Below are 72,089 nucleotides of genomic sequence, written 5' to 3' on the forward strand. Positions count from 1 at the left end.
ACAGATCGCAATTAGCAATCTTTTCTCCCTTTGACTTCAATCTGACTTTGACTTTCGAAACACGGGGTGTTACACCCGCAAGGTCAGATTATTGAAAGATGATTAAGTAAGTTATTAATGCGAAAAGTGGTAGGCCCCCTTCTAGGCAGCGATTACCCTCAACCCTTTGGTCTGATTCAGCAGGGATACAGTCCTCGCAGTCTTGGACATGGCCCGGGTGGACATTACTAAGTTCCTCCGGTAGTTCGAGTCTGTAGGCGACTTTCCTGATCCTTTCCAGAATCTTAAAAGGTCCAACATATCGAGGTGCTAGTTTCCCTTTCTTGCCGAATCTAACCACACCCTTCCAATGTGATACCTTTAGGAGTACGTAGTCGCCAACGTCAAATTCAAGGGGCTTGCGTCATCTGTCGGCGTAACTTTTCTGACGATTCCGAGCTTTCAACAGATTGTCTCGTATTTGGAGGACTTTTGTCAGCCGTCTCTTGCAATAGCTCAGGACCGGTTAATTGCGAGTGCCCGATCTCGTGCCATACAATAGGCGATGGACATCTTCTTCCATATAAAGCCTCAAACGGTGCCATCTGAATGCTGGAATGATAACTGTTATTATACGAGAATTCGACTAGCGGCAGGTAAGCGTCCCAATTACCACCGAAATCTATGACACACAAACAGAGCATGTATTCAAGAGTACGGATCGTTCTCTCAGTCCGACCGTCGGTTTGAGGGTGGAATGCGGTACTTAGATTAAGCGTAGTACCGAGAGCCGCTTGAAACGTTTCCCACAGTCGCGAGGTAAACCGAGCATCACGGTTAGAGATGATGTCGCGAGGCGTCCCATGTCGACAAATGATCTTGTTGGTGTAGATTCGGCATAATTTTTCTACCTTGTAGTCTTCTCGTATTGGCAGAAAATGAGCAGATTTGGTCAAACGATCAACGACAACCCAGATGCTATCGTGACCTGATGACGCGCGCGGGAGTTTGGTTATGAATTCCATAGCTATACTCTCCCACTTCCATATAGGGAGCGGGGGTTGTTTGAGTAAGCCAGAGGGTCTTTGGTGTTCGGCCTTAACCTTCGAGCAAGTCAGGCACCTTCCGACATATAGAGCGATATCCCTCTTCATGCCCGGCCACCAGTACTTGTAGCGAATGTCCTGGTACATTTTGTCGGCACCGGGATGAATAGAATACCGAGATTTGTGGGCTTCGTCCATCAAAATCTGTCGCAAATCGTTCCGCTTAGGGATCCAAATTTGGTCCAGATAATGAAATATCTCATTCGACTTATTAACAAGATGGGCTCCATCGTGGTGGATTCTTTCCTTCTTCAAAGTGCGTTCAGTAAAACACGCATGCTGGGCTTCGCGGATGAGGGTTTCGAGATGATGCTGGGCTGGAACATTAGGAATGCTATGTAGATAGCTTCGTTGGCTTAAAGCATCGGCAACGGCATTTGCTTTGCCCGGGTGATAACGAATCTCACAGTCGTAATCGTTGAGAAGTTCTACCCATCAGCGTTGACGCATATTAAGTTCTCTCTGGTTGAATATATGTTGTAGGCTTCGATGGTCGGTGAAGACCGTACACTTTGTACCATAAAGGTAGTGTCGCCAAATCTTCAACGCAAAAACAACTGTGCCAAGCTCGAGGTCATGGGTTGTATAGTTCTTCTCGTGGATCTTGAGCTGACGAGAGGCGTAGGCGATAACCTTGTCTCATTGCATGAGAACACAATCAAGACCAAGGTTTGAGGCATCGCAATAGACAATGAACTCGTCATTTCCGTCGGGTAAGGTGAGAATAGGAGCGTTGCAGAGCATATGCTTGAGGGTTTGGAAGGCAGATTCTTGTTCGGTTCCCCGAACAAAAGGCTTGTCTTTATGCGTGAGAGCGGTAAGCGGCACAGTGATTTTAGAGAATCCTTCGATAAATCGACGATAATAGCCCGCTAGTCCGAGAAAAGAACGGACTTCAGACGGGTTCTCCGGCGTAACCCAACTCTTAACTGCTTCAATCTTCGCGGGGTCGACATGAATACCTTGACTATTGACAATGTGACCGAGGAATTGAACCTCCTCCAGCCAAAATTCACATTTGGAGAACTTGGCATAGAGTCGATTCCCTTGGAGCAGCTCGAGAACCAAACGTAGATGCAGTGCGTGTTCGGCTTTCAACTTGGAATAGATCAGGATATCATCGATGAACACGATGACGAAGCGGTCCAGAAATGGTTTACACACGCGATTCATCAGATCCATGAAAACCGCGGGTGCGTTGGTTAAACCAAAAGGCATAACAACGAACTCATAGTGGCCGTATCGAGTGCGGAAAGCGGTTTTGGGTATATCCTCCTATTGGATGCGTAGTTGGTGATAGCCTAAGCGTAGATCGATCTTCAAGAAACATGTAGCACCTTGTAGCTGATCAAACAAATCATCAATTCGAGGCAGGGGATAGCGATTCTTGATTGTCAATTTATTCAACTCCCGATAGTCGATGCACATCCGGAACGACCCATCCTTCTTTTTGACGAAAAGGACTTGTGCGCCCCATGGAGAGGTGCTCGGGCGAATAAAGCCTTTATCAAGTAATTCCTGGAGCTGACTTGAAAGCTCACGCATTTCGGACGGAGCGAGTCGATAAGGAGCTTTAGTAATAGGGTTTGCTCCAGGAATGAGATCGATACGAAAGTTGATATCACGACTTGGCGGCAGTCCAGGAAGATCATCAGGGAAAACCTGAGAAAATTCACAGACAACGGGAACATCTTTCATTTCGGCCTTTCTTTTCTTTTCCTTCTCCGCTACTACAATGTTGGCCAAGAAAGCTTTGTATTCCTTGCGGAGATACTTGCTAGCTTGGGTACACGACATAAGCTTGAGACCTTTCGAAGGAGTTTCACCATAAACACATAGTACATCACCATTAGCGAGCGCGAACCGAATCATCTTATCAAAGCACACAACTTCAGCATGCTTTTCACGAAGAAAGTCCATGCCTACTATGATGTCAAAACTTCCGAGCTGCGTCGAAATAAGGTCAATCAAAAAGATGTGATTGTTGAGTTCAAGAGTACAATCACGAAGAACAGAATTTATGGTGACAGTTCTTCCGGTGGCGACTTCGACATCGAACGTCGAGGAGAGATGGGAGCGCTTACGATTAAGGAGCTTCTCGAATTCAAACGACACAAAACAGTTATCGGCTCCAGTATTAAACAAACACGAAGCATAAATACCGTTCACGAGAAACGTACCATTAACCACATTGTTGTCGGCTTGTGCTTGGCGCGCATTGATGTTGAAAGTTTTGGCACGGGCGGCCTGTTGCTGTTGTTGCTGTTGAGGCTGTTCCTACTGTTGTTGCTGTTGTTGAGGCTGCTGCTGCTGGGGCTCTTGTTTCACAACCCTGTTCGGACACATGTTCGCGAAATGGTTGGGGTCACCACACGCGAAGTAGACTCTGGCGTTGCCCGCGGGTGCCTGAGCCGCTTGTTGGACTTGAGCGGCTGGGAGCAGAACTTGATGTGCAGTGGCTTGAGCCGGTGCTTGGCGAGGACCAGTACGTCATTTAGCAGTGAAGTGGTCGTACATGTTGCAATGCACGCAAAAATGGCAGGCGATATACACCGGGTGATGATAAGTACAGGTCGGGAAGGCAGGATGGGGGCCTGTGTATGCACGCTTTGCAGGCGGTGCATAGGTGATTGGAGCTGGTGCTGATCGGTGCTGGGGTTGCTGCTGAGCCGGTACGGCTTGAAGTGGAGCAGCAGTGGTTATGATAGCATAGTTCTTGTTGCTGGAGCTGCTGTTGTTGTTCTTCCTCTTGCGGCGAGAGGACTTCGATGACTGCGATGCGGTGGCAGTGGTCTCAGCGGCCGGTGCGGTGGTGGTAGCTCGGTGCAGGTTCTTTGAAGCTTTATCTCAAAAACCAGCGTTTACTCGCTTGTCGTTGATTTCAGCGGCAAGCAAGTAAGTTTCTTCGATTGTTGCTGGTTTGGAAGCATGCACAAAATCTGCAACACAATCCGGCAGAGCGCGGATGTACTTCTTGATTGTCATGTCGGTATTCTTCACCTGATCGGGATAGATAATGCTGAGCTGCTTGAAGCGAGCAGTCAGGGCAGCGTTGTCACCATCTTTCTGCTTAATGTGTCAGAATTCATCCTCCAGCTTTTGGCGCTCATGGGGAGGGCAGAACTCTTCGAGCATAACGTTCTTCAACTCATCCCATGACAGAGCATAGGCTGCATCATTTCCACGCTTGTTCCTCTCAGCCGTCCACCAGTCTAATGCGCGGGACTGGAAAACGCCGGTAGCATTCAGAGTGCGTAGATTGTCAAGACATCCACTCTGACGCAAAGTGACTTCGATCGAGTTGAACCATTGAAACAAAGCCGTAGGGCCTTCTTCGCCAGTGAACTCTTTCGGTCCGCATGCCTTGAACTGTTTGAAGCTGAAAGCAGCTGCAGGAGTAGCTTTGGGAGTCTCGGTCCTGGACTCTTCAGATGATTTGCTCATAGTCTCGTATAGCTCACTCATGATCTTAGGAACAACCTTTGCTACTTGCTTAGCGACGAGAGCAGCAAGGCGTTTGTCTCTCTGTTCTTGACGAGTAACTCGTGGGTGACGGGGTCCAGATGATGACATTGTCTGCAACAGACATCGTCATAGGTCTTAGACACAACATGGTCGAATCTCACCTCACACGTCTAATACTACTAAAGCTCAGGAACACGTAAAATGACGTAACCACATAAGCATATAATCACAAATTCACATAAGCACAGAAGCACATAAGCACGTAAGGCACAGAAACACAGAAGCACATACGCATGTAATCACAAGATGCAGTCAGAATACAGAAACCTATCATTCAAAGTCCGCGAATGTTCGAGATTAGTGATTCATCGAGTAGCGTAGCGCATAGTATAACATAAGCGAGTAGTATAGTATAATCGAATATCATAGCAAACGGTATGGAGTAAAGTCGTTCCACGAATGGTAGCGATTTGTCAGCGTTTTGAGGTAGGAGTGCAGTGCGAGTCGTGGGTGTCGATCAAAGCGAAAAGCGAAAACGAATAAATTACCCAAAATCGTAACATATAAACAGGAAAAATCACATAAACACATAAAATCCGCAAAATAGGAGATATCAGAGTCGGCAGAAGCGAGCTCAGAATCGAAACACATGAAAATCGAGCATTAGATTGTCTGCGACTATATAGACGTTGACTGACCAAAGTGATTCGACTATTCGCGGAGACTCTTCATACATACTTTGGCCTTCGGGACTGTGCTCTCGCCACGAATTTGGGAGAATGGCACGCATCCTTCTAGTTACGGTGTGACTTCAAGTCGTTTGGAGTCCGTCGAAACTTTTGGTGAGAGTTTTGTAAAACCAAAAATAGAGGGCGGAATTAGTCGTCAAGGTTCGGGTTTTACCCCTAACTTAGCAACTTCGTTCCTGTTTCTGATAAAATAGAGACGAAAATCTGCGTTAAAGTGTGGGTTTCACTTCCGATTCAACGCAAATTCTCGTGTTTATAGATAAAAAATGCGGGTCGAACAAGCAATTTAGTCGAGAGTTTGCGGTTTTCACACCTAATCTCGACCTAATCACTTGTTCATTTTCGAAAATTAGTGCAATAATAGTGTAGCATGTGCGGAAATAGCGAGAATTAGTCAGTAAGCTCGTACAAAACCCTTACAGGGTATGCACAAGTCGGTCTGTTGGTACCTAACTATAGACTAGGTCGTTTCTAAGACATCAACCCGGACTAGGTCGAGTCTTGCCTAATTCCCTATAGTTATGGCTCTGATACCAATCTGTCACACCCCAACAGATGGCGGAATCATCGGGGCGCGGCATTGAGCGAAACAGATTGTCAAGAAGTTTCCATAACAACTATAATTTACCAATTATTTAAAGCAACATGTCCCATACCATGTCATAAAAGGCAACATAATTGTTCTGTTTCGACAACTCAGATTTTTATTACAGACAATTGTTTATTGATCTAGGTTTTTCCTAGCCTCGATTTCACAGCAAGCTAAGCAAATAAGCATCCTAAGCACCTGTCACATACGTTAAAGTAAATGTCAATACACATAGTGTAAAGGCGAGCATACAAGTTTAATAGATATAATAGAGTTCGAAATCTATACACATAACCAGCACGTACACAATGTAAAATTAGGCATGTTAGTTATCGACATGAACCTATCGATACCAATGACTGCGAGTTGACTGCCCAAGGCAGTTCGTAATACACACTCACCACAGTGAGCCATGTAACGAATTGTCCTTAACAACCCCTGAGTGAACAGGTGCTGAGTCCAAACAAATAGTACTATCGTTGCTAAGGCAGGTACACAGCATTCCATGTGTAAACATAACAAACAAGCATTGATTAAATCACGTATAACATGCGGTAATTGGTTAGTGATTAAAGTATTGTGTAGTGTGTTGATGTGATTTAGAATAAGTAACGTATGTAACACCCAAAAGTGCGTAAAGTAAAAAGGGATCGAGTATACTCACAGCGATTGGTGGATTGAAGGGAGCGCTAGAGAGTATGGTTAGCCTGATCAAAATGATAACATAACGATAAGCGACGCGCAAGACGATATAAGTGTCAGTGGGTCGGACAGCAATCCGATCGGATGGCAATCCGATCGGGTAGCCGGTCGTTCGGGTGACAGTCCGCTCGGATGGTCATCCGATCGGGTGACCTTTCGAGTGGATTGTTGCTTCCTTTGGAAAGGATGTGTTTGTGTATGGTGACTTGTCTTTTGAAGTTTTTGTTGTAGCATTTTGAAAACATAGAAGTATCTCAACCTTTCAGGTCGGTCGATCGGACGGACGTTCGATCGGACGACAACCCGATTGGTTGGACACTTTAGTGAGAACAAGTTCACAGCAGTTTGTCACTAGATCGAATAGTAGTCTGATCGGGTGGCAATCCGTTGAAACTGAACATTGTTGAAAATTGTTTAAGTGTTGAAGTCTGAACATTACATGGTCGAGTGGTAATCTGTTCGGATGGTAATCCGATCGGACAATACTTCGTTCAATGTTTGTCCTTCAAAGTTTGAAAGTAGAAGTTAAGTGTGGGACCCAAAGTGCAAGCCGATCGGGTGGCAACCCGATCGGGTGGTAATCCGTTCAGACAGTAGTCCGATCGGACGACACTCTGACCTGGTCGACCTGATCGTGTTCTTCCTTGGTCATTTTGATAGTTTGTCGTTTTATCGAGATGTGTTGATAACGTGTTAATCAACAGAACCCCATCTTGACCCCAGTGACCCGATTAAACAGGAATCACCCAAGTTCAACCAGTTAACCGGTTCAAGACGGCTATTCTTGGTTAACCCTAAATCGGTGGTCTCGTGGATAGAATCCAGATCTTGAACCAACATATCAACAAGAAAGAGTAGAAGGTTAGAACAAGCTCCGATTCTATCGGTTTTGAGTGCATTGGGTGTAAAAGAGTTGAAAGAAAGTTGAAAAACCATCTTTCAATCCTTTTCACCATGGATATGTTCAGATCTATGAAAGATCCTTGTTTATTCATGTGGAAATCGTTCAGATCTAAGTTGTTCTTGGTGGATTGAGGCCAAAACATGAAGTTCTCAAGAACACCATGATGACATCATCCTAGAACACCTCAAATCTAGTGATTTCACGGTTAAAAATTAAGATTCAAAAGATAGAAAGGTGTAGGAGTGCGTGTAGATCAAGAAAGTACAAGATTTAGGTTGAAAACTTACAAGATTTGAGAGAAATCGGAGAAAAGAAGCTTGAGTGCGGCTGCTTCGAGCAGAGAGATGTCACCATTCCAAAAGTGGTAACACGTGAGGTATTTATAGGGTTTCCCAAAGTGGAAAGGGTTGTCCAATCGGGTGGTGGCCTGATCGGGTGGTGTAACAACCCTCACTACAACCGATACTTAGTATGTTAATTGTCTCTTAAGAAAACCCTAATTGAGACAACCAAGTGATTCTACGCAAACCCTAAAATTTTCAGAATCATCAGAATCAGGATCAGGGCCCCTAAAACTCCGGGGGGGCAAAACCCTAGTTACGATTATCCTCATAACTATCTGTCAAAATCGAAATTTAAGAAACTGTCGACACAGCAAGCCTAGTTACACACGTAGCTACCCTATAAACATAGGGTACCCCTCGCGTCACGCGACGCCTATGGGGGTACCCCTCGCGTCACGCGACGGGGGTCAAAATTTTACTATAAATAGAGGACATTGGCACTTGAAATTGGGAACTGAAACGACGATAAAACTCCAAATACACACGGAGTTATCGCCTGTATACTGCACAAACACACACGGTTCACGAATCGCTGCCACAATCAGGGTAATAACTCGATCGCTATTACGATTCAACGTCCGATCGATTGTAACTATCCAACGATTGTTTAAGTGCTGCTCAAATTGAGTTTATACTTTGTTATTCATCGTGATTTCGACTTGAATGTTTGAGTGCTGTCCGAATTCGGACTATGCTCTGTCATTCGTTGTGAATCCGCTGAATTGTTAAGTATTGCACTTTGTTAATCGTTGTGAGGGTTTAATCTCGTGAATTGACGTAACTGCTGTATTAGTTACTAACCCCGTTTGCGTGTATTGTGAATTAAATTAGGTTAATCAAGGCTAATCAGTAGGCTTATACACTGCTCGTTAAATCTGCAATGTGAGTCATTCTCTTTTTATCAACTGTTTTACAATACTCCAAATTATTTTCAAAAGTTATAATTACAGGGACTAAGTCATGGATATCTTGAATCATTGGCAAGTGGGGTATTGTGCACATTACTGATTTTCTCCCAGTTAGGTTCATTGACCTACTAGGGATAATCATCACTATTTGGGTTCATTGACCTAATAGTGGTATGACCATCGTCACCATTGTGACTTGTCACCATTGTGACAGAGCGCCAGATAAATATAAGATATAAACCATTGTAATCGCTCTTATGCTGTAATTTTATAACTAAGGGTCATTTTATAAAACCTGAATGAACTCACTCAGTATTTCCCTGCTGACAAAACCTTTTTCAAACATGTTTCAGGTGATCTATTGTGATCCAAGAAAAGTGCCGTGAAGCACTACAAGCTTAGAGATGTGGCTCGATGTAAATTAATAAAAGAAACATGTTTTGAAAAATAAAGATTTCCCAGTGAAATTGTAAATTACAGGGTTTTATCCCTAAATTATGTAACGTGCAGTTTTAAATATTGAAAGATCCTGTTTTAAAAAGACTTCCGATGTCGCCTAAATTAAATACCATGGGATTTCTGTCCCGCGGCTCCTGAAACGGGTCAAACCGGGTCGGGGGACGTGACAGAAAAAGGTGGTATCAGAGCCACTTATCAAGCTACTGATTTAAGCCAATTAAGTATTTAGAAAATACTTAATTTTTATTAATTGCTATTTTGTGATCATGTGTTTTATTATCTGACTAATTGTGTACAGTATGGGCAGATCTTTATATACTAGCCACTGTAGCAGTAAATACAAATCTTTAAAATATTTTAATTCAAGTTTTTGCACCCTTATTAAATATAAGCCAGAAACTTGATTCAGTAAATAAATAAATAAATTTATAAATAAAACCTAATGTGTTTTAATTTTCAGTTGTTTTGGTAGTTACCCAGTATGAAATAATATTTAAAAGTTTTTCTATAAAATTTTGTTATAAATTTTAACTTAGTAATAGTGTGTATTTTGCTAAACAGCATGAGTAACTTGTCTGACGCCCTTCAGAATTTAAATCTCTATCCGGTAAGCGTAGAGGTTTCCAGAGATTTCAATAGGTATATACCAGACATAAAAGAACCTATAGAATTCAACACTTTACCTCTCGAGAAACCTAAGAAAATGGAAATTGGGGAAAACTCTAGGCAAATTGAGGGGTTACCATCTCAGGAAAAGCTAGATTTTATAATGGCAAGCTATAATACTATTAAGCCTGATAATGAAAATGTTTTTATTCACTCTCTTGAAACACAACTACCGATGAACTTAGAACCAGCTATTCCAAACCCTTCAATCCACTCGCAAATAGACGAATGGTTGACTAATGAAATACAGTTACAAAACCATCCCTATAAGCTTTTTCCTCAATTCAATTCAGAACCTTTACCAAATCCACCAATAAGTAACGAGAATACGGCTGAACTTCGCTTCAGTGAAAAACTAATGGATACTGGGAATAGGATCCAAGAGATTGGGGGACAGGTCTCCTGGAAATACGATGAGAGGGAACACCATTACTAGAATATCATCTGACAAAGGATAGGGAATTTATGGAACTGTGGTTGTGTAATAGTAATAGTAAAATCAGTATGTAAATAATAAAATGGTTGCATATAGAAGCATGATATAATCAATAAAACAAATGAAATTTTAGAAAATTTACAAATTTTGTTCGTTTACGTGATTATGTGCAATTAAGTGTGACATTGGATTATTTCTTGTATACTAATTATTTATCTATAAATTAGTTATCAGATGGAAAACGCTAATAATGAACCAGTTAACGAGGTTGATCAATCTGAACAACAACCGGGGGATCAATATATGACTAGGCAGGATATAGAAAATATCGTTGCTCAAGGGATAGCTAACGCTATTCCAGCAATAGTTGCTCAAGGGATAGCCAACGCTATTCCAGCAATCGTTGCTGCTGTTAAAAATCCAATAGAACCACAACAAATCGTTCCTAGCAAACGTATTTCTGAAGATAACTTCAGTAATAGTGTAAACGGAGGCAATAATCATGTTAATCATGATAATGAACCACGAGAAGCTCCGCTCCCTAAGAAAATGAAAGCTGCAACGCTTGGTTGCACTTACAAAGAATTTCTTGCTTGTAAACCATCTGAGTTTGCAGGCAATGAAGGAGCGACTGCAGCACTACGTTGGTTAGAGAAAACCGAGGCAGTAATTGCCATAAGTAAATGTGCTCAGGATGATCAGGTCATGTACGCGTCAAACCTTTTCAAAGAAGGGGCGCTAGAATGGTGGAATACGGTGTTACAAGCAAAAGGAAGAAGGATGGCGTATGCTATGAAATGGGAAGAATTTAAGAGCTTGGTAGAAAGAAAATTTTGTCCCGAATATGAAAAGGAACAAATGACAAATAAGTTTTTAACCCACCGGATGGTGGATGTAGATTGTCGAAAGTATACTTCGACATTCTTCGAGTATGCTCGAGTAGTACCAACCCTGGCTTCGCCAGAGCCGGTACTTATTTCTCGTTATATTTGGGGATTGTTTGCTGAAATCCGTAACATCGTCAAGGCTGCGAAACCTCGCACGATTGATGATGCGGTGGATTTAGCCAATACTCTGACTGACGAACTAGTACGGACCAGAGAAGAAAATAGAAGGAAGGAAGTAGCCCAAAAGATTACCCAAGAATTCCGTCCGGGTAACCATAACAATTTCAAGAAAGGAGGGAATGGGCAATCTTCCATTAGCCCATTTTGTAAGTCTTGCAAAAGAAAGCATTTTGGAAGATGCAAAGGATATTGCAATTTTTGCAAAATTCCAGGGCATCAAGAAGAAGACTGCAGGAGGAAGAGATTTTCAGTCTGCTACAACTGTGGAGAAGCTGGACATCTTAGGCCAGATTGTCCAAAACTGAACAAACCATCTGACAATAAAGCCAAACCTGCAGAAGGAGCAAAGAGGAATGTAAGAGCCTTCCAAATGACTGCTAAGGAAGCAGAACTCATTCCAGATATGATAGCTAGTACGTTCTTAGTTCACAACGTTTACACAAGAGTATTATTTGACTCTGGTGCAAACCAAAGTTTTATAAATACTTCCTTTTGCCAAACTCTTAACTTACCTTTAACCAGAATTAGGCAAATTTCTACAGTAGAAACGGCATATGGGAATTCAGTTAAAATAAATAAGGTTCTGCAAAACATAGAAATAGAATTTTTAAGTCATAAATTTTCTGCAACCCTATTATCTATGAAATTAGTTGAATTCGATAATGTGTTAGGAATGGATTGGTTAGTAAAAAACCATGCTCGAATTCTCTGTGATAAGAACTTTATAGAAATTCAGTCACCCGCCGGAGAAGTAATTGTGATTACAGGAAATAAACCATGTAAGGTCACGAAGTTCATATCAGTAATAAAAGTTGCTAGTTAGCAAAGAATAGTATATATAATTTCAGTAATCATTAGTACTAAGAGTAAAGAACTTAAGGAAATTCCTGTAGTTTCAGAATACCCAGATGTATTCTCAGAAGAGTTACCAGGATTACACCAGATAGGGAGATAGAACTTATGATTAATCTAATTCCAGAAACTATACCAATAGCCAAGGCACCTTATTAGTTAGCACTCACAAAAATATTAAAACTGAAAAATCAATTAGATGAATTATTAAGTAAAGGTTTCATACAACATAGTTCATCCCCTTGGGGAGTACCAGTGTTGTTTGTTAAGAAAAAGGATGAATCGATGAGAATATGTATTAATTATAGAAAATGGAATAAAGTTACAATTAAGAATCGATACCCATTACCTAGGATTGATGATCTTTTCGATCAACTTCAAGGAGCTAGATATTTCTAAGATCGACTTACGTTCGGATATCATCAATTGAAAGTACAAGAGGAAGACATACCTAAAACTGCTTTCAGAACTAGGTATGGTCATTACAAGTTTACAGTCATGCCATTCGGATTAAAGAATGCACCTGCAGCATTCATGGACAAAATGAATAGGATCTGTAAACTATATTTGGATAAATTTGTAATTATCTTCATCAACGATATACTTATTTATCAACACTTGCGTGCACTCTTAACTTTGTTAAGAAAAGAGAAGCTTTTCGCTAAATTCTCGAAGTATGAATTTTGACTACCAGAAGTACAATTTATGGGTCATATGGTGAATCATGAAGGTATTCACATAGATCCTGATAAGATAGCAGCAATTATCAAATGGCAGGTTCCGCAATCCTCAATGGAAATTAGGAGTTTTGTAGGTTTAGTCGGATACTATAGACGGTTTATTGAGGATTTTTCCAAGATAGCTATATCATTAACTAAGCTAACCTGTAAAAACAATTAAGTTTGATTAAGGACCTAAACAAGAAGAAGCCTTTAGGATCTTAAAGTATAAATTAACAAATGTCCCAATCTTAGCCTTACTAGAAGGAACAGAAGATTTTAAAGTATATAGTGATACTTCAAAGCTAGGATTTGGATGTATATTAATACAACGCAAAAAGGTAATTGCGTATGCATCAAGGCAATTGAAAAAGCACGAAGAAAGCTATATCACTCAGGACTTAGAATTAGGAACCATAATTTTTGTCCTTAAGATTTGGAGACATTCTCCGTATGGAAGTAAGTTTACTGTCTATACGTCATAAGAATTTAAGATATATGTTTGGGCAAAAGAATTAAACATGAGGCAAAGGAGATAGATGAAAATCCTAAGTGACTACGACTGTGATATTCAGTATCACGAAAGAAAGGCTAAAAACGGCTAGAGATCGCCAGAAGAGTTATAACAGATAATAGACAAAAGCCGTTGGAGTTCAAGAAGGAGACAAAATGCTATTAAAAGTATCTTCTTAGAAAGGAGTTGTTAGATTCGGTAAGAAAGAAAAGCTAAGTCCAAGGTACGTAGGACCATTTCCAGTGATCCAACGTATAGGACCAGTTGCTTATCGTTTACAACTACCAGAAGAGTTAGCTGGAGTACATAAGATATTTCGTGTATCCAATCTCAAGAACTGTTTATCAGACGAATCCCTGGTAGTACCTCTTCAAGATGTAGAGGTAAATAAAAAGCTGAAATTATAGAGAAACCACTGCAAATAGAAGACAAGAAAGTCAAGTTTCTCAAAACACAAACGACTAGTATTGGTCAAAAGTCAAGTAGAATTCAAAGAGAGGACCAGAATACACTTTGGGGATTGAAATCAGAAATAAAGCAGAAATATCCTCATTTATTCCAGTAAATTTCGAGGACGAGATTTTTCTTAAGTTGGGGAGGATGTAATAACTCTCACTAAAACCGATACTTAGTATGTTAATTGGCTCTTAAGAAAACCCTAATTGAGACACCCAAGTGATTCTACGCAAACCCTAAAATTTTCAGAATCATCAGAATCAGGATCAGGGCCCCTAAAACTCCGGGGGGGGGGGGGGGGGGGGGGGGGGGGGGGGGGGCAAAACCCTAGTTATGATTATCCTCATAACTATCTGTCAAAATCGAAATTTAAGAAACTATCGACACAGCAAGCCTAGTTACACACGTAGCTACCCTATAAACATAGGGTACCCCTCGCGTCACGCGACGGGGGTCAAAAATTTACTATAAATAGAGGACATTGGCACTTGAAATTGGGCACTGAAACGACGATAAAACTCCAAATACACACGGAGTTATCGCCTGTATACTGCACAAACACACACGGTTCACGAATCGCTGCCACAATCAGGGTAATAACTCGATCGCTATTACGATTCAACGTCCGATCGATTGTAACTATCCAACGATTGTTTAAGTGCTGCTCAAATTGAGTTTATACTTTGTTATTCATCGTGATTTCGACTTGAATGTTTGAGTGCTGTCCGAATTCGGACTATGCTCTGTCATTCGTTGTGAATCCGCTGAATTGTTAAGTATTGCACTTTGTTAATCGTTGTGAGGGTTTAATCTCGTGAATTGACGTAACTGCTGTATTAGTTACTAACCCCGTTTGCGTGTATTGTGAATTAAATTAGGTTAATCAAGGCTAATCAGTAGGCTTATACACTGCTCGTTAAATCTGCAATGTGAGTCATTCTCTTTTTATCAACTGTTTTACAATACTCCAAATTATTTTCAAAAGTTATAATTACAGGGACTAAGTCATGGATATCTTGAATCATTGGCAAGTGGGGTATTGTGCACATTACTGATTTTCTCCCAGTTAGTTTCATTGACCTACTAGGGATAATCATCACTATTTGGGTTCATTGACCTAATAGTGGTATGACCATCGTCACCATTGTGACTTGTTACCATTGTGACAGAGCGCCAGATAAATATAAGATATAAACCATTGTAATCGCTCTTATGCTATAATTTTATAACTAAGGGTCATTTTATAAAACCTGAATGAACTCACTCAGTATTTCCCTGCTGACAAAACCTTTTTCAAACATGTTTCAGGTGATCTATTGTGATCCAAGAAAAGTGCCGTGAAGCACTACAAGCTTAGAGATGTGGCTCGATGTAAATTAATAAAAGAAACATGTTTTGAAAAATAAAGATTTCCCAGTGAAATTGTAAATTACAGGGTTCTATCCCTAAATTATGTAACGTGCAGTTTTAAATATTGAAAGATCCTGTTTTAAAAAGACTTCCGCTGTCGCCTAAATTAAATACTATGGGATTTCTGTCCCGCGGCTCCTGAAACGGGTCAAACCGGGTCGGGGGCCGTGACAGGTGGCAACTCGATCGGACGGCTATCCGATCGGTCGGCCACTTCGACCCTAGAGTCTGGCGCGACGAGTTTTTGCGGTTTTGATTCGCGTGTTGAGCGTTGCGATGCGATAGAGTTTTTCATTCAATTTACTTTTAATCCCAACTACTATATCTAACATACAATCATCCTAAATTACTTGCATTTAGCGTTTGCGATTCGATTGCGATTGAGTTTCGATTGCGTTTCGATTAATCACCACAACATAACATAAATAACATGCACAAGTAACACATAAAAGGCACACACACATAGAAATAATAACCAGAACGCGTAATTCGAGTTGCGAGCGCGATTGAGATAAGCGATAAAGCGATCAAACATGCGATAATCATCGAATAAACCTCGATTATTAATAGATACTCCACATAATACAACTAACATAAACAATTACGCATACTAACTACGAGTCAAAGAAGTCAAAACAGGAATTGAGCAAGGAGAGACAGATCGCAATTAGTAATCTTTTCTCCCTTTGATTTCAATCTTGACTTTGACTTTCGAAACACGGGGTGTTACACCCGCAAGGTCGGATTATTGAAAGATTATTAAGTAAGTTATTAATTCAAAAATTGGTAGGCCCCCTTCTAGGCAGCGATTACCCTCAACCCTTTGGTCTGAGTCAGCAGGGATACTGTCCTCGCAGAGTTGGTTTAAAGTTTTAATAGTAGTTTATAGATAAGGGATTCAAGCGGCCTCACTTCTCCCGCGGGGGTTAAGACCGTCCGCTCATGAAATGTTACTATGCTTGAACCAGGTTCTCGCAGGATCTATACACTGAACGAGACATAAAATTTACCCACCACTCTTCTAACCCCCTTCCAGGAAATTAACGCGCTTTATATAGACCGTAAAGACACGAATATGTGAATCAACGACATATGAAGAATGATTAGATAAATTCGCCTTCAATATAAAAACTTGTTATTAATGTCACTAATACATACCCAATTAAAAAGTTGCCAAAGATTGGAAATCAAAAAGTAATACATAAAATATTTGTCTTCACCATGTGATATAAGAGTTTAGGCAAGCATGGCCTTTGTTTTACAAAGACTCTTACGATCGATCTTGGATCCCGAGACTACTACACACTCTAAATGATGGAAGGTGGATGATGGTGTTGTAGTAGTGGTGGAGTGGTGGCAAGTGAGAGAGAAGTGGTTTGCCAAGGGATGGTTTGGAATGGAACGGAACCAAGCACTCCTATTTATAGCTGAAACAGGACGTTCACCACAACCCGTGCCCGCCTGGCACGGCCCCTTTGCCATCTCTCTATCTCTCTCTCTTCCTCATTAACTGCAGTGTTAGGTCTTGTACTAACACGGCCCTGTGTGTCAACGGCAAGGCCCGTGGCCATTGTACTCGTTATACTATTGCAGATTCTGCAAATCTTTGAGTTGACCATGCCCCGTGTTGCCTTGGCACGGACCCGTGTTGACTGTATGTTTTGTCATTTGTTGTTGTCTTTTCTTCTACAGAGATTCCAGTCTTGGACATGGCCCGTGTCTGGCGGACACGGCCCCGTGTCAGGTCTTCTGATTTTGCCATTTTCTTGGTTTGGATGTGGATTGGGGCTTGGCGAGTTGCATCAATCCTCCTTCTGTGTATTTATGTTGGTTTTTGCTGTTATTTTGCTTCTTTTGCACATTTAAACTCTTTTCACCCTGTAAATTAAAAAAGGAACAAAGAAACAAACTTTTTCCAACATTAATACCGAAAAATGGTTGATTTTACGCCGTATTTGATTCAATTTATATGTTGTATTTGATGCACATCAGTAGCCTATATGTTTTACCAACTATGTTCAGTTATCGATGTCAATATAACCCATAGATAGAAGATACCGAATCTAACATGCATAACCTCATAGACAAATCGATACAACCACATAATCAACATCACAATCAATAAGCAACATATCCTCATATACATCATAAGATTAATCCATAACAAAGTACTGAAATCATACTACATAAACAAATCAATCATCAAAACATCAAATTATTCAATGAATCGTCTCATCTCATCCTCATAGTTGTATAGATGTTCTGTTGGACATGATGAATAAAAGTAAAATAAAAACTAAAATCATCATGAATTACAAGTTCTAAGACTAGAAAACAGTAAAGAAATAACCCGGTAGGTTAGATCTTGCTTCCCACGATGTTAGATATTCGATTATCTCGTCTTTTCACTCGTTTCTTCTTCAAACAACACTGCAGCAGCCTTTCTCGTCGTTCCACCTGTCAAAAATCTCTCTTTAGGGTTTCCCATCACGTGGTATAAATAGGCGGCGTAATTTAGAGTTTCAACTGGAGTACGAGCCGTACTCTAGTAAGTAGGGTATGAGCCATACCGAAGTTAATATGGCCCACTAAAGTCCAGTTACATTTCTTCTTGTCTCATTATGTCAACGGCGGGTAGGAGTCATACTCTTTTCTCTTGATACGGGATGTACTCTACTATTTTGTTTTATCTTTCTCGTCAACTATTCTGAGAGTGTCGTCTAATTCTTCTTTTTTTTCCATCACATACACGTACATCTTTAAGAAAGCATTAATATCAAATTGAGGTGATTTATCGTAAATGCGAGTCTTTTTATATATGAATACTATGTGTCCTACGAATCATACATGTGATTTTGTTTTCTAATATATAAGTTCTATTATTACAAATATATAATTCTGTAATCAAGTTATTTTCATGATTACATATATATATTCTTAAAATCGACTTTTTTTAGAATGTATTTTTTGTTAGACCATGTGTAATGGACGCTAAAGCCCCGCCACCACAACTAATAAAGCCAATCAACACCGTTGCATGGGCGTTAAAGTCCAACGCCATGGGGAGAGGCGTGAGAATGAAGGTGGTGAACATTGGGGTGGTGATGAAACAATGGTTAACCGGGCAGGGTTAACACACTGGTCTCGTCAAGAAGGGTTAATCCCTTCCTCTCGAGGATCGCTGGCTGGATCACCGGTGGTTGATCTCGTGCACAAGGAAACAAACCGTGACTCGTAACAAGGAGGATGGGGTGGGGGTGCTCCTTGTTACCACTCTCCGGCGTGAGAATCAGTAGTTTGCTTGGGAAGCAAAGTAAGATAGTAGTAGTAGTGAGAGAGTTGTGAAAAGATACCTCAAACCTGGTTTGGGGTTGGTATTTATAGCCGAGGAGTGAAGGAGGATGATGATGGATGGACTGACGACGTGCTGCACCTTTTCAGGTGTGTCAGGCTCGTCGGTTATGGAGGTTACGCCACGTCAGTCCATTGCTTACGTAGCTCTGACAGGTAACTGCCATTGGTGCCACTTGCACTGTTGTGTCAGTACCACTTGCTTGAGTGCATAGGATGCGGTGCAAGCCGCATCGCTACGTGCGGTAACATCTGAAGTTACCGCGTCTCCTACTTGTGATCAAGGAATACGCGAGATGCGGTGCTAGCCGCATCGTCGTCTTGCCTGCATCCCTTGTCGTGACGAAAATGTCCGTATGGTGCGGTGTCAGCCGTATCGCTACGTTCATCTTCTTCTATGCCTAAGGTAAGGCTTTCCTGTATTGATAGAAGTGTTCACTGGATGCGGTGCGATGCCGCATCGCTGTGAATACTTCCGTTTTCATACACCAGATGTGATGCTATGTCGCATCACTCTACCGTTCTCATGTTCCATGTAAGTCCTCCTTTGTTACTAGATAGATTGGATTCAACCCTTGTGTCGACGCGTTCCCGCATGGGCACAAGTAGGTTGTTAGCTAGTGAGGGTTTTGATAAGGGTAATGGTCACTCGCGGTCGATGCTGACGCGAGATCTGGGACCATACCCCTTCAGGTGGTTTCCCCAAAAATGAAAATAGTCGTTGGTTACATTTTAAATAAGTAATTTAGTCTTCTAAATTCTAATATTACCTTAAGCATTTATCATTTTTACCAAGAAAACAACTTCATCTTCTTTATTTATTTTAACATTCAACATTTACCACTAAATCTTCCTCTCCGTTCCACTCTTCAATTATGGATATGTGGAACCCGAACAACCCGTATTGAATACAACTTCGTCCCAACAAACCATACAACATGTAATGCAGGAACCAAACACCTAGTTCTCACCCGATCAATCCGATTTTTTGAACACAAACGACCCGAGCAAACCTTTCAACCCAAACTACTACAACCAAAACAATGTTTATCGATACCCCAAACCAACCGTCACCCGATAATTTTTCAATATGGAAGAATTTTTCCTGAGACCTAAACGCCACCCGACACCCAACCGACCATATAACACCCCAACCTGAATAGGGCTGACGTGTCACTATAATAGTAATCAGATCACAAACATAATTCCATTCATACTTTAATTGTTAGAATTACAACGTAACTAAAGAACAAAATCAATAACGTTATTCAAAATCATATGTCTTTTAACTCTTGAACACTCTTCCATCTCTTCCCCAATTGTCCAAGTAACCTAATGTGTATAAAAATAACAAAACAAAAGCACGTCTAAGCGCAATGCTCAGCGAGCGATAAACAAAATCATAGAGAATCATAACTTTTATACTTGTATCTTGTAATCATATTAACGTGTAACTTGTAACATGTTAACCTATAACTTGTAACATATCAATCTAAATATCGTAATATGTAACTTGTACCTTTCATATAACTTGAATAACTTGTAATCAAAAATCGAAATAACATGATGCCGAATAAGAAATGTTGTTCAACTTAAAGGATATAATCTAAAAATATATTGTTCAACTTAAATATATATTTGAAGTGACGATGGATATTAAAGTTAAGATTTTAAAATAAGAAATGTTATTATCTTATTATATTAACCTGATTTTAAAACTAATAAAATAACTATTTTAATTAAAATGATTTTTTAAGGATGTTATGGTACTTTTTGAAATCGTTAATTAAAAGTCAGATTAGACTTTTAGTTAACTTATTATTCAAACCCAATACGACAACAAAATATTTGTTGCAAAAGTTAAAACCTTATCCAAAGTTGTGATACTTTATTACATAGTCTTATTTTGTTTTTCACAATTTAATATCAAATATAAAATTAAAAGATGTTCTAGTCTATCACTATCCAGTAGTCTAGCGGTACACCCAAAATTACAATTTTCGTCCAATATCTTTGTATCGAATTGCAACGGATAACTTTTAACTTCGATAATTATAGTCACAATCCTTTATTTGCAAAACTCGTTACACCTTAGGTCCTTTAATACTAACCAAGTTAAAATTTTAAGTTAAGTCTGATCATGTGTCATGCACATGGGTGTAAATTCGTCTTTTTACTGCCTTAACAACTATTTGTACAATAATTATGTTTTGCTCATTGATCCATGCTCCTTTCTCTCTCCCTCTCTAAACTCCCCCCCCCCTCTCTCTCTATAAACCGTCTAAAACCAGAAAAGAGCAACCATCCAATTCTGCCACACACTGCCGCCTCCATCTAGATCCACCACATCATCACACCGCCTCCATCTTGGTCTTAGAATCAGTTTTCAAAAATCCAAATTGCAAAAGTACACATTAACGTTATTAGAAGTATAAACTGAAAAGCAAATTGGGTTACATACGAAGGCATTTAGAAAAAAAAAAAAAAAAAAAACATTATAGAGATTAATTTATTCAATTCTTAACCTTTCACGCAATTTCTCCACCTATCTTTTAAATGTCACATTGTTTGTTTAAACCGAACAAAGTTATATATTATTTTTTAAGCAGTAATCTTATACAAAGAAAAAGAAGGTAGATTGGTCAAAGGTTTAAATAACCAGCAACTTATACATCATTAAAAGATGAAACCCAATTAAAGATTTAGAGAACCAATCACCTCTGCAACAATCACCACTTAAAAAAATCCTTAATCGATAGCCGCTCAAAATAAAAAAAAAAAACCTAGCCTCCTTAGCTCAAAAAAAAAAAAAAAAAAAAAAAAAAAAAAAAAAAACCCTTAATCGACAACCGCTCAAAAATCAAACCCGGCATCACTTTTTGGATATTGAAGAAGTGGTGGTTGGTTCGACTTTTCAGATCTAAAACTACCACAACATATCTGTCTCCGTTTCTGGTGATCTTGTGGTGGCGGGTATTCGTGGATTTGAGGGTTTAGGTGGTGTGGGTTGGAGGTTAAGTGTTGGTGGTGGATGGATGGTGGTAGGATGGTGGGGAGGGAGGTTGATCGGATACGATGGTCGGGGTGGTGGTGGTGACGAAATTGGAGGTGGTGGTGGTGGCAAGATGTGGTGGTTAGGGTTTTAGGGTTAGGAAATTGGAGAAGATGAAGTTTATAAACAATTTTTTTTTGTTTTATTTATTAAACATGTAACTAAAAGCATGAATTGAACATAATACCCTTAAGTAAAGTATACTTAACTGAAAATTTTAATCTGGTTAGTGCTAAAGAACGTAGAGTGTAACGGGTTTTGCAATTAATGGATTATAATTGTAATTATTGAAGTTAAAGTCTATCCGTTGCAGTCCGGTACAATCATAAAGGACGAAAACTGTAATTTACCCTAGTATTTTTTTATATTCATTATTATATTACCTTTGTACTCAACAAAACCACGAAAGAAATTTACAATTTCATTTATTATAACTTTTTTGAAATTAGATTGAATTGTAAATTTTGTCATTTATCTTTATACCATATTTTTAGTTGGTGTTTTTTGTCTTTAAAATTAACGAGTTTTGTACTTGTTATTTCAAAATCTTGCACATTATATCATTTGGTCCTAACTCAAATGTTTTTTTTTTTTTTTGTGTTAAATGAGATCCAATGTAAGACACACGAGGGTATAATTGTCTTTTTACCCTATTGTTATAAGAAACAATTAAGAAAAAAACTAAAATATTATATACACTCATCTTTTTCTCTCTCTAAACAAATAATTGAATAGCCCTTCTCTCTCTACTCCATATATCTACCACAAGCACTACCACCAACTGTTTCCACCACCACCACAACCTCCTCTACACTACACAACCACCACCATCACTATCACTATCACTGCTCCCACCAGCCAACACCGCTCCCACCAACCTTCACCGCCACCAATCTCCACCACCACTCACACCAGCCAACATTGGTCTCCTTTAACCATATCTAATCTGAGCGAGGTAACCCCAACATGAAGTTCTTTTGTTAACAAACAAGAGTGAGGGTATGCAAGTAAATGGCTTTGTTTCAGAGGCCACTAAAAGATTCTAATACAAGCAGGTTTATTTTAAGAACAAACTTGACACATTCGTGAATTTCCCAATTCATAACCTTGTTTTAAGCAGATCTAGCGGCGACGATGGGGTTTTATGATTCTGATGTTTAGTTTTTGGTGACTTAGAAGATTCTTAGTGATTGTTGACGGTGATTGTGTGGGCGATCAGTTAAGGCTTGTGTTTGGGTTAGTAATCATAGGTCAAATTTCATGTTATAATAGAGGGAGAAAATGTTTTGTATTTATATATATTATATATCTTTTTTAAATTAATATATTTTTTAATTAATTGAGCAAAACTTTAAAAGTACCTACATGTGACACGCACACGATCTCATTTAACAGAAAAAAAAATCCTTAATTTTAAAGACAAATAACACCGCCTAAAATGTGGTACAAAGATATAAGACAAAATTTGCAGTTCACTCTTGAAATTATAATATTTGACCCGCTTTAATTATTCGAGATCAGGATTAAGATTGTGATTCTTTTATTAAGAAAAAAGGAATTATGAGAATATGCTAATTCCCTTTTGAAGAAAGTTATGAAATCAATCTTGTTTTTATTAATTTTAAATATGTGATTATTATTATTTAGGATACAATAGAAAGTTTTTTTTTGCTAGGAAGGTTAGGAAGTAATCTTGACCACCAATGATTTAATCAAGGGCTAAGATTAAATGAGTAAAATTGAAGAGAAAAAAAAGAGGCGCGTGGGTTTGTGTAAAGGCATTCTAGTCAATCCAGGATAATAGTTTATCTCTCATCCAATTCCCCACATTTTTTAAACGTTAATAACCTTTTCATACGACATTATTTTTTCATAAAAATTGCACCAAAAAAACGAGTGTTTTTTATCTTTAAAACGGTTATACTATTGCTATATTTTCGAATTTTTTTTTTCGAAAACCCAGTTGCGTAAAACGCAATGGATAAAAAATGTAAAAAAATGACTTTTTCTAAAACGCAATGCACAAAAAACACAAAAAATGTCTTATTTCTAAAGGCACAATGACCAGAAAACACAAAAAATGTCTTATTTCTAAAATGCAATGGCCTAAAAACACAAAAGAAAGTGTTCTTTCTAAAACGCAATGGACTGAAAACACATAAAAATGTGTTTTTACCTAAAACGCAATGTACTAAAAACACTTCAAAATGTGTTTTTCTAAAACTCAATGACCAGAAACAACAAAAAAAAATGTCTTATTTCTAAAACGCAATGGCCTAAAAACACAAAAGAAAGTGTTCTTTCTAAAACGCAATGGACTGAAAACACATAAAAATGTGTTTTACCTAAAACGCAATGGATTAAAAACACTTCAAAAATGTATTTTTCTAAAACGCAATGGCCAGAAAACACATAAAAATGTCTTATTTCTAAAACGCAATGGTCTAAAAACACAAAAGAAAGTGTTCTTTCTAAAACGCAATGGACTGAAAACACATAAAAATGCGTTTTACCTAAAACGCAATGGACTAAAAACACTTCAAAATGTGTTTTTCTAAAACGCAATGGCCTAAAAACACAAAAGAAAGTGTTCTCTCTAAAATGCATTGAACCAGGGTATGTTTTGTCTGTGAATTGTCTGAACCAGGAAGTAGGAGATCAAAAACTTTCTACGAATTTTTGTCTACGAAATGAGGTAGGGGCTGCCGCCCCTTGGACTCTGCTCCAAGGGGCGCTGCCCCCGGACCCCCGCCAAGACTATTTTGTAAAACACAATGACTCAATTCAAAAACCCAGATCGTAAAAATGCAATTCAAAAATTTCTTACATAAATCGAAGCCGATTTCTTTAGATTTCTTCACCGACTGACGAAATTTGAATGTTAGAAACACTTATCAGCAATTGAATTAACCAACTGGGGTAGCCCAGTTGGCCACCGACACCCACCTCTTCCCAGAGGTACCGGGTTCGAGTCTTGGGAGTGGCATATGTCGCCCAGGGTAAGAACTCGGCATGGGGAAGTCACCGCGGAGCTAGCTTGGTCGGGTAGCGGCTCCCGGAGTGAGATCACTCCGGCGGTTGGAAGGACCGTGCACTATCCCCCCCCCCCCCCAATTGAATCGAACGAATTGAGTGATTCGCTTCAAAATCACAGGAAAAAAATGAGATATTATATGAAATTAAACAGTGTTTCTTCAAAAAAATTGAAGAACACGTTGATTGGGTGTTTGAATCATTGACTGGTGACGAAACTCACACTATAATGTAGTGACTATTGAGATAGAAAGTGAAGAAAAGGTTGAAGATGGTGAGTTTTGAAGTTACTGGGAAAGAAGAAGAAAGAAGATTAGATAAAATTGACTAAAATATCCTTCCTTTTTATTTTAAATTTTGCCACATGTCATAATTATATTATTTCTATTTTTTCTAGCCAAAATAAACTTCATCCCTTTAATAATTTATTATTAAGATTATTACTTTTATAGAACCAAAAAATAAATAAAGTACAACATGAAGAATTGACTTACGTCAAACGATACTTTTGTTCATAAAGCGATAAAAGCCGATTCACAACACCATAAAATATTCAAAGATAATATTTTATAATGTACACATGTTTAGATACAAATTAGATGACCTTTCAACTTACATCGTTAAATATTCAGATACAAATTATACACTTGATTATTAACGAATGGAATATTATTTTGTTGACCCTTTATATCTATAAAGATTATTAAGGGGCTGAGGAGGAGAGGCCTAATAAACGGCCCAGAGCGTCTTCTAGCGACCCTTTCGATTTGGATAGATTTATTGAGAACTGGAAAACTTTATCAGAAGCTCGCAACAATGTTCAAAGTAATAACCATTCACCAAACATTGTGGATATCGATCTGAACCAGAAAGCTTCCTCTTCGAGTTCTGCGGTTAACTCGAGTCAACAAGATACTGTGGGGGGAGGAACGTCACCAGAAGAAACTTGTGTTTCCAGGGGTATTTTCGAGCCAGGTAATGACAATTCTGAATTATTCGCTACTGTCCAGGTTGGGAGAAAATTAGGGGTGGTTTTTGAGAATCATGATCAATTGGTTAGAGAGGCAGTTTTTGGCAGAGGAATTAATGGGGATTGTCAATGATTTTTTTGTCTTTAAACATCAGGGGACTGGGAGGTGGAGAGAAAATTTCGTGGATCAGTTCTTTAAGAAAATCTTTTAATTTCGGGTTTCTTTGCTTGCAAGAGACGAAGATGAGTGATATGGCTAATTTTGATTTATCTAAATTATGGGGGAATAGGGATTTTGGGTCAGATTATGTAGGTTCTGTCAGGCAGTCGGGTGGTTTACTTTGCATGTGGGACTCTGGGAGTTTTGAGTTCTGTGGATCTGTAAAAAAAAGGAATTTCATTGTCGTTAAAGGCAGGTTAAAGGGGCATAATGAATCTTTGTGTGTGGTGAATGTTTATGCTCCTCAAAGTACAAGGGCGAAACAGGAGCTTTGGAATGACATCTCTGCGGAGATGGCGGTAGAGGAGGGATTGTGGCTGGCTGCGGGTGATTTCAACGCGGTTAGGTTTAAGGAAGAAAGAAGGAATAGTGTTTTCAAACCGGCGTGTGCGAGTAATTTTAATAGTTTCATTCATCACATGGATCTTATGGAGTACAATATGGTGGGGAATCAGTTCACTTGCGTTAGAGCTAATGGTAGAAAGCTTAGCAAGATTGATAGGTTTTTGGTGTCATCCAATCTTTTTAATAAGTGGCCGGAGGCGTCTGTTAGAGCTTTGCATAACCTACACTCAGATCATAGACCGTTATTGCTTTCGTTAAGTGCCTTGAATTATGGTCATAAACCGTTTAGGCTTTTTAATTCTTGGCTAAAAAAAGATGGGTTTGACGAGGTTGTGAGGTTAGCGGCGGCCAGTTTTAGCTTTGAGGGGGACCCGGATTTATTTTTAAACAAGAAATTCGCTTTCATTCGGTCGAAAATAAAGTCATGGAGGGATGAGATGGTTAAGAAAGAAGGAGAGGAAGAAAAAAGGGTGAGGGAGGAGCTTGAAAGATTAGAAGAAGTCATGGAAAGTAGGAGCTTGTCGGAGGAAGAAGAGTGGATTTATGAAGAAATCAACAAACTTCTCAAGGAGTTGAGCTATAGCAAAGGGGAAGATCTTAGGCAAAGAGCTAGAATCAAATGGGCTATTGATGGAGATGAAAACTCGAAGTATTTTCATGGTGTTATTAACAAAAGAAAAGCCGCGAATTCTATTCCGGGGTTAAGTATTAACGGCAACTGGGTGACGAAACCGTCTAAGGTCAAGAAGGAGGTTATGTTGTTTTTTAAGAGAAAATTTGTTGAAGATTGTGATATTAGACCGTTTATCTCTTGCAGTGGCATTAAAACTTTGTCAAATTCGAAGAAGGAGCTTCTGATAGAAAGGTTCTCTAGGGAGGAAATTAAGTTAGCGGTCTTTAGTTGTGGAGATGACCGGGCCCCTGGTCCTGATGGTTTTACTATGAAATTTATTAAAAAGTATTGGGATATTTTTGAGCATGATTTTAAGAATTTGATGGATTTTTTTTTACGAAGATGGCAGAATTAACGTGGGTTGCGGTTCATCCTTCATTACCCTTATTCCTAAAGTTAAAGACCCGGTGGAGCTCAACAATTATAGGCCAATAAACCTGGTTGGAATTATTAGTAAAGTCATATCCATAGTCCTTGCCAACCGGTTAAAGCTGGTGATTTCTAATGTGATTTCAGATTCTCAATCGGCGTTCTTGAAGGATAAATTTATTCTCGATGGACCGCTTATTGTGAATGAACTGATTACTTGGTGTAAGAAGAGGAAGAGACAAGCTTTCTTGCTTAAGATTGACTTTGAAAAGGCGTATGATAACGTCAATTGGTCCTTTGTTGTGGATATTATGAAACAAATGGGCTTTCCGGAGCTGTGGTGTCGATGGATTTGGGGGATTCTAAAATCTGCTAGGTCTTCGGTTTTAGTTAACGGTTCTCCCACTTTCGAGTTCAAGTGCGAAAAAGGAGTGCGCCAAGGTGACCCGATTTCCCCATTTATTTTTCTGATAGTTATGGAAGCTCTTACGTTATTGCTTGACAAGGCCAAGGATGAAGGTATTCTGAGAGGCTTGGCTACTCCGAATGATGGTCCTGTTATTTCTCATCTCCTGTTTGCCGATGACGCTATCATTTTGGGGGAGTGGTGTTCGGAGAATGTCTTGAATGTTGTTAGAATTCTTCGTGTCTTTCATATGTGTTCCGGTTTGAGAATTAATCTGTCTAAATCTAACCTTTATGGTTTGGGGGTGGATGGAGGGGATGTGGAGGTTAAGGCGGCTAGTGTAGGGTGCAAAGCGGATTTTCTTCCGTTTCGTTACTTGGGGATCATGGTTGGAGCGAATATGAGTAATGTCAATAACTGGAAGCCAGTGTATGATGTTTTTCAAGCTAGACTATCGAGGTGGAAGGCGAACTCTTTATCCATTGGGGGAAGGTTAGTACTCATTAAGTCTGTGCTTGAAAGCCTACCCTCTTATTTTTTTCGTTATATAAGGCGCCTTGTAAAGTGATTAACGAATTAGAAAGTATGATAAGACGGTTTCTATGGGGGAGCTCTAATGAAGAGAAGAAAATCCACTGGGTAGCATGGGATAATGTGTCAATCCCAAAAGAGTGTGGTGGCCTTGGTTTAAGTAAGCTTAAAGATACCAATTTGGCGCTCCTCTCGAAATGGTGCTGGAGGTATAAGATGGAGGAAAAGAGCTTGTGGAGGAAAGTGATCTCAGCAATTCATTGTGGGATCCGAAGTTGGGATTTTATACCATCTAAAAAAAATTGGGGAAGTACATGGAGCAAAACGGTGAAGTGGATTACTAGATCGAAAGTGGGTGATTTACCATTGAGAAGTTTCTTTAAAGGGGTTCCAGGTAGGGGTGACTCTATTTCTTTTTGGCTTGACCCTTGGGTTGCTATCGAGCCATTAAAAGATTTGTTCCCGAGTCTTTTCCAGATTGAAGCAGTCAAAAAATGCAGGCTTAGCGAGAGATTGTCTACCGGCTCGGATCAGGTTAATTTCTGTTGGCAGTGGAAGAGATCTCCGATCCAAGGTTCAGAAACGGAGGATTTGCATCAGCTGATCAGCTTATTGGAGTCGGTTTCGATGTCGGACAGATCGGATAGATGGATTTGGATTGGAGAAGGTAAGGATGTCTTCAGTGTGGCTGCTGTAAAGAAAACGATTATCAAAGGCAGGGGTTTGAGTACCGATTCAAACTTTAAGTGGTGCAAGTGGGTTCCAGCCAAGTGTAACATTTTTGCTTGGCGAGCGGTCATTAACAGGATTCCTACGGTCGAAGCTTTGCGGAGAAGGAATATTAATATTTAGAACTCGTTGTGTGGTTTCTGCAACGAAGGAGAAGATGAGGTATGTCACCTATTTACTGGTTGCTTTACAGCCAATGTTTTGTGGAATTTTGTTAGTAAATGGTGCCGTGTTCCGCAAATCTTTGCATTCTCCGTTCAAGATTTGTTGGAATCTTATGTTACGTGTGGCCTTAAGGAGCCGGAAAAACTCATTTTTCAAGGTGTCTTGATCATAGCTTGTTGGAGTCTTTGGAAGGTTAGAAACGAAGCTCGATTTAGGAATGTGCCGGTTAAAATAGAGAAGGTTATTAGTGAGGTTAAGGCGTTGGGGTTTCTTTGGGTTAAGAATAGGACGAAATTTAAGAAATTATCTTGGGAGAACTGGTGTAAATTTGTAATTATGTGATTTTGTCGTGTTTTTGGTGCCCCCCGGTTTTAGGGGTGGTGGTTCGTTAATGAAGTTTACATTTCAAAAAAAAAAGGGGGCTATTTATTTATCAATTAATGAGACTTTTAATGGTTCAAGACTCTTACTGTTTCTGCACTTAATGATTCAGATTGTTTGTTTCACGAGTAGATGTCTGAATGATTCAGACATTTGCCTCTGAATGGTTAAGATTTATATAAAGTCTGAATGGTTAAGACCTCTAATCTGAATTGGTCAGATATTTGCTTCTGAACGATTAAGCATTATACAGGCTCTTAATGGTTCAGACCTCTTAGTAGTTCAGCACTTAATGGTTCAGACTTTACTGGTTCAACACTTAGCCATTCAAATGTTTCAATTAAGTCAAAATATTTCAATTACAATCTTTTTTCTTTGAAGGGTCACAAAAAGTAATTCATTCATTATTTGAAAGTAATAAAATTTCTCTTTAGTTTATTTAATGGATTACTCCTATTTCTAAACTATATATCAACAAATATTAAATTGCATTCATACTAGAAGTTGAATCGTGATTTTTTCTCCAATAGATAAGAGCCTCTATCACATAATTATAAACTATAGCTAGAGTGATTTCGTTATATGTGTATTCACATCACAATACAAATCAACTGAAAAAATTAGTTTAAAAAAATACAGTTTTACATAATCTTTGACACGTATTATACAAGTTCGTTAAAATAGTAGGATAAGTGGTTGCATAAATAACTTGTTGATATTTTCTAGATTACGTAACATGTATGCATTTCAAGTTAATAAAAAACTGCTAAATAATAGAAAACTTTTGTTGATTAATAAGTTAAAACTGAAATACATAAAATCATTTCAAATCACATGATGACGGGTAGTCCAAGACTAAATAAAATAACTTAAACACATGAACGTTTAAAAAGTTAAAGGGGTTAAAAGGTTCAAATCCCGCGAACTCGGGTGAGCAGCAAAAAGGATGTGAACAATAAAACATCACTTCACTGATTGCTTGCTAAGCCTCTCACAGCCGTATAAGAAGACATGTGCACAGAGTGTAGTCTTTTACCCGCAGGTCCAAACGCTTCAACCCCTAAATGGGTAAGCCCCCCACTGCAAGCATGTTTCACTAGTCAATGGTTGCTTCATTGGGCGATGTCCTTCCCTATATAATGACACTTCATTTAGTGCTCAGGGACATTCCGATCAGCTCTGATTCCATTGGGATCTCTGGTCTTTACTCTCGAGTACTTGTTCCATGCAAGTTTCTCTTCTTTACATTCAACACACACATTTCCATTGCTCTTACATCCGAAGTTGAACACCTTTCAGTGGAGGATCTCGAGCAAACAACAAAATCTAACTAGTGAACCTCTCTCCACGTCTTGCAAACGTGGGGGGACCCCACGACCTGCGTTAGGCAAACCTGAACCCTCCAACCCTTTTGCCTAACCAGCCCAGCTACTACCATCGGTCTAGTATTTGTTGCATCAACAAGTTGGCGCCCACCGTGGGGCTACGCCACTAATTTTCTTCAAAAGACCTAGTAGTGTAGCTCCATTTCTGCCCAAAGGTCAGCATGTCGGAAGGTGAGTCTCCGGGAGAGGTAAACCAAATCCCTCGTACCTCTACCCCAAACACTAGCCAAACTCCTGTGGTTATACCAACCTTCATCTCAACATCGTGAAGCACTCCAATTGTAGCAACATACCGCGAGTTTCTCACTTTCCAAACGCCGACACCATCTCGTTCCGGAGTACCATCTCCCAACGTTCGTGCCTCTAACACCCCCTCACGTGTTGACCTTACTCCCAAAGGGGTTGCTAATAACTTTCTTGAGTTAAGGTCTCTTCTTAACCAATACGTGAGTAAGGAACGAGACAAGGGAGTGAGGATCCGTCTGGATTATGACGAGCCAGAACCATCACTATCTCATGGACCTCCCTCTCTTCCTTTTGCAAGCTCACAACCAGCTGTGTCTAGGAATGAGGCTGGTCCTAGCAATCCTCCTCCAAATCCTAACCCATATTTGTACACGAGGTCAGATCCAACGTCTTTTCCTCTCTTTTCCTCCCAACCAGTTGCAACCGGTGCTCCCTTGGGGCACGAGCTGACTTTGGACCAGCTCCTACAATCTCCAGTAACAAGCCTTCCACCCTCAGCAACAACTACATGGGAACAAGCTTTGTATGTGCTTCCCTTGGCACGGAGTGCCGTTATGAGCACTCCTTTGGGAGTAAACTGCCCAGTTGCAACTGGAAGCCTTCAAGGCTTCAACCTCATGTCTCAGATGATGGCCCAGATGATGGCAAGCTTCCCATGGCAACACTTTATTAACCAAGTGCTGGCCACCCAAGGGAACAACAATAACAATAACCACACAGGTGCAAGAGTGGAAGAGGATTTGGCCAAGCCATATAAACCAAGCAACCTGTCATGCTTCTCCTAGCAAATTGCTGATTATGATTTTCAAACACAGATCAAAATGCCGTCCCACATCAAAACATATGATGGGACCGAAGATCCTAAGAATCATCTTCATATCTTTACTGGTGGTGCTAGGATTGAGAAATGGTTAAATGCTGAATGCTGTCTCATGTTCATTCAAACCCTTGTCGGATCAGCCAGAATCTGGTTCAATGATTTACCTGCCAGAAGCGTTCGAAGCTTCGATGACCTTAGCAAGGGGTTCCTGGCCAACTTCTCTCAGCAAAGGCGGTACGTTAAAGATGCTACAGTGATCTTCTAGATAAAACAAAGGGATGACGAGAGCTTTCGAGAGTTCATAGAAAGGTATAAAAAGGAAGGTCTAACGTATGTGAGGGCGGATGAGAAAATGAGAGTAGCCGGTTTTATGAATACAATTACCTCCAAGTAACTCACCAGAGATTTCAACAAGTCCCTGCCAAATACCTTAGAAGAAGCTCTCGAAAGGGTCGAAGCCCACATCAGAGGAGAGGAGGCTGTAGACATAAAAGAACAAAGAAAAAGGGGATCTAGCTGGCGAGGCAACAGTCCGGCTAGAAAAAAAAGGGTAACTTTCATTCTTATGACAGACGCCAAAGGGGTTCAGAGCAACGAAGGTCTGAAGGCCGGAACCCTCCAAGCAGGGAGAAGGCCATGAACTTCACACCCTTTACCAAGACCCTTCAAGAGATTCTTGTCACAGAGGAAGTGAAACAAAGCTTCCGACCTCCCAGACCTCTCCCTAAAAGCGAAAGGAATGAAAATTCCACCCAATTTTGTGAATTTCATGAAGAGAAGGGCCACCATAATAATGATTGATTTCAACTCAAAAAGAGGGTTGAAGAGGCCGTCAAGTTCGGGGAGCTCGCCCACTTAGTAAAGGGGGTAAAGGACAAGATGGCCGAGGGAAAAAGCAAGGAAGTTAACATGGGGGATTTTGATGGAAAGGTTCCCCACAAACGGAAGCAGTTGGAAGCTTGGGAGCTTTAGTGTGTCTGCTTTCCTCCAACAGAAAAGGACCCACTCTCAAACCCCCTTGTAGTTGAAGCAACTGTGGGCACATTAATGACAAGTAGAGCATATATTGACACTGGTGCAACCACTGAAATTATGTTTGAGAAGTTCTTCAACCATTTGAGCAATGAGAAACGTTCCAAGCTTCAACCCTCCGGAACCTCCATAAAAGGTATTGCTGACATACCCCTCAAGCCTTTAGGGCAACTAACACTTGATGTCCGTTTCAGTGAAGGAAAAATGAAGAGAATTCAACCTCTCACTTTTGTGGTTATGAATATACCTTCCAACTATGATGTCATCATAGGAAGGCCGGGTCACTGTGCATTTTACATGGCTGTTTTTGTTGGTCATGACACAGTCAAGTTCCCTACCAAGAGAGGGATTGCAACCCTTCAACCTACCCAAGAGGCTTACATGGTTGAAGGAGAAAGTTCCAAAAGTGAAGAAGACAAGCAAAGCCTGATCACAAACCCTAAGTATCCTGAACAAAGGATAAGGGTAAATCCAAGCCTTTCACAAGAAACTCTCTCATATCTTGAAAAGCTGCTGGTACATTATAGCGATGTCTTCGCTTGGTGCCCGGAAGATATGACGGGTATCTCTCGAAGCATTGCTAAACACGAGCTGAGAATACCACCCGATGTCAAGCCTGTTGTCCAAAAGAAGCGAAGTCTAGCACCCGAAAGAAGCTTGGCTGCATGCCAAGAGGTTGAAAAGCTTGTATCAGCTGGAATTATCCGAGAAGTAAAGTATCAGTCCTGGGTTGCAAACCCAGTTATGATTCAAAAGCCCAATAATTCTTGGAGAATGTGCATCGACTTCAAGGACTTGAACAAGGCTTGTCCTAAAGATTGTTACCCGTTACCAGAAATTGATCTCAAGGTTGACTCCCTCACCGGTTACCCTTTCAAGTGTTTTCTCGATACTTATCAGGTTACCATCAAATTCTAATGAAGGAAGAAGATGAAGAGAAAACCGCCTTTCACACGGACAAAGGAATCTTTTGCTACCAAAAGATGCCTTTTGGCCTCAAAAATGCGGGTGCAACCTACCAACGCCTAGCTGACAAGGCTTTCACTAGTCAAATTGGTAGAAAAATGGAAGCATATGTTGACGATTTGGTAATCAAAAGCAAAACGGAATACCAAATGCTTGATGACATCCAAGAGGCCTTCAAGAACCTAAGGAAGGTCAATATGAAGCTCAACCCCGAGAAATGTTCGTTTGGGTTTGAGGAAGGTAAATTCCTGGGGCATATTGTGGGAAAACAAAGTATAAAGGCTAATCCAAACAAAGTCAAAGCTGTTCTCGAAACGAAGCCACCACGAAGCAAAAATGAGGTAGAAAGCTTAAACGGAAAGCTTGCAGAACCTCAAAATTGGCTGAAAGATCGTTGCCTTTCTTCAAAATGCTCAAGGGGTGCTCTGACAAAAAGGATTTCGAGTGAACTGAAAAAGCTGAGGAAGCCTTCAACCAGATGAAGCAACACTTAGCTTCACTCCCAGATATCGCAGCCCCAGAAACGGGAGAATTGATCTCTGTGTACCTTTCGGTTGCTGAAGAAGCAATAAGTGCGGTTCTAACCATCGAACGAGACAAAGTTCAGGTACCCGTTTATTTATTCAGCAAAACTCTAGAACTGGGAGAGATCAAGTATCCTCCTTTGGAAAAGCTTGCTCTAGCCATAGTACAAACGGATAGAAGGCTTCGAAAGTATTTCCAAGCACACCCTATATAAGTTGTCACCGACCAACCTGTAACATCTCGCATTTTCAATCTTTCTATTTTTGGCAAATCTGCTTGTACTTTCTATTTTTGTAAGTTGTACCTTTGTCGTATTAGATTCTATTCCCAAATTGTACTCGAGACTTGAAATCATAATGGAAATGCATGATTTTATTCATATTTGTGTTTATATGCTATATTATGTTATTACACGTTGAAACACGTTGAAACTATGTTAAGCACGTGAAAACAGTGAAATTCCATCTAAATCTCAGCTCTTAAATTCATCGTTGCCAAGAGATTACCCTAAACCGTACGAAAATTGAGAATTCGTACGTTAATTCGGTAAAAAAAATATCAAAATTTGGGTTAAAATGATTTTATACTATTTTATTAGTATTTTAAATAAATAAATTAATAATTAAAAAAAAGAATTTTATTGAATTTTAGTTAGTTTAAGCTAACTAGGTTAGTAAATTCCTTGTAACTTTGAACATAACCCGGTTAATTCTAACCTGGTTAGTAATTATCAAAGGAACCAGCTAACTGAGTTAAGAAACTCAGTTAGCCCAGTTAAGTATCAAAAAAATAGCAAAATGAGGTTGAAACCCCCTGGAACCGGTATAAGTGAGGATCGAACCCGTGACCATGCGTTTGAAACCGAAGTGTTTTGAGCAATTTGTTCGTCTCATCCCGATGTTTCCGCCATCGGTTGGGGTGTGACAGATTGGTATCAGAGCCATAACTATAGGGAATTAGGTAGGATTGCCTTTGTTTTCCCTAGTCTATAGTAGGAGTACTCTGATACCAGATTGGTATCAGAGCCATAACTATAGGGAATTAGGAATGCCTTGCCTAGTCTATAGTTTAAGAGCCTTCTCACTATGTGTTGCTTAAAACAACTTCCTTTCTATCTCTTTTGCTTCCCTCTACTTTCTTTTGGACTCTTAATATACATGTCTTTCCTAAGGCTAACACAATACACACTTGGAAGACATTCTTACAACACAATCGAAGTGACTTATCAAGATAGGGGTGATTCCCACACTTGGTGATGATTTTCACTCAGCTATACTTTGATTTTTGCACGAAATCTACCCTCAAGTTAGGAGTGATATCCAAACCTTGAAGGGAGTTTTCCATTTCATATTCTAGTGGACCCTTATCTTAGGATAAGTACCAACCACATTAGGGTACGATGTTATCAAGTTAGAGGTGATACTCGCATCTTGTTAACTAGTCCCACTCCTCGATTTTCGCTCTCGCCAAAGTTTCGATTTCCCAATCGATTAAGGATGTGTAGTAACTGGAAGGGTTAGGTACCGGTAGTCGGGACGTCCTGTCTAGGTTTGGCATTCGTATAAATCCATTAAGGACCCGTTGCCTACCTGGGGACCATCGATGAGAGTACTAATACCTATAGGCCAAAGCACGTTTCCTTAATTCGAGAAGGTCTTCGATTCACTTTGGAAGTGTCATATGTTACGTTCCGTGACAATCCATGTTTTATGTTAAGTCTCTTTTATGTTATTTAAATTTCTATGTGATTTTACATTGAGCGTTATCTTCATTTCTAACTAGGAGACACATTTCACACTATTGTCGTAACCTAAAATAAATAATGATACCCTCTCGTGAACAAATTAAATTTATTATGCTTTCATTATACATATTGCACTATGTGAAAATCTATGACATTTCATTCATTTTATTCTATGTGAACAACAATGTGAAAGACAATGTGCTATGTGATGCATTCATGAAACCAATTTTCCTAAATAAAAACCTTATGATCAAAGTCTCATTTTATAAACCTTTAGATATAATCTTTTCAAAAGTTTCCTCTTAGATTTCGAGGACGAAATCTCCTAAAGTAGGGGAGACTGTAACATCTCGCATTTTCAATCTTTCTATTTTTGGCAAATCTGCTTATACTTTCTATTTTTGTAAGTTATACCTTTGTCGTATTGGATTCTATTCCCAAATTGTACTCGAGACTTGAAATCATAATGGAAATGCATGATTTTATTCATATTTGTGTTTATATGCTATGTTATGTTATTACACGTTGAAACACGTTGAAACTATGTTAAGCACGTGAAAACAGTGAAATTCCATCTAAATCTCAGCTCTTAAATTCATCGTTGCCAAGAGATTACCCTAAACCGTACGAAAATTGAGAATTCGTACGTTAATTCAGTAAAAAAAAATATCAAAATTTGGGTTAAAATGATTTTATACTATTTTATTAGTATTTTAAATAAATAAATTAATAATTAAAAAAAAGAATTTTATTGAATTTTAGTTAGTTTAAGCTAACTAGGTTAGTAAATTCCTTGTAACTTTGAACATAACCCGGTTAATTCTAACCTGGTTAGTAATTATCAAAGGAACCAGCTAACTGAGTTAAGAAACTCAGTTAGCCCAGTTAAGTATCAAAAAAACAGCAAAATGGGGTTGAAACCCCCTGGAACCGGTATAAGTGAGGATCGAACCCGTGACCATGCGTTTGAAACCGAAGTGTCTTAGCCAGTTTTTCCTCCAGGCAGGAGCTGTTAGATTACAAGATTTAATTCCTTTTATACGTTAATTGGAATTCAAACCAAATTCAAATAACCGCCAACTGACCACACGTTTTCTATCATTAATCCGGTCAACCCTTCTTCAGTCCGACCGTAAATTCCGACAATCAATCGTTAGATTGATTGCCAATCTCCATCCGGTTACCTTTTTAACTGATCCATACCATAATCCGACCACCTCCCGATTCCTATTTAAACCGAGCACCTTCGCTCACCCCTCACCTCTCTTCGCCGAAACCCACCACCACTCGACTTCCGTCACCCCACCGGAAAACCTGCAAATCACCGAAACCCATCACATCCTTCCACTCGAAACCTCCTCTCATCCTCTCTGTTCGTTAACAAGTTATCGGATAAGTTTGGAGTTCCACCAGAGAGAATTGAGGTTCACAGGGGACATTGAACGCTGCCGGAGATCGGAGACGACGACCGGAACCTCGCCGGAGTCGCCGGAGAAGACGATCCGATCCGGTATCGACTTGCTTCAAATTCTGTTTCCTTGTTTGTTTCAAAAACTGCATATTTTTTTTTTAAATATTATTATTATTATTATTATTATTATTATTATTATTATTATAAATCAGAACTATTTATAAAAATTCCAGAATTTTATTTAAAGTATCTAGAATCTGCATTTTTATTATTTATTTAATCATATTTACTATAATCTGATTTATTTATATAAAAATCAGAAATATTAATTAAATCAGAATTTATAGAATTTTTATTAAATCAGTTATATTTAACAATATTACTATAATTATTCCGATTATTAAATACTAATATTAATATTATTAAAAACAGATTTATTAATATAATTATTATCATTTAACAGATTTATTTATATATTTTTAAATCTGAAATATTAGATCAGAATTATTTTATTAACACAGAATTAGTAATTCTGTTATTTATAATCAGAAATATTATTTAAATAATATTTTAATCAGAATTTATACTTTTAATCAGAATTTATACTTTTAATCAGAATTTATACTTTTATTCAGAATTTATATTTTTTATTTCATTAAATCAGAATTATTAATTTATTAAATCAGAATTAATACTTTAGAATTTAGAATTTATTATTTTCCGAATTATTATTTAATTGCTAACTAAATCAGAATTATTATTTTAATAAATCAGAATTTATATTTTCAGAGTTATTACATAATAAATAGGTTACTATTTTATTAGAATTATTATCAGATTTATTATTTTAAATCTATAATATTTATATATATACTGTTATTTTTCAAGAATTATTGTTCATTTTAGTAATAATATTTATAACACCTTGGTAAAAATCAGTTTTATTATTATAATAATATATAAAAATCATGTGTTTATTTTTAATTATAAATAAATTGTCATATATTTTATATATGATTTATATATTTTAGAAATGTTAATATTCTTTGCCTTGATATTTAATAACCCTAAATTCCCAATAATTAACAAATCCTCAAATCAATAGGGTAATTCTCTTGTGCACATCCTCTTGGGAAATTCCTGATTCCTAATCTTGTTCCAAGAAATACGCAACGCACTCTAAGGTGAGTATACATGACCCATTTTCGCTTTTACACTTTTGGGTGCAATATGTATTCTATATCAAATATCACACGACACGTTAAACATTTTACACACTCTATCCTTTATGCTATGTGAAACATTTTATTCATGTTAGACATGTTATGCTATTGTAAACACTCATGACTATGTGTTCATTAACTTTGCAAGCCTCCCCTAACAATGGTAGCGCTATAGGTTGAGAAACGCCCCTCCTGTTGTATGAGCAGGTATTGTTAGGTTAAACTATGTCAACCTACTCAAACTCGTTTGGGTACACTCTAATTGCGTTAAACTTTGGTTTGGGCACATAGAGTAACATCGTTTCGAGTATATACTGTTAACATGATATTGTATTTCACATTTGGATATGAGCAACATTTTAAACACGTACTATGCTATGTATGAAAACTTGTATACTCGCCAACATGCTTTTGTTGACTTTATTTTAATACATATTGCAGGTTGATTGATCAAGATACAAGAAAACAAGCTAGGATGGCTTAGAAACTCATTCTAGAAATAAACTATTGTTTGAATTTATATTTGGATGTTGAAACTTTGTATTACCCTTTAGTTTTAATAAAATGATTTAATTCATATTGTCACATTTAGTGTATTACCCTTTAGTTTTAATAAAATGATTTAATTCAAATGGGCCGTGGAACTAGGTGAACACAACATCACATATGTTCCAAGAAAAACCATCAAAGCCCAAGTCTTGGCTGATTTCATTGTAGAAGTCCCGAATCAAACAATCACTAAAGTTAACACAGCTGCCACTGAACCTTCTGACCTTGAAGCCTGGAAGCTTTTTACCGATGGGACTTCAAGCGTTGAAGGGTCAGGAGCTGGGCTCATTCTGATCAACCCTGAAGGGTTAGAATTTATGTATGCTCTTCGATTTGAATTTAAGACCACCAAAAACGAAGCTGAATACGAAGCGTTGATAGCCGACTTGAGGTTAGCCAAGGAAATGAAGGTTCAAAAGCTTCAAGGCTTCACAGACTCGTTACTGGTGTCAAGTCAAGTGAATGACAGTTATGTTGCAAAGGAGCCCAATTGAAGAGGTACAAAGAAAAATCTAAAGAGCTGATGAATACATTCCAAACATGTACCATCAAGCAAATTCCCAGGTCTCAAAATAAGAAAGCTGATGCTTTGAGTAAACTCGTTTCTCTCACCTTAGCCCACCTCACCAAAAAGGTATTGGTAGAAGTATTGAAAACCCCATCAATTGAAGAATTGGAAGTTCAAGATGTAATCACCGAAGAAGGCCCCAATTGGATGACTCCAATTAAAAATTACTTAAAAATGGTGAGTTACCTGCTGATCAAATAGAGGCTGAAAGGGTTAAAATCAAATCTAGACAGTACGTGTTGATAGGTGAAATCCTCTACAAAAAGGGTTACCTTGCACCCTTGCTGAGATGTGTCGGTCCCGAACAAAGCCAGTACTTGGTCAAAGAGGTTCATGAAGGGATATGCAGAGCTCATTTTGGAGCAAGAACGGTGGTTGCTAAACTAATGAACCTTGGGTATTTTTGGCCCTCCATGCACCGAGACACCGCTGAACAACTGAGAAAATGTGATTCTTGCCAAATTCATGCACCGGTCCCAAAGAGCCCCAAGAATGACCTTGTCCCGATATCTTTAGCATGGCCATTTTATAAGTGGGGAATGGATATTGTCGGCCCATTCCCACCAGCCAAAGGTGGAGTGAAGTTCTTATTAGTTGCAATAGACTACTTCACCAAGTGGCCTGGGGTTAAACCACTTGCAAAAATTACGGGCAAACAGGTCATTGACTTCGTTTGGGAAAACATCATTTGTCGCTATGGATTGCCGGGAGTGCTTGTCACCGATAATGGAAAAACAATTCGCTGAGAAGCCTTTCAGCATTTGGTGCAAAGAATTCAGAATAGCTCAGGTTTTTAGCTCAGTGGCATACCCACAATCAAACGGTCAAGTTGAAAGGATGAATCGAAGCATAGTTGAAGGAATCAAAACCCGATTGGGAAGGCATGAAAGAAATTGGCTCGAAGAGTTACCAAGTGTTCTATGGCCTATAAGAACAACCGAAAAAACAAGCCACAAAAGAACACCTTACAGCTTAGTGTTTGGATCTGAAGCTGTGATTCCAGCTGAAGTAGGAGTTGTAACCCAAAGAACGGTCAACATGGATCCCGAAGCAAACAACAAAGAGACCATGTTGAACTTACAACTCCTCGAGGAAGCACGAGACCAAGCTGCAATTCAAGAAGCCAAGTACAAACAAATGATGGAAGCCTATTACAACAAAAGAGTCAAGCACGAACGCTTCAAGCCAGGAGACCTTGTGCTTAGAAACAATGAGGCTAGTAAAAAAGAGAACCAAGGAAAGCTTGGCCCAAAATGAGAGGGGCCATATACAATCCTTGAGGCACATAAGGGCGGATCCTATAAGCTAGCAGACAGAGAAGGTAAAAAGCTTCCCAGACATTGGAATGGAAAGACCCTTAAAAGGTCCCATGTCTGATCAAGAGAAATTGGTTTGTATTTCAAAATTTGTATTTCAAGAGTTGTCCTATGCTCACTTTTTGTAACACAATATCTCTTTAATGAATGATGATGTTTTATCAAATTTGTCTTTCTATCCTACAATCAGGTTGAGAACCTAGCAAAAAACTCTATGGCAAGGGCCATGTAAGGGGATGAGCTCCCAGGCCATATCGCTCAATAGGTTCAAGGGTTGAATGGACCTATATAAGGGGTGAGTTCCTAAATCAATACAACTCCATAAGACTTATAATAAAAAACAAAGTTGTCTCATAGACGGGTCCGAACAGCCTACACCAAATGTTCCTTAAGCCTTAGTAAATTTATCAAAAACAGGCTTACGAACTGAAATCAAAATAAGGAAAGTAATGAATAGGATATGTGCTATGTCTTCTTATTAAAAATACGAAGGCTAAGTGACTGCAGCACTGAACCCTTTAAGGTTTAAAAAACATAAAGACAGCAGAAACCAAACAAAGACAATACCATAAAGATAAAGAATAATTCAAGGAGCAATGCAACAACATAAGTAAAAAGATTGCATACAACCCAATCTCAAAAATACAAACCAAGGCATCAACTCACAAAAATAAAGTAGTAACCGGAAGCCTTGAAGGCTTCAAGCTACAAACATTCAACAAACAACCAGAAGCCTTGAAGGCTTGAAGCCAAACAAGCTGCCTTACAAAAACAGGCACCAGCACAAGAAATCACAACACAAGGCAAGTAGTAGAAACTTACAAACATAAGAAAAGAAGCCTTAAAAGGCTTCCAAACATCCAAACAAGTTAACAAACCTTAATGGTTTGTAAACCTAAGAATTGTTCAAATGGCCACCAAAGCCAAACCACAACCATAAAACAGAAACCTTAAGGGTTTCTGCAAAACCTAAAATTGTTTAAAGTAACATACAAACCATTAAATTGTTTAGTAGTGCTAAGAAAGCTATGAATATTGTTCAAGCATCAACAGGAGGCTTAGAAGCCCCGGAACCATCACCCTTAACCTTCTTGGCCTTCTTTGACTTCTTAGCCTTCGACCCACCATCACTCCCAACAGTTGAACCTTGGAGGCTTGCTTCCTTAGATACATCGGCATCATCTGAAAAAAGTTTCATCGCTGTCTCCTGAACGAGAACGTTTCTTGGACAGGGAATCAAACACTTCAGCACAAACTTTTTCATTAAGCCTAGCCGGCTTCAGTTCCTGTAAAACAGAAAGAGGTTTACCAAAGCAATTTGTAACTTGACTTACATATGGGTAAGTCAACCTCTCCATCTGCTGGACAGATGCCTTAGACACTCCGGAAGCATCAGGACGGAAAAGGGGAGATTGCTCCAAGGCCTGGCCAGACTCGTGAAGTTTAGAACCAGCAATAAGGCCTTAATGTTTCCCCAAATTCAACAGCTTCGTATAAACCTCTCCAAGGGCAGAGTTGAACTCATTGGAATGAAGGAGGTAGGTAACAACCTGGTGAAAGCCTTGCTTAATGAGCCACTGGTTATCACCGGTGGCTTGAAAAACTGAAGTCTTCAGACCTTCTTTCTCTTCATCAAAAGCCTTCTGTTGAACAGTCAAGGCCTCCCTATCAGCTTTCAACTTCAACCGGTCAGCTTCGAAACTTTTCTTGAGATCATTTATCTCAATTTCGTGCCTCCTTATCAATTCACCTACCTTCTTGAGCCAAGCTTCCTCCTTCTTTGAAAAACCATCAATTTCCTTCTTCATCGCAACCATTGAAGACTTCATTTTTCCTTCTTCTTAGAAAACTCCTCGTACTCCTGCATTCCCTTCTGAAAATGGGTAACACCCTCGGCTACCAAGGCAGAAAGGTTGCAGGAACTCAACATCAACCTCGATATAAAGTGGTCACTTTCCATTTCAGATATAGCACCACGAACGCCAGGAGGAGCAAAGGGAGCTAACACATTAGCACAAACATTCGGATCCTTGAAGCTATCACCAACCTTCACACTCCAATCAGTAACATAAACTGCATCTTCGTTTAACCCTTCAACATCTCTGCTCGATGAACCCTGAACAGGAGTAGTCACAACCTTCTTGGCCGAAGCCTTCTTCTTACCATGAACAACTAACTTCTTCTCCTTTTCAGCATCAACATCTTGACCCTCGGAAACCTCAATATCATCACTTAATTTCACCGGATCAGAAGAGGTAGATTGAGGTGCACTCCTTAACAAACGACGAGCAGAACGACGGGTTGAAGCCTTGGGAATAACAGGCTTCGTAAAACCCTTGACGTTAGAAACACTAACATATTCAGCATCCTCAAACCTCTGTTCCACACCCCTGGCAACAACATCATCCCCTTCAGCAGCTTGAGCATCTGTAAAGGCAACATCAGACATATCGTCACTTTTAATAAAGTCCAAAGCAGACATAACTGCAAAACATTTTAAAACAAAAAACAAATAAGCTACCAAATAAAAATATCCCAAAAGGGCAAAACAAGGAAAAAGCATACCCTGGCCATTCCTCATAAGAACCGGATCCCAATTAGCCTTATCCCACAATTTGCTAACACCTAAAAGAACTAGCAAATGTTCGGGAAAAGGACGAACCCTTGAAGGGCACTCCCGGAGGGCTTTAAGAAAAACTTCATTCAAATCAGACTCGGAAGGTTCTGGCTCATTGAGAACGGCATCCGGGTGTCTCCACACCATTTTAAAGGACAATAGAATCAGAAACCCAGAAAAAATCGATCTTTCTAGGTACCGAGTGTGGTAACCATGGAAGAGATTAAACAAATGTCAGCCTTGGATGTCTCAAAGGTAAACCAGTCACCATTCTTCGCCAGGCGAAAAAATCGACAGAATAACAACAGCGAAGGGTCATAACCACAAGCCCGGCATAAAACCTCGAAGTGTAAAACCCTAGCCATGCCCTTCGGATGAATTTGACCAAAGGAAACCCGATAATACTCCAAAACATTCAAAACAAAAAGCAAAAAAGGATGACGAAGGTTGGAAAATTCAAAGTGACGGAAGTACAAAGCAACTGAACCAGGGGGACATTGATCAACGGATTTATCACAACCCGGTGCAACCAGATTAAATTTAAGACCAATGCCCCACTCAACACAAAAATCCTCCACTTCCTCTTGAGTAAGGCGTGAAAAACTAACGGAAAGATCTTTTCGTGCACCCATGATCAAAGTAAAGAACAAGTAAAAAACACAAATAAATCGGAACTAACCTGGGCAAAGGAAAGGAGGATATGGAAGGAAACTTGAGAGAAAATGGAGAAAGATTGTTGGTTATCTTGAATAATAAATGAAAAATAAAACCAATAGAGGTTATGATTACACGTCAGTTAATTAACCTGCCTTCTTCAAAAACCGCCGTCAGTCACATCAACCGTCTTATCAAAATTTAAATTTCAAAAAACTCAACTGTAACGAACTCTTCAAGCCTTCAAGCCTTTAAGCAATACAAATAAAATGTGTGAAAGTCAGAAGTCTTTGAGCTCATTTCCCAAAAACCTCTGACTTGGGGGGCTGATGACGGGGGTAGCCTAAGACTAAATAAAATGTCTTATACACATGAACGCTTAAAAGGTTAAAGGGTTAAAAGGTTCAAATCCCGTGAACTCGGGTGAGCAGCAAAAAGGATGTGAACAGTAAAACATCACTTCACTGATGCTATGCCTCTCACAGCCGTAAAAGAAGACATGTGCACAGAGTGTAGTCTTTTACCCGCAGGTCCAAACGCTTTAACCCCTAAAAGGGTAAGTCCCCCACTGCAAGCAGGTTTCACTAGTCAATGGTTTCTTCTTTGGGCGATGTCCTTCCCTATATAATGACACTTCATTTCGTGCTCAGGGACATTCCGATCAGCTCTGATTCCATTGGGATCTCTGGTTTTTACTCTCGAGTACTTGTTCCATCCAAGTTTCTCTTCTTACATTCAACACACACATTTCCATTGCTCCTACATCCGAAGCTAAATACATTTCAGTGGAGGATCTCGAGCAAACAACAAAATCTAACTAGTGAACCTCTCTTCACGTCTTGCAAACGTGGGGGGACCCCACGACCTGCGTTAGGCAAACCTTAACCCTCCAACCCTTTTGCCTAACCAGCCTAGCTACTACCATCGGTCTAGTATTTGTTGCATCAACGTCACATATCGAGTTAACATGTAATTAATTTAGTATTGTTTATATGAATAAACTTATTAAATTATGCACATGAATATAATTAAATGCTTGATTGTATTTTCACTATAACTTAAAAAAATTACATTAAATGTGCTGATCACCTACTCATTACCAGTGACTTTGTGAGATATGTTTGGAAACAAGGTTTCTCCTGGATAAAAATTCCCTTCCCACGCTTCCTTCTCAACGTCGTGGAGCTATTCGAGACAATTAGTTCGCAATTGGTATGCAAACCTAACAAGAAGGCAATGATACTGATTTTGGCTACAACATGCTCGATCTTGCGGAAGACACGCAACGAGGCAATTTTCAATGCAACCTATTCGAGTGTAGTTAGTGAAATAAAAACATGCTCATTCTTGTGGATTCGGGTGAGAGCTAAAGTAGATGAGCTGGATTGGGCGAAATAGAAATACTTTGACTTCAAAATATTTCCAACGTAAGGACTGTTATGTCTCCTTTACTTTCTCTTGTATTTGTACTTTTCGTGCTTGACCAGCTTGCTTAAGTTTTGATAATAAAATCGCCGTTTAAAAAAAAAAAACTTGTTTCATTTAACTATATTAACAGCAATTTAAATGTTAAACTACAAGAAAACAACAAATATGGATACCCTATTAAATTTTGATAGTCTGGGTTAACAGACCCATTTCGGTTTTGTCACATATTTGCAATGTTTTAAAAACCGGTAAATACCGGCCGGTTATACCGGTATTATCGTTTCCAGATATAAATCCGGTACAAAACACCCCGGTAAATAAGTGAAACGGCATAAGATTTGTACCGGTGGTAAAATCCGGTATACCGGTTTGAAACGTAATACCGGTACCGGCCCAGAGTTACTTTAGTTTGGGTTGTTACTTATTTTTTTTATATATGTTACTTATCTTACGTAATTTTTATGTATTTCGTAACTAAAAGTTCTTATTTAGTATTGTATGAAACGAAAATAGTTAATATATTCAACACTCAAATGACTTAAACATATCGTACACTTTCATTTAAAAAAGCTTGTTGGAAAATTGAATAGCTTTTTGTTATCTTTTGAATTATTTTTTAGAGTAAATTGCCATTTTAGTCTCTGAGTTTTGTCCAAATTTGCCATTTTAATCCAAATAGTTTTTTTTTCCTCTGAGTCCCTGACTTTTCCCCTTTGTTGCTATTTTGATCACATACACTAACTCCATCCAAAAACTCCATCTTTAACCAGGGGTATTTTGGGGATTTTCATTTTAAATGTTTTCAATTGCCGTTTTGATCCAATTCCAAAAAATCAAGAAAATTCCAAAAAATCAAAAAAATTCCAAAAAATAATAAAAATCCTAAAAAATCATAAAAATTCTAAAAAATTCTAAAAAATCCAAAAAATCCGTTTCGGCGCGAACCGTTTCGAACATGAACCGTTTCGAGCTGAACCATTTCGAGCTGAACCGTTTCGACGCGAAGCGTTTCGACCCGTACCGTTTCGAGCTGAACCGTTTCGACGCGAACCGTTTCGACCCGTACCGTTTCGAAGCCGAACCGTTTCAACCCGTACCGTTTCGAAGCCGAACCGTTTCAAGCCGTACCGTTTCGAACCGAACCGTGCCTTATCGAACCGAACCGTTTCGAGCTGAACCGTTTCGAACCGAACCGTTTCGAGCTGAATCGTTTCGACGGTTCGGGTCGAAAGGGTTTGGTTCGAAACGGTTCCATCGAAACGGTACGGTTCGAAACGGTTCGCGTCGATAAGGCACGGTTCGTATCGAAACGGTACGGTTCGGGTCGAAACGGTACGGGTCGAAACGGTTCGCGTCAAAACGGTTCAGCTCGAAACGGTTCGGTTCGAAACGGTTCAGCTAGAAACGGTTCGGTTCGAAACGGTTCGGTTCGAAACGGTTCAGCTCGAAACGGTTCGCGTCGAAACGGTTCAGCTCAAAACGGTACGGGTCGAAACGGTTCGCGTCGAAACGGTTCAGCTCGAAACGGTTCGGGTTGAAACGGTTCGCGTCGAAACGGTTCAGCTCGAAACGGTTCGGGTTCGAAACGGTTCGCGCCGAAACGGATTTTTTGGATTTTTTTAGAATTTTTTAGAATTTTTTGGATTTTTTCTGATTTTTTGGAATTTTTTTGATTTTTTGGAATTGGATCAAAATGGCAATTGAAAACATTTAAAATGAAAATCCCCAAAATACCCCTGGTTAAAGATGGAGTTTTTGGATGGAGTTAGTGTATGTGATCAAAATGGCAACAAAAGGGAAAAGTCAGGGACCTAGAGGCAAAAAAAAAATTTGGACTAAAATGACAAATTTGGACAAAACTTAGGGACTAAAATGGCAATTTACTCTATTTTTTATCATGGATTTACTTTTGGATCATCTTTTAATATATAATCATGCATTTTTGGATTAACTTTTGAGTTGATGTTGTAATTTATGAAATTATAGAGTTAGTTAGTCAATCCGGTTGAACCGCTCGGTACAACCTAGTTCAACCGGTTGAACCATTTTTTAGCCGAATCCGGTTTGATTTAAAAACCGGTTTTTAAAACATTGCATATTTGAAGCTTGTAAGCATAGTTTAATATTAATCAGGGAAATTTTCTTTTCTTAGACTTTTTAAATGTGTAGTTAAGCATGAACCAAACTAAAACTTAACATTTCAATTATGCTTATATGTTTTAAAACTAAACTATACAACATTTAGTGATGGTTACAAAATTTGGCCCGCATAAACATGGGCTTTAGTGGTCTACAACTGAGCTGTAATCCAACTAACTTTTCGGCTTTCATGTGGGCTGAAGCATCTTATATAATTCATATCAAACTATACATCATGTTTCTACAAACTAGAGGTGCATAAATCAGTTTGGGTTTGGGCCGCCGAATCGAACAGGTTTGGGCTTTGATGAGATTGTGGTGAAGCCGGTTTAGAGGAGGAACCGGTTCAGGCCCATACTGGGTTTGGTAGGTTTAAAACCGAGTAAATTACCATTTTAGTCCCTGAGTTTTGTCTAAATTTGTCATTTTAGTCTAAATAGTTTTTTTTTGCCTCTGGGTCCCTGACTTTTCCCTTTTGTTGCCATTTTGATCACATACACTAACTCCATCCAAAAACTCCATCTTTAACCAGGGGTATTTTGGAGATTTTCATTTTAAATGTTTTCAATTGCCATTTTAATCCAATTCCAAAAAATCAAAAAAATTCCAAAAAATAATAAAAATCCTAAAAAAATGATAAAAATTCTATAAAATCCAAAAAATCCGTTTCGGCGCGAACCGTTTCGAACATGAACCGTTTCGAGCTGAACCGTTTCGACGCGAACCGTTTCGACCCGTACCGTTCCGAGCTGAACCGTTTCGACGCGAACCGTTTCGACCCGTACCGTTTCGAAGCCGAACCGTTTCAAGCCGAACCGTTTCAACCCGTACCGTTTCGAAGCCGAACCGTTTCAAGCCGTACTGTTTCGAACCGAACCGTTTCGAGCTGAACCGTTTCGAATCGAACCGTTTCGAGCTGAACCGTTTCGACGGTTCGGGTCGAAAGGGTTCGGTTCGAAACGGTTCGCATCGAAACGGTACGGTTCGAAACGGTTCGCGTCGATAAGGCATTGTTTGCATGGAAACGGTACGGTTCGAAATGGTTCGCGTCGATAAGGCACGGTTCGCGTCGAAACGATTCAGCTCGAAACGGTTCGGGTCGAAACGGTACGGGTCGAAACCGTTCGCGTCGAAACCGTTCAACTCGAAACGGTTCGGTTCGAAACGGTTCAGCTAGAAACGGTTCGGTTTGAAACGGTTCAGCTAGAAACGGTTCGGTTCGAAACGGTTCAGCTAGAAACGGTTCGGTTCGAAACGGTTCAGCTCGAAACGGTTCAGCTCGAAACGGTTCAGCTCGAAACGGTTCGCGTCGAAACGGTTCAGCTCGAAACGGTACGGGTCGAAACGGTTCGCGTCGAAACGGTTCGGGTCGAAACAGTACGGGTCGAAACGGTTCGCGTCGAAACGGTTCAGCTTGAAACGGTTCAGGTCGAAACGGTACGGGTCGAAACGGTTCGCGTCGAAACGGTTCAGCTCGAAACGGTTTGGGTCGAAACGGTACGGGTCGAAACGGTTCGCGTCGAAACGGTTCAGCTCGAAACGGTTCGGGTGGAAACGGTACGGGTCGAAACGGTTCGCGTCGAAACGGTTCAGCTCGAAACGGTTCGGGTTGAAGCGGTACGGGTCGAAACGGTTCGCGCCGAAACGGATTTTTTGGATTTTTTTAGAATTTTTTAGAATTTTATGATTTTTTAGAATTTTTATTATTTTTTAGAATTTTTTGGAATTTTTTTGATTTTTTGGAATTTTTTTTGATTTTTTGGAATTGGATCAAAATGACAATTGAAAACATTTAAAATGAAAATCCACAAAATACCCCTAGTTAAAAATGAAGTTTTTGGATGAAGTTAGTGTATGTGATCAAAATGACAAAAAAAGGGAAAAGTCAGGAAACTAAAGGCAAAAAAAACTATTTGGACTAAAATGACAAATTTGGACAAAAGTCAAGGACTAAAATGGCAATATACTCTTTAAAACCCAAACCTATGTACCCAGTTCGATTGATTTTCAATTTGATTCGTTTTCTGTTCATTCATCAATTCATGCACACACACTTTAAAGTGTTTTTTAAATTTTAAATTAACTAAACTACATAGAATTCAACTCTTTTTATTTTTTAGAAACAAGTAAATTGAAAATTAATGCCACAAACATAAATTTACGTGAATGTATATCAGGGTCAGGATTTAGAGAAAACGGGGAAAAGTGTGAGAACGATTATGGATCGTCCGATCAAAACAATCTATTGACTAGATTGGCGCGGTTGCATTGTCGTAAATAACATAAATTTTATTACATGGACGCGCTTCATTAAGTGTAAAAAAGGTAAAACACCCTTTCTTACATAAAACGCCGTTGAAATATAAAACGCCAAGTTAATACAAAACGTCAATTTTATCACTGCATAGTTTATTCTGTGTTTTTATTTAAGCTCTTAGGCTACAAAAACGCTATAAAATGTAAAAGCCATAATATATAAACGCCAAGCCTTACATCCGGATAAACGTTAATTGCATCCCGCTTAAACTACGCGCCAAAAAAAATCCTATAAATAGAAACGTTTCACCACCTTCCGTTTATCACACCAAAAAACACACAAAAACACAATGGTTCCTAAAATACAACTCACTGTAAAACGCCAAAAGTTGAGAGAAATCAACGATGGCAAACATCTTTTCTTTTGATACTAAGAAATGTTGTGCATGAAGTTTCGCTGAATGGTTTGTTAGGTGAGGGGGTAAGATTTTGTTGCATGAGATGGACAAATTTCAAGAAAGAGAGACTGATGACACCTATATGTCATTTTGTCTTCTTTGTTGCTGAAAAAGGTTTGGATGAGGAGAAGAGACCTATCCCAGTGTAAATGCTACTTTGGCCTGGATGATTATAATGAAGATGACGGACAGATACCATCCACCTACACGGAGTCGATCTATGTCTCCAACATCCACAAACCCACTTCAACACACGAACAAGAAAAAAAAAACCACGCCAAACCCAAAACGCCATTTATATGTGACAGTTCTTGTAGTTTGAGTAAATTGCCATTTTAGTCCCTGAGTTTTGTTCAAATTTGCCATTTTAGTACAAATAGTTTTTTTTTTGCCTCTAGGTCCCTGACTTTTCCCTTTTCTTGCCATTTTGATCACATACACTAACTCTATCCAAAAACTCCATCTTTAACCAGGGGTATTTTGGGATTTTCATTTTAAATGTTTTTAATTGTCATTTTGATCCAATTCCAAAAAATCAAAAAAATTATAAAAAATCAAAAAAAAATCCAAAAAATTCTAAAAAATTATAAAAATTATAAAAAATCATAAAAATTCTAAAAAATGCTAAAAAAATCCAAAAAATCCGTTTCGGCGCGAACCGTTTCGAACCCGAACCGTTTCGAGCTGAACCGTTTCGACGCGAACCGTTTCGACCCGTACCGTTTCAACCCGAACCGTTTCGAGCTGAACCGTTTCGACGCGAACCGTTTCGACCCGTACCGTTTCGACCCGAACCATTTCGAGCTGAACCTTATCGACGGGAACCGTTTCGAACCGTACCGTTTCGATGCGAACCGTGCCTTATCGACGCGAACCGTTTCGAGCCGTACTGTTTCGATGCGAACCGTTTCGAACCGAACCCTTTCGACCCGAACCGTCGAAACGGTTCAGCTCGAAACGGGTCGGTTCGAAACGGTTTAGCTCGAAACGGTTCGGTTCGATAAGGCACGGTTCGGTTCGAAACGGTACGACTTGAAACGGTTCGGCTTCGAAACGGTACGGGTTGAAACGGTTCGGCTTGAAACGGTTCGGCTTCGAAACGATACAGGTCAAAACGGTTCGCGTCGAAACGGTTCAGCTCGAAACGGTACGGGTCGAAACGGTTCGCGTCGAAACGGTTCGGCTTCGAAACGGTTCGCTTCGAAACGGTTCGGCTTCGAAACGGTACAGGTCGAAACGGTTCGCGTCGAAACGGTTCAGCTCGAAACGGTACGGGTCGAAACGGTTCGCGTCAAAACGGTTCAGCTCGAAACGATTCGGGTTCGAAACGGTTAGCGCCGAAACGGATTTTTTGGATTTTTTTTTTAGAATTTTTTAGAATTTTTATGATTTTTTAGGATATTTATTATTTTTTGGAATTTTTTTTATTTTTTGGAATTTTTTTGATTTTTTGGAATTAGATCAAAATGGCAATTGAAAACATTTAAAATGAAAATCCCCAAAATACCCCTGGTTAAAGATGGAGTTTTTGGATGGAGTTAGTGTATGTGATCAAAATGGCAACAAAAGGGAAAAGTTATGGACCCAGAGGCAAAAAAAAAAAAAATTATTTGGACTAAAATAGCAAATTTGGACAAAACTCAGGGACTAAAATGGCAATTTTACTCTTGTAGTTTCAAAAGAAGAAAAGAGACTGATGACACCGAAGATTTAGATCATAAATTGCTTCTATTTGTTTTTTTTTAATTTTCTTTTTCTGTTATTTGTTATGTAATTTTCAGCTAAGAACAACAATACATTAATTCTGTAATGAAAAATATAATAAAACGCCAAACGGGCAAATGCTTGTGAAACGCCATCATCCCATAAAACGCCCCAAAAACTACCAAACTATAATAAAATTACTTTGAACAAGTACTATTATAATAATAAATCTAAAAAGAAGGTTAAAACAATGTGCAAAGAGAATAAAACAAAAAGTGTCATCTTTATCTAAACGCCATTGGAAAACAAAACGCCATAATTACAGCCGTCAAGATGGGACGTGTTACACCATAAAACAGATGAATCTGAAAACAAAACACAGTAACAGCAAAACAGTAAAATGAAACGACGGAAACATAATTACTAACATTTATTATATTGAAAGCCAAATACTTGGGAAATTGAATTTATTTATCTTTTTCAAAACGCCATAAGTATCTGTCACTGCGAGGGGAAAAAAGTCATTATATAAGTAGACCATGAGAACACAACTCAAACACGCCGAACATTGTTTAAAACGCCACATATTGTCCAAACGCCAAAAACTTAAAAAAATGACTAAGGTAATTGCATGGAGGTTTGAAAGGTCGGAGAGATGATTCATCCTAAAGTTCTCTGATAGGAGAAGGGTGAAGGTAAGGACAATCAAAGCCATACTTGGTATGTCTGAAGGGGTTCAGAGGGATATTCTGGCCCTTGGGGTTCCAAGGGCCAACAATTGTGAAAGAACTTGAACAGTAATAAGAAGATTGGACAGAAAAATTCAGGCAGAAGATGATGATGATGATATTGACGACAGATAGCAATTGGGTGGTGCATGAAGAAGGAGGAACGGTTGAAGTGATTTATCAACACGGGGTGAAATATTCATTGCCGATGGAGAAAATGTTGAAGACAGAGAGACTACATCTGCTTAAGCAACTCTGTGATTTAGCACCTTCGAACGGTACAAAGTCCAGGGTTGCAATTGTCACACCTCAACCGATGGCGGAAACATCGGGGTGCGAGCACTAAGCGTTCAGATTGCTCATGAGATTCCATAACACTAGATAGTTTCATTATAAATTAGATTGATTCAAACATAGTCTAAAACCAAACAACCATCTCAAGTATCAAAGTACATCAAGTCTCAAATATTGTTCAAAAACTTAATTATCTAGTTGAGTTTCTAAGCATCATCCTAGCTTGATTCCAAGAATCCTAGCATCCTGTCAGCCTACAACATGTATTAGAATAGAGTCAGTACAAAAATGTACCGGCGAGTATACAAGTTTGAGTACATAGGATAATAGATTAAAAACAACTCATATCGATAATGTAAATGGTAAAATAGTTTCAGCCATGCTAGTGTTCACAATCCAAGAAGTGATAGACCAAGTATCCCGATGCTTTGTTGTTTTCCCAAGTCTCAAGGAAAACTAGAATCCTCCTAACAATACCCCCGAGAATAATGGGGAGGTGCATCTCCTATAGCGCTACTATTGTTAAGGCGGAACTACACCCCCTGGATTAAACGTCCACTTAGCACAAATAGAATACAAGAATCACAAGTTTCACATACACATACACAAACACAAACACAAACACTAGTTAACAGTGTTTTCAAAGTAGCAAGTGTATATTGTGTCAACCTTAGGAAAGGCATGTAAGTTTAGCAGGAAAAATGTGCTGCTAGGAAGTAGATACGTTAGAATGCATAAGTCTTAAACAACAAATAAGAGTCAAGATTCTTAGAACTATAGACTAGGGCAAGTATTCCTACTTATCATAATTCTCTATAGTTATGGCTCTGATACCAATCTGTCACATCCCAACCGATGGCGGAAACATCGGGATGCGAGCACTAAGCATTCAGATTGCTCATGAGATTCCATAACACTAGATAGTTTCATTATAAATTAGATTGATTCAAACATTGTCTAAAACCAAACAACCATCTCAAGTATCAAAGTACATCAAGTCTCAAATATTGTTCAAAAACTTAATTATATAGATGAGTTTCTAAGCATCATCCTAGCTTAATTCCAAGAATCCTAGCATCCTGTCAGCCTGCAACATGTATTAGAATAGAGTCAGTATAAAAATGTACCGGCGAGTATACAAGTTTGAGTACATAGGATAATATATTAAAAACAACTCATATCCATAATGTAGATGATAAAATAGTTTCAGCCATGCTAGTGTTCGCAGTCCAACAAGTGATAGCCCAAGTATCCCGATGATTTGTTATTTTTCCAAGTCTGAAGGAAAACTAGAATCCTCCTAACAATACCCCCGAGAATAATGGGGGAGGTGCATCTCCTATAGGGCTACTATTGTTAAGGCGGAACTACACCCCCTGGATTAAACGTCCACTTAGCACAAATAGAATACAAGAATCACAAGTTTCACATACACATAGGATAGAGTTTAGTTTCCAAAAGTCTAAAGTATCATAGTTTAATAGAATACATGTCACATCCCAAAGTTTAAAACGAAAAGGGATCGAGTATACTCACAGTGATTGCTTAACAGATTAACTGTTATTGGATCAAAGGGAGCTCTTTAGGTTTAGCCTGATTAGATTACAACAGATAAGTGTCGGACGAAACAGCGAGATTGCATAAGTGTCGGACCAGTCACTGGATCGGATGGCTGTCCGGCTGGATGGCTATCCGATCGGATTGCCACTCGTTCGAGGTGACATAGTGTGTGGGACGGATTGCCATCTGATCAGATGGTCATCCGTACGGATGGCCATTCGATCGAACGGTCATTCGATTCAAGTGTTTGAAATTCTCAAAATGATACCAAGTGTTCAAGTTTCTGAAAAAGTTTCCAAGTGTTGAGAGGTTCCAAGGCACATTGTCACTCTGATCGGATGGCAGTTTGATCGGATAGCTATCCGATCGGATTGCCATTCGACGATCAAAAGATCCAAAGTATCAAAGTGTTTAGGGCTAAGAGGCAAGTGTCACTAGATCGGATGGCTGTTCGATCGGATGGCTATCCGATCGGATTGTCACTCGATCGGGTTGTCCTTCTCCCATTCCTAAACTTGTAGAGTTTCAAGTTTCTGTGTAAACGACGACGACATGGTATGTATTGAGATAATGGTAAACACATCAGTGTGCAGCCGATCTGATCGGGTGGGAATCACCCAGTCCGTTCAGTCGTTCGTTCGTGATGGTGCTTATGTTAGAATTCATACTCCGACCATCTTCTCCGGCAACAATCATTCTCCAACCCTACTCCAGACTAATCATCAAGTCTACAGTCCGTTTAAATCCAGATCTCACCGTTTTAGGTAAAAGTTTTAAGAAAAGATAAAGATAACATAAGTTTTTAGTTGAAAAGTATAGATTTGGTAAAGATTTTAGTGACAAACACATGAAATTCCTTAGATCTGAGCTAGATCTTGACTGGAATGGCATTACATAACAGTTTGTACAAACCGCCATGGTGACGTCACCCTCAAGGGCTCAAATATCAGAGATTTCACGGTGGAAAGTGAGATTTAGAAGGAGAATCATGTAGAGAATGACGTGTAGATCAAAGATGTACAATAATCTAGTGTAAAACGTACCGAATTCGCCGTGAAATGGAAGAAAAGTGGAGTGCGTGCGTCTGGATCGAGTGAGGTTGTCACATCAGTGAGAATGGTGATGTGACAGGCCTATTTATAGGGTCAGAGTGAGTGAAGGTGGTGTACAGTGGATCGGATGGCAGCTCGGTCGAATGGCCATCCGATCGGTTGGTCATTCGATCGGATTGCCATTCGGCCAATCGTATCCTTTCCGCGTTCCCGTCTTTGATTCGTTTTTGCGAGTTAGATTAAGCGTTGCGTTGCGTATTATTGGATAATAGTATTACATAACTAGATTATATCATTAACACAAAAGTTTCCATAGTTCCATAGTTTCCGCCAGTGACAAGACTCCAGTCCCTCGTTCAACCAAGTCTCAAGTTTCACGAGCCTCCAGAGTCAAGCACCAAAGTATCAAGAGTCAAGAATCTAGATTCCAAGTATCAAGAATCATAGAATCAAGTCTCATAGAATCATAGTATCATAGAATCATAGTTTCCATAGTGTCATAGTATCAAGAATCATAGTTTCATAGCATAATAGATACACAAAGTTTCAAGCATCAAAAGTGTCAAGTTTCATATAGTACAGGGGCTAAAGGTGACAATTAGCCAAAAGTATAAGGACGCAGGCGTTACAACAATGATATTCATGTATAGGCTGCGACAAAGAAGAGACGAAATGATGGCGTTATACGCCAATCTAAAACTTGATGATGATGAATCTCAAGAAAGAGAGGAGCAAAGCGATGAGTACAACTCTGATGTAATCCCATCCACAGAAGACTATTAGTTTTTTTTTATTTTCGTATTATTGTAATATAATACTCCGAACCTTAATGTGTTGGTTATAAACGTGTGAAATATGTAATTTATATTTCATATATTGTTAAACGAGTAAGATGATTGTGTGAAAGGTGAAATATCTTGACAAACCTTGGCTAATATAGGAGACCGTTAATATTAATAATTAAATATATTATTTTTTTTACCTTACTCCGTTTTTAATGAAACTTAGGTTAAAACGTAGATAAAAATATGCTCGTTCTAATGACATATTCGTCGTTTTGTAAAACGTCATATTTTAAAAGTTATACAAGAAAAACGAGTGAAGCAGCTGAATTAATATAACTAAGCTAGCTAGCTAGCACGTCAAGCTAGCTAGCTAGCACGTCAATTGTCCCAGAAAGCCATCGAGGTGCTTGCTTGCTTCACATATATATAGGAGTTAAATTGTAGGATTTTAGATACACCAAAATTTTAACGGGAACGCTCTAGTATTGAGAATCCCGAGTATACGATACCCCGTTGGGTGTTGTTAGTAGTCGTTTTTGGAGCACGAGTAGGAGCATGAGTAGGGAAACTCTACATCAATGTGCCGTAGATAGTTTTGAGGTATAATCGTTTAAGTTTATGTTTAGTTATTTATTATTTATTTTTAGTAGTTAATATTAGTTTTATTATTAGTAATAATATATTAATAGTAGTAGTGTTAGTATTATTTTTAGGTACTAGGGTTATTGTCAGGGGCGGGTATTGGGTAGCCTAGCCTTAGTTAGGCATGGATTGATCACCCATGCTTAAACAAGGTAGGGTTAACCAATATCCAACCATGATAATGACTAGTTAGGTGTACTATTACCTAACCTAGGATTATGTAATTGTGTCAGGACCTTGAGACATAACCCAGTCGTACTAGCGGCAGTTAAGCAATTGCTAATCAGGTGAGTCATCATACTTTTCTTTTAAATTGTGATAGTATACTCGTCCATAACTGGTAATAGTGAGAATGCTGCAGTATGCATGTGTCAGTAGGGGTATATGGGATCCTATTATGCTTAATGAGGTGTGTCACTCTGGGAAGGGTAATAAGGTGTTGTACCCACAGGCACTTCGTGCTTATAAGGTCCAGTGACACACACTCATACCTATGTGACGGCCGTAGGGGGACACAGCTGGAGGACCAGTATGTCTCTTGTACGGTGGTTTGTGACAAGTCAAATGTGACCTATAAGGTTCAATGAGGCCCAACCTGACTATAATGTGGTCACATGCCCATATTGTGTATGCATATAATGTAAACTGTGGCCTGTCTTTATAAAAATTGTATAGTATGAGCTCACCAGTATATATCTGACATCGTTTTGAGTATACTTATCTCAGGTGAGTCATGAGGAAAGCTATAGGAACTACTTGACAGTTGTGGAGTTTTAGAAGATCAAGGAGTTCTTAGTTGCCAAAAGTTTGTAAATAAATAAAGCGTTGTACTCAGACTTTTATAAGTTTTAATGAAAGTTTAGTTTGTTTCCGTTGTAAGTGTATCAGTTGTGCACAATCACCCGGGTTACGGGGTGGGTGTTACAGTTGATATCAGAGCCCGAGGTTTTAGCGAATTAGGTATTGTAGGAATGCCTAAGCTTTAACCAGTAGTTCTCTAAAGATTAAATAGTACACTCAGACTAGGCCAAATTACATGTTCTCAGGAAAAGTACTTGCATAGTCAGTTGAGTGACGCTAGAAGAAGTAAACTATGTTGTGCCTTTCTATGTGCTATATATATATACGCGTATATATATATATATATGTCTATGTGATGTATATAGTTGTTATATTATAATGATGTATCATACCTACTAGTAACTCTTTATACTCATATTCCTATAGGAAGGAGACAATGTCTGAACATAGAGATGAACAAGGGTCTAGAAATAATTTGAATAACAGAAGGAGCGAGGAAGATTCTTATAGGACTCGAACTCCCTCTCATGGTGTCAGGTCCCGGTCTAGTACAAGCATGCGTCTAAATACTGAGGATATCCACAATATAGCTGTGGAAGTGGCTAAGGTAATGAAGAATGCACAAACCGGTAATGTTAACCAGTCTGGAGAATGACATGAAGAAAGCTCAGCAGCCTCCACGCCAGTACAAAGGGAAGGAATGGGCGAAAGGAAAAACACTATTGCAACCATGCCACTAGAAGGAAAAGGCGAATATTCCAAATCAAAGGAATGTACTTATAAGCACTTCTTGTCCTGTAAACCTCAGTCCTTTGACGGAAGAAAGGGAGCACTAGAAGCTCAAGACTAGCTCAACAGAATGGAGTCAGTATTAGACATATGTGAGTGTGATGACCGCAACAAAGTACGGTTCGCCGTACATATGTTTGAAGCTGAAGCCCTTCACTGGTGGAACATTGTGGTCCGAACAGAGGGAAAAGAAAAGGTTAAGTAGATGAAGTGGGAGGAGTTTATTCATAAGTTTCTTGCTAAGTATTGTCCTCCCAATGAGACTGAGCAACTGGAAGTGGAATTCTTTCAGTTAAAAATGGGAAATAAAACCTATCGAGAGTATGTTTCTCGTTTCAACGACATATCTCAACTGGTTTCTTATTTAGCATTGACCGAGGAACAACTGATCAATAGGTTTATTTGGGGTCTACCCTCTGAAATGAGGGTGTTTATCAAATCCAAATCCCCCAAGACTTTTGCAGAAACTGTTGAGGCTGGCGCCGTTATGGCTGCCGAGATTATTCTGCGGCAGGCTGAATCTCCCGCACCAAAAAGGAAGTGGGAAGAAAGAAAGGGGGATACCCGGAATAAAAACTTTAAAAGGCCTAAAACATTTCCTCAATGTCAAAATTGCAAACGCTTTCATACAGGGGAATGTCGTTTTCCTTGTCCAAATTGTAAAAAGACAGGTCATGCTCTTCAAGAATGCAAGGAAAAGAAGAAGTGTTTCAAATGTGGAGACCCTAACCACATGAGATCTGAATGTCCCGAACTTAAAAGAAATGATAGGACGCAACCAAATCAGCCAAAAGGGCGGGCATTTGTACTCACCATGGAAGAAGCCAAGACCAATACAGACATTATCACGGGTACGTATCTCGTAAATGATGTATATGCGCGTGTGTTGTTTGATACCGGTGTAAATAGAAGTCTAGTGTCGACTACCTTTAGACCATACTTGAACCAGGCGTCCCAAACCCTAGATCATGCCTTTACAGTAGAAATGGCTGATGGAAGTCAAAGAGAGATAGTTGACATAATTAAGAATTGTAAAATAAGCTTAAACAACCATGTTATCCCTATAGACCTAATGCCTATAGAACTTGGAGAATTCGACATAGTCATAGGAATGGACTGGTTGACACCATATCATGCGGAAGTTATATGTGACAAAAGGATTGTCCGACTCCGATTACCCAACGGCAAACAACTAACTGTATCGGGAGACCGCACTGACAAGACTAAGAACCTCATCACGATAGCACAAGCACATAAATGCCTAAGGAAAGGGTATGTTGCCTTTCTAGCATATGTCGTAAACGCTACAGAAAAGCAGAAGGTCGAGGACGTGCCAGTAGTACGAGAATACCCCGAAGTGTTTCCCGATGAGCTCCCGGGACTACCATCGGATAGACAGGTTGAGTTTCGCATTGACCTAGTTCCCGGTACATCACCGATTGCTAAGTTGCCGTACAGACTAGCCCCGGCAGAAATGGAAGAACTCAAGAAGCAACTACAAAAGTTGCTTGACAAGGGGTTTATCCAACCTAGTTCGTCACCATGGGGAGCACCCATCTTGTTTATCAAGAAGAAAGATGGGATGATGCGCATGTGCATCGATTATAGAGACTTGAATAAAGCCACTATAAAGAATAAATACCCTTTGCCCAGGATCGACGACTTGTTTGATCAATTACAAGGGGCAAGCTATTTCTCTAAAATAGACTTGAGGTCTAGATACCACCAAGTGAAAGTTGCACCAGAAGACATACCTAAGACTGCCTTCAGGACTAGGTATGGTCATTATGAATTTTTGGTAATGCCATTTGGATTAACCAACGCACCTGCAGTGTTCATGGACCTCATGAACAGGGTTTGTAAACCTTACCTCGACAAGTTTGTGATCGTTTTTATTGACGATATCCTTATCTATTCTAAGAACGAGGTAGAACATGAACAACACCTGAGAGCAGTCCTTGAATTGCTCAAGAAAGAAAAACTCTATGCAAAGTTCTCTAAGTGTGAATTTTGGATACGTGAGGTGCAATTCCTAGGCCACGTGATAAATGAATGTGGAATACAAGTTGACCCTGCAAAGTTCGAGGCCATCAAGAAATGGGAAGTACCGAAGAATCCCACTGAAATCAGAAGATTTCTGGGGTTAGCGGGATACTATAGAAGGTTTATTCAAGACTTCTCAAAGATTGCAACACCATTAACCACACTAACCCAGAAAGCCTCTAAGTTTAATTGGGGACCTAAACAAGAAGAAGCCTTTAACACGTTAAAGCATAAGTTATGTAGCGCCCCAATATTGTCACTTCCTGAGGGAACGAAAGATTTTACCGTCTACTGTGATGCATCTCACTATGGTATGGGATGTGTACTCATGCAAAGAGGCAAAGTGATTGCCTACGCCTCTAGACAGTTGAAGATTCATGAACGGAACTACACAACCCATGATTTGGAACTTGGTGCCATAGTGTTCTCATTGAAAATTTGGAGGCACTATCTTTACGGTACAAAGTGCACTATCTATAGTGACCATAAAAGTTTAAAACACATATTTAAGTAGAAGGAGCTCAATATGCGTCAGAGACGATGGATGGAGTTATTAAGTGATTACGACTGTGAGATCCAATACCATCCAGGTAAGGCAAACATAGTAGCAGATGCTCTAAGTAGAAAAGAGAAACCTCAACCAATAAGAATTCGTGCAACCAGAATAGGGTTAAAACTAGTCTCTTAGATCAAGTTAAGAATATACAACAAGAAGCCTTAAAAGAAAATCATATTGTAAAAGAAAGAATGATTGGGAGACTAAAGCAATTGGCAATGGGAAATGATAATATCCTTAGGTTCAACAATAGGATATGAGTTCCTAATTTTGGAAGACTGCAGGATACAATCTTAGAGGAAGCTCATAAGTCTAAGTATTCTATTCACCCTGGCAGTGACAAGATGTATAAGGATTTAAGGAGAGATTATTGGTGGCCGGGAATGAAGCGATCCGTTGCCCATTATGTGGAAAAGTGCCTTACATGCCATAAGGTAAAGGCAGAACATCAAAAACCCTCTGGATACTTGCAACAACCAGAGATTCCAGAATGAAAATGGGAGAAAATCACCATGGATTTTATCACGAAGCTCCCAAGGTCAAGTCACAGTTATGATACTATTTGGGTAATAGTGGACAGACTGACCAAGTCTGCACACTTCGTGCCAATTCGTGAGGACTATAAGATGAACAAGCTAGCTCAAATTTACATCAAAGGAATAGTCTCGCGACATGGGGTGCCTGTATCGATTATATCAGACAGAGATAGTCATTTCACATCTAAATTCTGGCAAAGTTTCCAACAAGAGTTGGGAACCAAGCTTAATCTAAGCACTGCATATCATCCAGACGGATGGGCAAAGTGAACGGACTATTCATACATTATGAAGCTTTATACGGAAGAAGGTGTCGGACTCCTATCTGTTGGACGGAAGTAGGGGAAAGTCAACTATTAGGACCAGAAATCATTGTAGAGACAACAGAAAAGATCCAGCAAATAAAAGAAAGGATGAAAAGTGCTCAAGATCGACAAAAGATTTATGCAGATCAGAGGCGTAAACCCCTAGAGTTCCAACTAGGGGATAAATTAATGCTTAAGGTATCACCTCTGAAAGGAGCGATTCGGTTTGGAAAGAAGGGAAAGTTGAAACCCCGATACATTGGGCCGTTTGAAGTAACAAGCAAAGTAGGACCAGTGGCTTATCAGCTAAAACTTCTTGAACAGCTGGTAAGAATACATAATACTTTTCATGTATCAAATTTAAGGAAGTGCCTAGTGGACGAAGCCCAACAAATATCCCTGGAAGACGTACAGGTTGACGACAAACTCAACTTCATTGAAGAACCACTACAAATCGAAGATAGGAAGGTTAAAAAGTTACGCAAGAAGGAAATCCCGTTAGTCAAAGTCAAGTGGAACGCACGTCATGGACCCAACTTTACATGGGAACTATAAAACATAATGAAAGATAAGTACCCTCATCTTTTTAAGTAATGACAAATTTCGAGGACGAAATTTTTGTAAGGAGGGAAGGATGTAATACCCCGAACCTTAATGTGCTGGTTATAAACGTGTGAAATATGTAATTTATATTTCATATATTGTTAAACGAGTAAGATGATTGTGTGAAAGGTGAAATATCTTGACAAACCTTGGCTAATATAGGAGACCGTTAATATTAATAATTAAATATATTATTTTTTTTACCTTACTCCGTTTTTAATGAAACTTAGGTTAAAACGTACATAAAAATATGCTCGTTCTAATGATGTCACACCCCGATTTCCACGTGTCTCACCGGTGGGCCCGGTGGGGGATTACCGTGACGACGTTGGCAACAATATAGTCAAACCACACAATTATATAATGCACAGCGGAAGCATAAGATAAATATATATTTCAACCTCTGGTGATAATATCAATGTATTATAGAAGTTGAATATCCACAGTGGATCGTAAATAAACATAAGTATTGTCCCATCAGATACTGCAATCAAGCTTGCGAGACTTATCACGACGCTAGGGAGCTAATACCAGCCAATTTACGTTTAGGTACCTGCACTTAATCTTTTGGGGAAAATACGTCAGTTTACACTGGTAAATACATTCAACTGACACATTTGAAAATGTTTATTAAAATTGATTTGAATGCACAAGGCACAAACTCTTTTATAACTTGGGAAAATTCATAATGATCTTGTGAACGTTTTACATGTTCTTTTATGCGTTCAGTAGCCCGGGTCGTGCCGGGTTAAAGATATATAGACACACCACGTTTGCGTAAAACCGTAGTATAAAAACCAACGGCTACGTCTTTTAAATTTAATGTCGACACTTTATACCGGGTGTACGCCTACACCGGGATGTCGATGGTCGTGGCCATTTCGTAAAATGATGCCAAGGATATCCGGGACAACGGTCATTAAACCCCCCAAAGGCTTATAAGCAACAAAACTGTTTAAATGAGCCGATCATATTTAATCAATTAACCACCCAAGCGATGGAATTATATAATGCTCAATCAAGCGGTATTAATATACCGTAACCCAAGCCCATATAGGGGAAATAAGTTAAAGTATTTACCTTTGCAAGTATATTTCCTTAATTGGATTAAATCACCGATAGCTTTTACTGGGGCTCCTAATCTGGAACGAAGGTTTTAATTAACCTCTTAGAATCCTAACGAGTCGTTATAATGGCCGTAGCCTAGACCGGTTGGTTCCGTTATATATAGATATGGTTTAATCGCGTGAAAGGCGAAAACCGAGAATGGAGTGTGATTCTGTCCCAACAAGTTCAGAGACTTGTTTTATATGGGTTAATGGTTCACACTCTGGATTTTGGGGTTCAAATGATATTATTTGACCCGTATCGGCTAAATTATGAAAACTAGTTTCATAAGCCGAACCGTGCGCGCAATAGGCGAAACGGTTAACCATGAGAGTCGTACGCTTATTTCCTAAGTCAATATGCCTTAAATGGGTTGTGGTATCTGTAGGATACCTTCCGTGATGCCCGTAACGAGTTTAAGTTTATATTATGCCCCGTAGGGGCTTTTCGGTCATTTTAAAGACTTTAAAAGGGCTTTTCGAGTTCTACAGGAAATCTAAGTTTCCCGAACAGTTTATAAAGCTTAAAATACTTTATTTATTATTTAAAATCAGTAGCAACTGGAATCGGGTCAAAAGACCTTGTAGAACTCATGTTTTGGCCGAAAAGGGCATATTCGGTATTTACCGAACCGTAGCCATAACCGCAGGTTATGAGCGAGGTAAAAATTATTAAAAATCTTTAAAATTCCCAAAATATTATTTTAATACAGTGGGTAAAAGATTTGGTGACGAAATCTTGGTTTAGATAGGCGTTATGCTAATTGCGCCGTTAATTACAAAAGTTTATTTTAATTTGCGCTATTTAGCATAACTCTCATTCTATACCTCGGATTGACGTGAAACTTTAAGGACATGCTTATAATTTAATAAGCAAGGTTTTGGTCCGTTCACGTGTCCTAAATACTCGTTTTTATTTCAAAAGGTCGTTACGGTCAACTTTTAGGCGAATGACGGAAATACGTAAAAGACTCGGATAACTCATGAACCGACCACAGAGGTTTATACCAACATGTGACCTGGTCCTAAGAGAGTCCTAAGGTATATTTACACCTCACTAAAACGGATCAGAACTGAAGTCAAAGCAAAAGTCAAACTTTTGCGACATTCGGCTCCGAACCGGTTCAATATAGCAAATGATCGATTCAAACGAGCGCAAACAAGTTTATATACTTATTATCATGTTTTATGATTGTCAAAACAGGTTCCATAACATATATATTACAGATTATGCATAAATCGCTAAAATAGCTTTCTGTTGACTTTTTAACCGCACGTTTGACTCGACATTTGACATAGTTAGAGTGGTGATCAGGGGGAACCATTTTAGAGGTTTATTACCCACATAATTACCAACTCATAACCACTTTTGATTCGTCATAAGACTGAACCATTACTGATTTATTGTAAAGTCAAACCGTAGTTACGACGGTTTGGTTCTTAGCCATTTTACTAAGGAAATGTGAAACCACAAAGGGTTAGATCACTTACAGAAGTTGTGTTCTTGCTTATGGAGCAGAGAAAAGGACTTGAGAGCTCTTGCAATGATCAGAGATGTGTGTTTTTGATGTTGTGAATGTTATGTGCCTAAGGTGACTATTTATAGCCAATGTCAAGCAACTATGATCATTGCAAACACTCACAATAGTCCAGAGGTGATGGGTAGGTGTCCCTGAGAGCTATGGGTCAAGTGTAGGGTGCCCATGCCTCATTGATTGAGGTTTGATCGTTCAAAGGCTCCAAAAGGCAAGTAACTACAACAATTCTGCATCTAGGCGTCTAATGCGGCCCGCATGGAAGTTCCATGCGTTTACAATGCGGGCCGCCTGGGATTTAAATACCAGACGCGTAATTGAGGAGGCTCGCGGCCCGCCTCAACTTAACCCAATATGCAATGCGGGTCGCGTGAGGGTAAGATTTCAGAAATTTTAAATCTTTTGTCATGATTGCGAAATCCTGGTAATTAATAACGAAATCTTTCGTAATGATTTACCTGACCTTTCGGGTTTGAAGGGGTAACTTTGCGGTTTGGCCCTCGGTTATTTACCGATAGGGGCCTCGTGTTATTTACCCGCATTATTAAGTCCCCGGTTTATTTATTAATTATATTGGAAAGCCTTAACTTTCACTGTTGACGCTTTTAACCCTTCTCATACGAATTTGGGTATAACTCTTTCGTTTTAAGACGGAACTTCGCGGAATTTTTACAGTATATTCTAGTGAGCGTATAATACTGTTACGAAGCCTTGGGAACGTTAAAGGGTCACTCAGAGGTAATTTTAAACATGTTGACACGGTTAACCCCTGTAGCTCGAAATCTCTCACTTTCTTCCGCGTTTCGCTTCCGTACGTTTTATGATTTATTCGTTTGAAGGTACAAGCATTTATTTAGGGTTACTATACAGTATATTTACCCTTGTTGACATTTATAACCCTCGAATTTATATACTTTCAAGGTTTGTCAAAATTAGTCCTTTATTTAATATCAATGCCACATGTAAACAAATGACACGTGTTAACACATTATTGGACACAAAAATTCGAGGTGTTACATCCTCACCCCCTTAAAATAAATCTCGACCCGAGATTTACTCAAATAAATAGGGGTACTTTTCTTTCATTGTTTCTTCGACTTCCCACGTATATTCAGGACCTCTACGAGCATCCCATTTGACTTTTACAATCGGTACGTGCTTTCTGCGAAGTTTCTTCACCTGTCGATCTTCAATCGACAAAGGTTTTTCTATAAATTTTAAGCTCTCATCTATATGCACATCCGTGTGTGGAATCACCAATGATTCATCGGCGAAGCACTTTTTGAGATTGCAGATGTGGAACACATTGTGAATTCCATTGAGCTCTTCAGGCAAGTTCAGTTTATAGGCAACTGATCCGACTCGTTCAATGACCTCAAAAGGCCCTATGTATCTCGGACTCAGCTTGCCCTTCTTGCCGAAACGCATCACCCCCTTCCAGGGTGATACCTTAAGTAATACCTTTTCACCCACTTCGAAGTGAAAATCCTTACGCTTTGGATCAGCGTAGCTCTTCTGCCTATCGCGGGCAGCCTTGAGACGTTCCCGGATCTGGACAATCTTGTCCGTTGTCTGGAAAACAATCTCTGGTCCTGATAGTTGGACCTCTCCTACTTCCGCCCAACAAACAGGCGATCTGCATTTCCTACCATATAATGCCTCAAAAGGCGCAGCCTTTATGCTGGTGTGGTAGCTATTATTGTAGGAGAATTCGATCAGGGGTAGGTTCTTATCCCAGTTACCACCTAAATCGATCGCACATGCACGAAGCATGTCTTCTAGCGTTTGGATAGTACGCTCACTTTGACCGTCCGTCTGTGGATGGTAAGCCATACTAAAGTTTAAACGCGTGCCCAAAGATTGCTGGAAACTTTTCCAGAAGTGAGACGTGTATCTAGTATCCCTGTCGGAGATAATAGACACAGGTATGCCGTGTAAGGCTACAATCTTATCAACATAAAGTTGGGCTAACATATCGGAGCTATATGTCTCCTTGATGGGTAGAAAGTGAGCTGATTTAGTCAGCCTATCGACTATGACCCATATTGTATCGTTTCCTTTCCTGGTTTTGGGTAACTTGGTTATGAAGTCCATAGTTACGCATTCCCACTTCCACTCGGGAAGTTCAGGCTGTTGTAGCAAGCCAGACGGCTTTTGGTGCTCGGCCTTGACTTGAGCACAAGTCAAGCACTTTGCTACGTGGGCGGCTACAGACTTTTTCAAGCCTATCCACCAATAATTTGCCTTTAAGTCTTGGTACATTTTGTCAGCACCAGGATGGACTGAGTATTTGGAACTATGGGCTTCCTGGAGAACAACATCTCGTAGTCCTCCATAAATCGGAACCCATATACGTCCGTTCAGCCTAAGAATTCCATCCTTGCTAAGAGTCAACTGCTCCTCAGTTACTCCCAGCTTTTCATTAGGATAATTAGCTTCCAACACAGCCTCACGCTGCGCAGCTAATATCCTTTCCATCAAATTATTCTTAACCTCAATGCTCTTGGCATTGATTCGAATGGGTTTTACCCTTTCCTTCCTGCTCAAGGCATCGGCGACCACATTCGCCTTGCCGGGATGGTACCTGATTTCACAGTCATAATCATTCAGGGTCTCCATCCAACGGCGCTGTCTCATGTTCAACTCTTTTTGGTTGAACAGGTGCTGGAGGCTTTTGTGATCAGAATAAATCACAAATTTAATTCCATAAAGGTAGTGCCTCCACAACTTAAGTGCAAATACAACGGCACCCAACTCCAAATCATGGGTGGTGTAATTCTTTTCATGCACCTTTAATTGCCTTGAAGCATAGGCAATCACCTTGCCCTTCTGCATAAGCACACACCCCATGCCCGTGTGTGATGCATCGCAGTAAACTACGAATTCATCTGTACCCTCAGGTAAGGTCAACACAGGTGCGTTGCTTAGCTTCTGCTTCAGTATTTCAAAGGACTCTTGCTGCTTTGGGCCCCAAATGTACTTTTCTTTCTTCTTGGTCAAGGAAGTCAAGGGCGCAGCAATCCTCGAAAAATTTTCAATAAATCTCCGGTAGTATCCTGCTAAGCCCAGGAAACTACGGATTTCGGTAGGCGTCTTTGGCTCTTGCCAGTTCATGACTGCCTCTACCTTAGCGGGATCTACTTGGATACCACGCTCACTCACAACGTGTCCTAAAAACTGAACTTCTCGTAGCCAGAATTCACATTTCGAGAATTTGGCGTAGAGTTTCTCACGCTGAAGTAATTTGAGAATGCAACGGAGGTGCTTCTCGTGGTCAGCTTGGTTCTTGGAGTATATAAGGATATCGTCGATGAAGACTATGACGAATTTGTCCAAGTACGGCTTGCAAACGCGGTTCATGAGATCCATGAACGCAGCCGGTGCATTTGTGAGCCCAAAAGGCATCACTAGGAACTCGTAGTGACCATAGCGAGTCCTAAATGCAGTCTTGTGTACATCTTCATCTCTGACCCTTAGTTGATGATAGCCCGACCTTAAGTCGATCTTTGAGAAGTAGCTTGCTCCTTGCAGCTGATCGAATAGATCATCGATCCTTGGTAAAGGATATCTATTCTTTATGGTAACTTTATTCAGTTCTCTATAGTCGATGCACAACCGCATCGATCCGTCCTTCTTCTTTACAAATAGGACAGGAGCTCCCCAGGGAGATGAACTAGGTCTGATAAAACCCTTCGCCAGCAGTTCATCCAACTGGGTCCTCAGTTCTTTCATTTCCGTCGGAGCTAATCTGTAAGGTGCTCTTGCTATCGGAGCTGCTCCAGGAATGATGTCAATTCTGAACTCTACTTGTCTATCTGGTGGCAAACCAGGTAGTTCTTCAGGAAAAACCTCGGGGTATTCAGAAATGACGGGAAGATCCTCGATCTTCGGCTTTGGTTCTTCTATTATGACCTGAGCCATGTAAATTACACAGCCTCTGTTCAAACACCTTGAAGCTTTCAGCATAGATACGTCTTCGGGCAATCCGTAATGCGTATCCCCTCGAATGGTAAGAGATTCACCACTCGGAGTCTTTAAAACTATCTGCCTCTTGCCGCAAATGATTTGGGCCTGATTACGAGATAACCAGTCCATGCCTAGCACAATGTCAAAACCCGCTAATTTGAAGGGAAGTAGAGATAAAGGAAAAGAATGGTTCTTAATGGACATTTCACATCCTTCTAGAACAGTAGAGACGGTTTCTATCGTGCCGTCTGCTAACTCTACTTCGTATTTCATATCAAGGGTTTTGATAGGCATATTTAGTAGTTGGCAAAATTTCTGGTCTACAAAGGATTTATCAGCGCCAGAATCGAATAGTACTCTTGCAAATATATTATTTACGAGAAAAGTACCTGTAAGCACATTGTCGTCCTTAACCGCTTCCTTTGCATCCATGCGAAAAACTCTCGCATTTGACTTCTTAGTCTCCTCTGCCTTCTTGGCATACTTTGGGCAATTACTCTTTATGTGCCCCTTTTCGTTACAACCATAGCAGGTTGCATCCTTTATCTTTTTGCACTCCACGGTCTTGTGATCCTTGGACTTGCATAGCCCACAGGACGAAGTCTTTTGTTGCGACTGTGAACCAGACGCGAACCTACACTTCCCGGAGTGAGGTTTCTTGCAGACCTTGCAGTGAGGTCTTCCATCAGCTTGCCCCTCCTTCTTTGCCTCCGACCCTCTCTTGCCCTCACCGTTTCCACGGTGCTTTTTCCCAGACTTTCGTGAGGTATCATCCTCACGTTTTCGCTTTTCAGCCTCCTTGCTCCTTTGTGCCCTCAGACGGACAGCATCAAGTGTAAGAGACAAGGAGAGGTCAGTAACTGACCTGAAGGTCGTCGGCCTAGAGGCCTTCACACTGGCCTTGATCGCCGGCTCTAAGCCCCCAATGAAACGGGCAATCCTTCGAGGTTCTGGTGTCACTAGATATGGCACCAGGCGTGACATGGTGTTAAAGCTTGTCAGATATGCTTGACAATCCAGGTTTGTCATCACTAGTGAGACAAAATCCGCCTCAATCTTCTCAACCTCGTGCTGAGGGCAATAGTTTTCTTTTATGAGGGTAATAAACTCCCCCCATGACATTTTGTATAAGGCAGACTTACCTGAAGCCTGCACCAGAGCTCTCCACCACGCCAGGGCCTCGCCCTTGAATGACTGGGACACAAACTTAACCACGTCCCTCTCAGCGCACCCCCTGATGTCCACAATTGTGTCCATCTCGTCTAGCCAGGTGATACAGTCAACCGCACCTTTCTCCCCTGTAAATTCACGGGGCTTACATGATACAAAGTATTTGTAGGTGCAACCCTTAGCACTGGATGCATCAGTATATTCTCTATCGCGATGAACGTTGTGCTCAGTGGACGAGTGTTTGTCGTCATCTTTCTTGGGTTCAGAGGGTGGTTTGGAGTGTGTCTTTGGTTTAGAGGGTGGTTTTGACACAGTTCTGCCTTGGGACTCAGTATTTTGACGATCAATAGCTGCCTGAACAGCAGTGTCAATTAGAGCCTTTAGCTGTGCGCCTGTCAAATGCACTGACGCATTGTCATAGTCATCTTCATTTGTGTGGCTGTTCTCTCCATTGGGATCCGCCATTGTAACTTGAATCTGTTACAGAAGATAACAAAATTTTATTCAGGAGATTATTATATATTTGTCTTTTATGACAATTTGTCAACCATGGTACAGAGACCATATTTGGTTAACTTATTATTTCATTAATTATTAGGATTTGAATATATCCTATTTCAGCTATATAAATAGTATAGGCGGCATAAAGCCTAATCATGATGATGTTTTATAATATTAGCCGAGATTTCAGAGAATCAAAGGCATAGAGAGTTGAACCGTAGTTCTTTTATCTCTTTCTGACAGAGAGTCATAGACTACCACTGCCTTTTGTCTTTATAAGACAATTATTATGGCCCATAGGCACTACACCTCTAATGGATGTTTTAATATAGTTGGCCCGTAGGCACTACATCTCTAATGGATGTTTTTATAATACTGGCCCGTAGGCACTACATCACTAATGGACGTTTTAATATGGTTGGCCCGTAGGCACTACATCTCTAATGGATGTTTTTATAATACTGGCCCGTAGGCACTACATCACTAATGGATGTTTTAATATGGTTGGCCCGTAGGCACTACATCT

At 39.6% G+C, this 72,089-nt stretch overlaps 1 protein-coding gene across 1 annotated transcript; it reads left to right on the forward strand.

Annotated features, from left to right (window-relative positions):
- The first annotated feature begins 25,974 nt into the window (after positions 1–25,974).
- LOC110892858 lies at positions 25,975–31,966 on the forward strand. The gene is made up of 5 exons (XM_022139998.1): positions 25,975–27,229; positions 27,312–28,236; positions 28,356–29,047; positions 29,198–29,491; positions 31,221–31,966. The coding sequence occupies exons 1-5, from the start codon at positions 25,975–25,977 to the stop codon at positions 31,964–31,966; spliced, it is 3,912 nt and encodes a 1,303-aa protein (XP_021995690.1).
- The last annotated feature ends 40,123 nt before the right edge of the window (positions 31,967–72,089 follow it).

The sequence above is a fragment of the Helianthus annuus genome, chromosome 12 (assembly GCF_002127325.2).
Source record: "Helianthus annuus cultivar XRQ/B chromosome 12, HanXRQr2.0-SUNRISE, whole genome shotgun sequence".
Classification (NCBI taxonomy): Eukaryota; Viridiplantae; Streptophyta; class Magnoliopsida; order Asterales; family Asteraceae; genus Helianthus; species Helianthus annuus.

Bases quoted from the DNA above. Each gene is read 5' to 3' on its own strand.
- LOC110892858 (XM_022139998.1), top strand. From the start codon at position 25,975: ATGAGTGATATGGCTAATTTTGATTTATCTAAATTATGGGGGAATAGG. The intron at 27,230-27,311 runs GTTTTACTATGA...TTTTTTACGAAG, and splicing joins CCGGGCCCCTGGTCCTGATG to ATGGCAGAATTAACGTGGGT. The intron at 29,492-31,220 runs GTAAATTTGTAA...CTCCAATTGTAG, and splicing joins ATTATCTTGGGAGAACTGGT to CAACATACCGCGAGTTTCTC.